Source organism: Oxyura jamaicensis, chromosome 8 (genome assembly GCF_011077185.1).
Source record: "Oxyura jamaicensis isolate SHBP4307 breed ruddy duck chromosome 8, BPBGC_Ojam_1.0, whole genome shotgun sequence".
Classification (NCBI taxonomy): Eukaryota; Metazoa; Chordata; class Aves; order Anseriformes; family Anatidae; genus Oxyura; species Oxyura jamaicensis.
In genome coordinates, this window is record NC_048900.1 from 908,599 (window position 1) to 980,687 (window position 72,089).

General features: G+C 43.1%; 2 protein-coding genes across 11 annotated transcripts in view; both read right to left on the reverse strand.

Moving 5' to 3' along the window:
- Positions 1–19,652: 19,652 nt before the first annotated feature.
- On the reverse strand, positions 19,653–32,941 carry GFI1 (growth factor independent 1 transcriptional repressor). Its single transcript, XM_035332832.1, has 7 exons — positions 32,031–32,941; positions 30,590–30,809; positions 30,179–30,385; positions 25,077–25,492; positions 24,854–24,991; positions 23,103–23,268; positions 19,653–21,012 (listed from the first exon to the last, which is right to left on the reverse strand). Exons 2-7 carry the CDS (start codon positions 30,702–30,704, stop codon positions 20,834–20,836), a joined length of 1,221 nt encoding a protein of 406 aa, XP_035188723.1. The 5' UTR covers positions 30,705–30,809; positions 32,031–32,941; the 3' UTR covers positions 19,653–20,833.
- Positions 32,942–48,172: 15,231 nt separating this feature from the next.
- Positions 48,173–72,089, reverse strand: part of EVI5 (ecotropic viral integration site 5) — a 65,483-nt gene continuing 41,566 nt past the window's right edge. For 6 of the 10 annotated variants that reach the window (XM_035332806.1, XM_035332804.1, XM_035332802.1 and 3 more), the window contains 2 exons: positions 69,513–69,608; positions 48,173–49,442 (listed from right to left, as the gene is read on the reverse strand). In XM_035332806.1, coding sequence (XP_035188697.1) covers positions 49,137–49,442; positions 69,513–69,608 — 402 coding nt within the window. In that variant the 3' untranslated portion in view covers positions 48,173–49,136. Of the gene's footprint in view, positions 49,443–51,729; positions 51,818–54,940; positions 54,951–69,512; positions 69,609–72,089 lie in introns of all 10 variants that reach the window. The other 4 variants (XM_035332808.1, XM_035332807.1, XM_035332809.1 and 1 more) reach the window with 4 other exon arrangements.

The window sequence follows — 72,089 nt, forward strand, 5'->3', positions numbered from 1 at the left end:
AGAAAGTGGTATTCACACCTTCTAAATTTAGTTATCCACCCATAGCTACCTGCCAGTCTACTTCAGAGAGAACTGATGTTCTTTGGTTCTCTAAGTCATACTTTACTGCGCCGTATGAAACAGGTGCCTCTCCCTCTGTTTCCTGGTAGCAGAAAGAAAGCAGATAGAAGTCAGCAGAGAGCTCTGACCATAGCTGACTCTCACTGGACCCATTTATTTAGTAATTAAAGGCCTGCCACTGCCAAGCAGGGTTTCTGAGCAGCCTGATCCTGTCCGGTTATTGTTATGGCTACCATTTCACACAATTGTTTTTCTTGTCCTGTAAGAGTTAAAACAAAAAGAATTGAAGTGAATGGCAGTCTTTTGGGGAAAAATAATAATAATAATAATGTTACTGTGTTGAAAGTACATCCAGGAGGTAACGGTCTCGTTCTACAGCTTGCCTCTACACTTTCCACACTTTCTGTTTATTTCTGCAATTGTGTACGAACATCCACTACTGTGGGTGGCGTTTAGCTTGATCTCACTGGGGTAATTGGTAACGCTGCTGTCATTTCCAATGAGCATTAAATATTGAAAACCCAGAACCAGCCTCTCTTTGGCAAGTCTTAAGTTTCCGTAAGTGGCAGATGGTATATATAAGACAGGGCTAGGCACTTGTAAAGCTCTCTGTTTCTCAACTGCATCTCTACCACCTGACAGCCAGTCCTCCTCTGATTAGAGTCGGAGGAAGTAGGTGTGCCTGCCATTAGCAAAGACAAAGTAATAGTACTAGAGACATTGCCACCTGTGATCTTTCTTTTTGTGACTCTTCGTCTTAGAACCACTTCTCCACACAGACTGCAGGCAGCTTCAGGAGGTGGGCTGCCTGGAAGGTGCTCTAGGATGAACTGGGGCATATGTGGTGCTAAACAGGATTTGGTTAGGTGCAGGGAGAGATCTGGAAACCTCAGCCTTTAAGCATTCGCCATTTAAGCACTCTGGCTTGAAAAAGCAAGTAGAAGCCTACATTGCCACAGTGACCGATCTGGATGTATGTGATTCATGTTAGTCATTCCCCCTTGGTTGCTAGAAACTACAGAGCAAGGCACAACAAAACAGAGCAGACTAGCAAAAATGAGCAGCAGTTAGCAAGAAGAAAGGTGTATAAGAAGCACAAGCCTTATCAATCAGAGGAATGCGATAACCATGGTCTTTGCAACAGATGTTGCAAGAGATGTCCACTGTTTTCTTACCATGCTATCCTGCAGCTCACCCAAGAGAAGGGCTCCCCAGCCAGTCATCTTTCCAAGCATGGGCTTGAGCTAACACCTAGGTCCTTATAAGGAAGCCACATCCCACCACTCCAAAACCTCCTCCCTCCAAAGTCGGTCCCTGGGATGCTTTGGTCGCCTTTGCTTTATAGCCAAAGTCTTCAGGACATTTTGCAAGCTGAGATTACCTGCAGGAGCTGCATGCAAAGATCAGAGAACAATGCCAGTGCATTGGTACATCCTGCATCACTGCAAACCACATCAAATCAGTGCCATTTCTGGTGCCTCTTAGCCTCTTAAGATTCCTGGTATGTGTAACTGAATTGAACACGGAGTGGGACAGCAGCAGCTTCCTGAGAAGTCCGATGATTTGCTTAGAATTAGTCATCGCCACAGCGAGGCTGATTGACTTTGGATACAGCTTTAATCAGCTACAAACACAACAGGATTTACATCATAAATCTTGCCTTTCTGTTTTACTCGAATGGGAGTGTCTACAAATCAGGTTAGTATTATTTAACAGTAAAGTAGTTAAGTAACAAACAAACAAAAAAAGATGGTAACTGGTAGTATTATCTAAGAAGCCAGAACAACCTTGCTTGCAGCTGCCAGCTAAGATCTGACTCATCTAAGCTATTTTATAGCAACCATATGTTAGGCAAAAAAAAAAAAAAAAAAAAAAGATAACGTTTCCTAATCAGGCTTTGCCACTGAGCAGGATTTTCCGTGAACTTCTCAGTATTGCAAGCACTATCCAACAGCCTGTTGCAGACACTCCTGATTTGTTAATTTAACAAATCGAATAAATGGCTATAAATCTGTGGCTTGTACTGACTCAGCAGGCTCATTTTAAAACATCATTCCATGTTAAAAGGTAACTTCAGAATACATGCGCTTCTTGTACAGAAATCCTGGGTGTTTAAAGTTGGTCTGGAGGCAGGAGCTACCACCGCATGATACATTTAAACACAACTATCTGAGGCAATGCAAGCAATCATACAGTACAGTCACTTGCATAACCAGAAACGAGAGGGTGAAGAATAATCATGGCATTTTAACAAAGGCAGACAACCTTATAAATGCCCTTGTCTGTTATTTTTTAGCCAGATTTATATACAGGTCACTTCTACACAGAAAGCTGCCTCAGCCTACACAGCTCTGCAACTCGAACTAACTCCATCTAGGCTGAACGTCTACAGACACTGGTCAGACTTCTGTCTGTCCTAACTCTTCCTAGGATCTTGCTGCAGTACCAGGTACTCTAAAGGACAGGGGAATGAAGCCGTGGTCCCAATGCTCCCTCCTGTTCTCTGAAGGGCAGTAATTTTACTGCTCAATGCCCTGACAACAAAGCTCCCCTTGACACAACTGAGAGCAAGCTGCTGTCCTGGCAATTGTATCTCTTGTTTAGAAATCATGACTTATTTATCTATTTTATTAAGAGAAGCCTTTCACTTAAAAGCTTTTTGAATGCATTATTATTTTTTTTTTCAAAACTGTAGGCAGTGACTAAATAAAAAATAAAAAACAAAGCGGATATTATTGATGCTTAAGATCCTTGGCTTATTATCAAATGTCACAACTATAACTTTAGTTAAACTGTTTCTTTCTTATTGTGATAATTTTCCAGAGGGCATTTGAAAGCTTGAAAAATAAGTAATTTTACAGATACCATGTTAGCCCTCAACAGCTCTGGGTCAAATGAATATCACCTCTGCTGTTTGTTTCTAAGATCCTCCCAAGTTCTGCTTCTTTGTGCACTGAACATTTGATGCTTCTTGTTTTTCTTCTATAACCACAGACGTGCCCTCTTCAAAAAAACTCACAATCTCAAAAAGCTAAACTGACAAGCTGAGTGTCAAACCACACACCCCAAACAGCAAGCAGTGCTGAAGAAAAACAGAATCACGCTTGAAGAAAAACAGAAGAAATCACACAAATTGTTTCCAAAGAATGAATCTGAAACATTTTTGACTTGGCACAAGCCCTGTTTTTTATGTACAGGAGGATTTTGAGCTTTTACACCCATTTACTGTATAAGCAGAGGCTGCTCTCTGAAAGAGGTGAAGCTGAACAACACTTAGCACTTTCCTGTTAGGCTTAATTCTCTCTGAGCCAAACCGGGACCGAGAGGGGGCTCTTGGTTTGCCAGCGAGCAGCCCGGGTGCCTGCAAGAGGCACGGGGCAAGCGAGGCCACGAGTGCAAGGTCCCTGCGCTGCAGAGCCTCTCTGCTTTGCTAGCACTAAGGTGACAAATATTTACAAGCTAGCTTGGCAGCAATGCCTTCGGTCACCAACCAGGAGTCACAGTGCTGCCACACAAAGGAGGACATGGAGGAGCAGTAGGGAGGTCATTTTCACGCTGAAAAAAATGCGTAAGATCAGCTAGCTGATTCCTTAATTATTCTGTCAAACACCTTGCAGCATGCTGGCACCTCGTCTCAGAACTTGTTCAGAACTTGTCACAGCATTAAACGCAATTTAAAAGCACAGCTACACGTGTGTACTTGTCTGCCTTGAAGGCTGTTAGTGTGCAATGGTAAGATGGCACTGCTGTGCGGGTTTCACTGAAAGAAGCACCTTTTTTTTTTTTTTTAATCTGGTGATTCAAAGGTAAGACATCATATTTTGATATTTGACTGCTGAGCTTCTGTAAGATCTGTAAAGTAAGAGCAATGCTGGATCCTGGGTTCCATCAGTTATATTTTAAGGGTCCGAGTCAAAAGCGCAAAATTTTTTCCTAGTTCATCTCTATCTGATAACCTTGACTACAGAAGAGGAGATGCCTGAAGCAAAGCTGATAAAGCCACCAGTACTAAGAAGTATGAGTGTCGGAGGGTCCGGGAGGGGGGCCACAACAGCACAGATACATATCTTCACATTCCTGTTTCCTTTGCAAACAGGAGGAAGGAAGTTCCCTGCAGGTTAGCCCAAGAGTATCCTGTCTTACAGCCTGAGAGCTAGCAAAATGCAGTTTCCAAGAGCCACGGGCTGTCAAAAGTACCAATTTCAGTATTTCACGGGTGATGCACTCACTTTGTCAGGCTTTTTGATACCCAGCGCTACCGAAAGCCTTTTGCTAAAAGTTCACAACGATGTACTGCAGCGTTCAGAGCTGCACTCACCCCACCCCATTTCCTCTCTCGGCTTTGCTCGTCTCGCCCCTCCTCTTCCAAGCCTTCAGGGGTCTTCTCACCCCCGTACCTTGCCAGCCCTCTCCCCGGCCCGTTGGCTGTATCGGCCTCCTGGACTTCTCGCGCCCAGTACCTCACCTCCCAGCTCCCCGTCCTCGGGGCACAGCCATGTGGGCTCAGCCCCTCTGCCCCTGAGCACCTGCAGGGAACCCACCATGGTGCTCACCATCCCCAGAAAAGGGACAACTGCCCCCTCTCTGCCTTTGGCCCTTACAGAAGACTTGCAAGGGCCACGTGCTGCATGCCCATCAGACCCATGGCCTCCAGCACCAGGAGGGCACTGACACGCTGCGGGTCACCTCCCCTTGGGCGTACGAGGGCCACTGGACATGCAAAGAGGACTTCTGTAATGATTCTTACAGCAGCATCTATAGATTATTATGAAACTTGTTTATAAAACAGATATGAATCACCCAACAGCTAAAGCAGTGCTCTTGTGCGGGGCTGATTAAGACTTTTTTATGCAACTTCTTTAATCAGAAGAGGCCTACTTGGTTGAAAATGAAACTTCAGCAGGAAAAGGTTGGTTTTGATTAATTTCTCGACTTGAAAAAGTGTCCAAGTTGACAGTACGTTTCAGTTCAACATTTCTAAACACACAAAAAAGGGAAAAAAAGAAAATCAAGTTTAAAGTGACTTTTCATTTTAAGATGACATTAATTTCACTATGATCAACTGGTTTCCAGCCATTTTAACACATTTCACAGTATTTTTCCCCAAAATTTATATTTTCATTTCTCTAACCAAATTGTACAGGAAAAAAAAAAATGTAAATACTTGTTGTAGGTTAGCTTCATAAAGAAAATTACATTTGACTGCTTGTATAAGCACAGTTTTGTGTTTTTTTTTTTTTTTTTTTTTGAAACGAATGTGATGAGAAGCAGCAATACCTTTGTTCAGAATTTCATTCCTATACCAGACTCCCCAGATAACACAGCCTTTATCCCTACAGGCTGCTGCCTACCAAAAGCCATTCTCTTTCATAATGCAACCTCAGGGAAGATGTTATTGCTCAAAGAAGAGATGCATTCCTACTTCTAATTGCTGTAAGAAGTTGTCAAGAAGGATCAAATTGCAGGATTATGCTTATTTTTCATCGCTAATTTTTTGGACAAAGTCAGTTGTTTTCTTACGGCACATTTTTGTGTATTGGGGTGAGCTCTGTACCATCTGAGGCCTCACTTATAGGGATTATCAATTAGCAGTTTCATCATCAACGTCAAGGCGCCTTCCAAAGATCGGTAACCCCTTTTCACAGAAAAGGAAAGTGAAAGGGGAGAGGAGTGACTCACCCAGGCACGTGGACTGCCAGACACAGGGCCAGAAATAGACTCGGGGCTCCTGGTACCTGCACTCATGGCCTGGGGACTACGACAGGCTTTCACCGAAATCAATAGCGGGCATCCCACCATTTTGCAAAGGAAAATCCCCTTCACACATATGAACACCCATCTGAACTTCAAAATATATTTGCTTTTTTCTTGGTGATGTGTGCTCTAGTATTTCCCTTATGCTTCTGCCTAACCCTACCCAGAGCTGAAAGAAAAATAAAGCTTCATTGAACACTTCTCTGTTACCTTGTCTTGATGTTGCTGATGCTCTAAACTTGGCTCCACATTGAATAAATTTTTTACAGCTGAGTTGGGTCAAATTTTCATCAGTATTCACCACAAGATGCGGGTCACATTTGTAGATATATCCACTGCAGCCTTTAGACTCGATTTTCAACATGGTTAAATATGTTGAGGCCAGACATGTCAAAATAAAAAGAGACTAAAAACAGGCCATTTGCTCTGGCCTCAATTGTGAATGCTGAGGTCTTTGACAAATCTGGGCCACCTTGTCTGCCTTTTTGTCTATTTATAACCTTCCTGTCCATTGAAGAAGAAAGATGAGGCTACAGACGCAGGGGGAACAGAGGGCTGGGACAGACCCACACGGGAGGCGCTTAGGCTCCGCAGAGTGCAGGACAGGAGCGTGCTGGGGACGGAGAGCTTGAGATCCTCTGCTCAGTAACGCTCAGTACACTCAATGGCCTAGCCCAAGGGCTTTAAACCGACTTCAGGGAGAAGGTAGCACGGCCACTGCAGTACATTGGGCTATTCTGGTCTATACGAGAAAGAAACCAGGATGACGGCGTCCTTTCCTGTCACCCGGTGTATGCACTAGACTAACTAATGTTAGGTTTTAAGAGTCTTGCAAAACTGGAGCAAGTTTGAAAGCAACTCTGAATTTCAGTCTGTTTCCAGCAGTAAAAGATGAAAGGGGATATGAGAGAGGCAGGCCAAGGAAGCCTCAGCCAGGTGGTGCAACCCCAGTTCTGGAACTCCAGCAAAAGAACAGATGCATGGGGACTGGGCAAGGGAGGAGCTGCTCACGAGAGCATGTAGTTATTACAATATAACCCTGAGTTTTTCCCCTCTCTGTAATACTGCAAATCTTGAGTTATTTCTACCAGACAATAAACCCTTCCATTAGGGAGAAAAAATAAGAATGGCACACATTAAGTGCACTGATAAGGAAGGGCCAGCACCAGGTGCTGTGTGGGAGGCTCAGCAGCACAAGGGTAAGAAGACAGATAGCATCAGCAGAGGTTTGGAAAGAGAAAAAGGGCAACAGGGGCTTGGTAGATAAGGGAGCAGCAGATCAGCTCCAGGTGAAGAAGAGAAAGGGCTGGAAGAAGCAGCAATTATGCCAGAATGTCCAAAAAGGGAGCTGGCAGAGGACATCAGAGCATGCAGAGCAGTAAGGCTATGAGGGAGTAGGTCAGTGCCCTTGAGCGACCTGAATTGCATGGTCACAAAGGGTTTTTAATACAACCAGATGCAAGGGGACCCACACGGGAGAAAAGAAAGCAAGTGCATGTGGTAGGATGAGAATCTGCCTCTGAAAGCAATGGTGGAAACTGGGGTACAGAGTCACTCTGAATAAACAGTTCTACTCAGCACCCAGCATGAGGGCGTAAATATGCTTTTAGCATCTGCATCTATGTACCAGTGCTACATACCTCCTTTCTCCGTACAGATGTTTCTTTCAGTACAGCTGTAATAATAATAGGAGAATCACCAGGAAATCAGCGCAAGCATTGCAGTTCTGTGAAACCGTTGCGGATCCAAGCCACACTGCAGATGATGAAATACAGCGTTGCGTGGGAGTTACCTATTTCCACATTAACGTTATTCAATCACGGTGGCCCATTTTCACACAGCTCGCTGAACTTCAGAAAGTTTGCTCAAAGGTTAAGGTTTGACATTTTGAGACATAATAGCTTAGACCTCTATCCTCTAGCGAGAGCTACAATAAATAATCAATAATACATGAGAAACATGGAACCTTACTAAATCCCTTTCCAGAGTGGAAGCACTGAAAACATGCTTTTTTTTTTTTTTTTTTTGACACAAATGCTTATTCTGAGGTCTTCATTACCAGGATTTCCAGTAAAATAGCCATAGGCAAAAAAGCACTTAATCCACCTGTTACATTAGGCTTCCTGAAATGCCACGTAGGTGCAATTGTGAGTGCAGGCATAAGAACACATCCTCACACTTTGTATGGCCTAACAGAACAATATTTCTATTGTTGTGTAAGGTTGTGATGAGGTCCTGCATGAACGGTGGTCATTTCGTGTGTTAGGATTTATTTTAACTGCTATGGCTTCCCATGTTAGCTTATGCAAAGCATGCCTCTAAGAATGAAACAGGTTGAGACAGGGCCTTGTTCACAGCAGCGTAATTCATGACTGCGCTCAGAAATCACTTCTCTATCTAGAATTAGGTGTTACTTCAGGGATGTTTACTTCTAGAAACATTTGTTTCTACGGATCTCTAGTTATATGTTTTGCTGATTTACTACTGCAGTACACCTTATTTCTGCAGTGCAGGATACATCTTCACAAGTGTGCAGTACACGTCTCAACACCTGCAGCATTATCACCATCTTGGAAACACCACTGGTGCCGCTTGTTTGCAGCATGGCTGCTCTTTAAGCTTTTCCACATCGGTGCAGTGGTACCCCGCAGAGTTTCCTGCCTTTCCTAATTGAACACCTCTCAACCTTTGTAGCCAACAGGTCAGGGTTCACACAGAAAGCCGCCTTGGTTGATTACCCAGTCACGAGTCCTCCCTAAGCAGGTCAGCCCAGCCTATCCTCTGGATAAAGAGCAGCCTGTGGTCCTGGAGCCAGAGCTCACACAGCGACAGATGTGCAGAGCAGCAGCGAAAACACTGGCATTTCCACAAGACACCGGCCTTTACAACCAAGCATATCCATTTACCAAATTTTGCCCGAGTTTTGGTTGGGGAGAACCCCCAAAACCCATTAGTAGAAAAGCTGTTGTGTTGCAGCAAAGCTCCTTTTACAGCCTGAATTCCAAGCTCCATCCCTCAGCCATGCACATGTGGTGTCCCTGCGCATCTCCATTTCCAGGGGCGTTGTCCAAATTCCAAAGTCTCCTCAATTTAACCTGCCCTTGCTCCCTCTGCTCCAGGACCCCTCCACCTGTGTTGGGTGGTTTGTCTCCCCCTGAAGCAGTGCATCCTCATGCCCTGGGAGGAGATGGGGGACCCCGGAGACAGCCTGCCTGCTCTCCCCTCTACCTCCTGGCTGCAGGGAGCACTCCTCAGGGAATTCAGCTGCAAAGAACTTGAGAGTTTCCACCAAGCCTGTATGAATTGTGGGGTCACAGCCTGTAGAAAGCCTTGCAAGTCAGACAGAGGCAGAATCCTGGTACTAAACCCAGCTACGGCCTTGATCTCCACGTCCTGGAGCAACGCAAGAGCAGCAGAGGTACCACACCAGGACTCGCCATCAGCACAGCCAGGGTCAGAGCCCTCTGGGCTGTGTGTCAGCCCTACATCCAGATACCGCTCCTAGGCCCGCAGTCATGGGCAGGGGCACTGAGGAAAAATGGAAACAGGACCATGCAGACAAGGGATGGGCAGGCATCCCACCCAGTGTGCCACGAGAGGGAACTGCAGCTTCATACAGAGACGGGTACAGAGCCAGAGTGACATTTCCCCAAGACCTCGTTCTCAGAGCGCTGAACCACAGTGACTGCCTGTAACCCAGGCAGAGAGCAATGTGAAAGTTCAGGCAGCGACCTAACAGAGTTCAGCCTACTTTGTTAGTCTGACAGTTACAGGTGAATGAGAACAAGGACCATAACACTAACTGCTGGGCATCTTTTAAACACACAGTGTTTCCTCTATAGTCACAACATACAGCAACCACAAGGAATAACTTCTCTCGGCATGCAGTGACTGCTAAGTCACCCACAAGAAGAAAAAAATCTGCACTGAGCAATTCTGCTTTTTAAATGCAACAAAGAGACCCAAGCAAGGTGTTTGAAGTAACACCTGCTACAAAGCAGGAGAGGATCATCAAATGCTGCCATGTGCGATGTGCTCATTGGACCAACCTGCTCCACAGAGCACCGAGGCACGGCGTGACCCCATGGCAAGCAGGCTCCCCTCACAGTCCCACGGCCCCCCCCCCCCCCCGCTCTGCTGAGGTCGGCCCTGGTTTCTGAGGACCAAGTGTTTTATAATAGCATTGGGTACAGAATCATAGAATCAGTAGGGTTGGAAAAGACCTCCAGGATCATCTCGTCCAACCACCCCCCACCACCGATACCACCCACTAAAGCTGTAATGTTACGTTAGGTTAGGCTAGTTCCTGGCCTGGAGGCAGAGCAGGGTGAAAACCAAACGCTGCCACAGGTGCAAACCCCAGATGTGCTGAGCCATGCCGAACTGCAGTGGAAGTACTGTAGGTAAGAGCAACGCTTACTGACCTGGCATTTCCAATAGTCAGCAGTGACCAGGACACAACCGTTTTTCCCCTGGTGGACTGATCTTTGCTGAGTTTTGCTCTCCCAGCATGAGGGAGATGCTCGCTATGGCAGTTAGATGTAGTCCACGTACTATTGACCGGGCTACAGAGCTACAAGTAGGTTCAGTTCAGTTTAGAGCACAGACCATTTAGGTTTACCCTAAATGTGACAGGTTAGATGTAGGTCATCCTACAGTCAAGCTCTTGCCGTTTGATTTCAGTTAGAGTAAGAAAAATCTGTTATAAGTGAGTCAGCTCCTTAACGCTCCCGAGTCAAAGGGAGTTTGCCTAGATGCAGAGCTATGTAAATACCAAAAAAGAAACTAAAGACTTGACCTTTATTTACCCAAGCGATTCTCTATTGACCAAAAGGCAAGTCAGATTTTAATGTGATTTCTAGGGCTGATTCAACCCCGATTTAGGCCAACTTCCACAACTCAACTGCAAGCACAGCAAGTGTGTCAGCAGGAAGCCTACAGCGAGGCTGCAATAGCACCAGGAACCTGAAAGTCACACGCAGTAAACAGTTTGGTGCAAAAAGCTGGAAGAGGAGCACAACCAGGAGGGTCAAATACAGTGATTTATCCACTGCCTCCATCATGCACAGCTCTGCCACATCCCATCTGCCCAGGGGAATGGCTGGAAAAGGAGCAGGAGTAGTAGCAGTGGCAAAGAGCCAACCTTGCCTTCACCAGCATGTGGCCACGAAACTGTTGACCTGAAATTGTCACCAGCGGCAGATGAGCCTGGTGGCATCAGAGATGCCCCATCAGAAAGCACTGGGTCCCCTCGCCCACATGTTGGTCCAAGATCAGCCTTCAGCCAGGGCATTCTTCCCTTTAGTTAGAATTTGATGACCATCTTTGTAATACCTTGGGCAAATATTGACTCTGGGATTCAACAGACTGAAAGTATTTGGTTGGTACCAGATGCGTTGCGTATATACCTTTGAAACATTAGCTAAAGGAGTGATTTGGGAAAATAAAAGTTCTAGGTGGATGTGTTTACTTTGCAAGGTTGTTTGCTTCGTGCTCTGATCCCGAGAAGCATGCCTGAAGCTCTTAACCACAGGAAGAAAGCCAACTGTAAGTGCGGCAGCGCTCAGTGCAACCGTGTGCACACACGTGCAGCCTGCCCGTGGGAGTGGAAGGACTGGGGATGGCTGGCGAGCAGCAAACCTATCCCACACAGCCCCTCACTCCTGGAGGAGCCTGTCAGGCCAAGAGCTCACCACCCAGCACTGGTCCTGCACAGAGCTCAGCACCCCGTGCCGGGCCTGCTTTCTGCAAGGACTTGAGCGCTGGCTCCCTGGGTCCCAGCTGACAGCAGCCATGTGGGAACAGCTTTTGGAATCGCTGGCACTGCTCCTGCAGGAAGGCGAGGCAGCTGCCCCCTTCTCTCCCATTTATCTTGCCCCAGGTAATTAGAAGAGGTCATACAAAAATCACATATGCAGGCAGAGAAACAGCTTGTGTCAGGAGGCTGAAGGTTAGGGGTGGTTTGAGTGGTTTAAGTTGCTTCACTTTTCAATTTTTAAGTTCACCACCACCACCCCAAGCATCAGTTCCCCAGGTGTCTACTCTCACCTGCTAAAAATCATCGTTCAGGTGTGGTTTTGGCAGTTATAGAGCTGATAGGACTTGGGGGAGGGAGGGAAAACAATGTGGGAACTAAAGCAAACACTGCAGCAGCGTTCAGTCACCTTCGGGTATTCTTTTTGTCTAATGGTTTCACCGGGGAGTGGGGGGCCTTTTAGAGGATCAGGGGCATCAGAAAAAGATCTTTTGCATATTTACCAAATCCACACAGAAGCGGGGAAAGGAAAGAATTGTGTTCAGTATATTTTCTCAATAATTTTTCTTGTGAAAACTCAGAAATTGAGTTATCCGGACAACCAGGGGCCACGCTCAATACCTAGATGTTTGTGCAGAACAGAGATGTTTGGGACTGTAAATGTAAATGCATACCAATGCAAAAGCATTGACCGCTTCTCCTAAAATAATCCTATCTGAGTATGCAGTGCAACTGGGACAGCACTTGAGACATACAAGAGTAAGATTTTGCCGAGCCTTCTTCCCCAAGTGCATCTCTGCATCAGATGTACAACAATGCACTGGCAACTGGGGCCCTCCTGCCCTCTGAACAATCATCTGACATTGCCCAGAGCAGCAAAAATGGGCAAGCCACACACCAACCCCCTCAAACACCTACCTTGGATGGACTTCCAATCCCACTGGAAGTTCAGGGGTCTTGGAGCCTTCCTGGTCACAAAACCCCACTACACAGAGCCACAGCAGCCAACCCATCCCTCCAGATGGGATACCTAAAGGCTTGCTGCGAATCCCTGCAGGAAACCAACCCCAAAAACTTTACTCAGACACTAAGCTTGCACTGAAATCAGTCTGATTACCTTCGGAAGTTGTAGAAATGTCACACCCTTCAAAAGGGCAGTTACAGATAGGTTTCATTAAGGTGATCAGCTAAACCAGCACTGAAAAAAGAGACTCACACTTTGGCTATACGTTGCCTTGAAAATATTCCCTTGTGCTACAGGCTCACTGCTGGAGGCCTGCCTTTGAGTACTGCAGCTCCCAGCCATGTCCGGGTCATATTTCCCTTCCAAAGCACCTGAGACCTTCCCGAGGAGGAATCAAATCCCTCCAGCACCACTTCATGCAGCCTAGCCTGAGCCTTCAGGCTACCACACACAGACACACACACGCATGCGCACGTGCCTCCTCTCAACTACTCTTGTGGAGTTTCCTCCACCTCTTTGTCAATCCCTGTTACAACACAAAACCAAGCGCTACAGTTAGCGAGATGCGCAATTACTCCCCTTGAAATGTCTCTTTCGGGTCTATAGGGCTGCAGACAAACACAGATTCCCGCCCCAGAGTCCTTGCGGGTCTCCTCACGCCAAGGATGTGGGAGCCAAACATGATCTCGTGTGGCCACGGCTTTTTGGCCTTCTCCCCATCCCCAAGCCCTGACTGGCCTTTACATAAAGGGTCATTCTTAGCTTGTTTTTTGCTTTACAGAAGTGAATTTCAGTCCTCAGGGCAACAAATGAAGCTGTTAAGTCAGATTCTCAGTCATAGGAAGGCTGCTCTGTACTGAGCTAACTATACCCAGGGTCTTTGAAAGGCCCTTTATTGCTGCTGGGCCAGGAGGTAGGCCCCTTTCACACTTGTTGGAGCTGACAAAACACTTCCTTACGCTTTTAACAAGAAACCTCCCAGAAGCATGTCTGGGGCAGCTGCGGTGTCAATGCCAGCGGAGATCATGCCACGTCCCCTGGACGCTAGCGTCACACCAAAGGGGTGCCTTAGCTCCCTCTCTCAGCCTTCAGCCCGCTCTTTCGGTTTCAGCCAGCACCCTTCACTTGCAGCCAGCACAGGAACACCCTCTGGGGCAAAGGGACTGAACTGACAGGGACAGGAGCACCCGGGACACAGCCACCCGCCCTCACACCAGCACGGACCCATCGCACAGCACAGGGGGCCTCACCCAGCTCCCACCTCTCAGAGGGGCAGCGAGGCTGCAGGAGTCTGCCACGACAGACGCCCACACTGCGAGTCGTGCTGTGTGTCCAGCCACGCTGAGCAATGGCAGCGCCTGCCCTGCTTCAGAGGGACTGTGCCAGCAGCCAGCCCACCAGCGCTGTCATGCTTTTGTGTCTCTCTTCACTGTACAGCATCCCTAGGACCCAACAAACTTTCTGGGTGGATAACCACATCTCCTTATGTCTGCATTTTGCAGAGAGCTCCTTGAGTCTCCAGCCACTGCTGAGACCTAAAGCACCAGCAAAGAGAACGAGGCCATTCAACTTGCCTGAGCATCAGCACGAAGGCTGCAGCAGCCTTCTCCATCCTGCGCAGAGCCACAAAAAATTGCTCAAATGTGAGATTTCAGCAACTGAACACGCAGAGGAACAAAACGGATATCCAAATGGCAAGTGGAAAGAGCCACAGTTAAAACCAAACCACAGCATTCTCAAAAGAGAGAAGCTAGAATCGAGCATGTCCCCATGCGCAGCTGCTTGATGCCCAGCAGCAAGGCACTTCACACTTCGGCAAGCACGTGCCGCCCCATGCCCCTCTGAGTCCCACTCGGAGCTGCATGGGAGGTTTCAGGCCAAGGTATTCAGAGCTCAGTGACAAATACAGCGGACGGAGCTCACTGCACTTGCATAAACCCCTTCCTCCCATAAATGCAACCGTTCTTTTCCATCCCCTGCAAGGGTCGGTGATGCAACCTTGGCTGGGGAAACCGGGAAGGAAGCACAGGCGGGAACATTGCCTCCCCTGCCTGGGATCAGGGAGAGGTGGCAAACGGCCTCACTGCCTCAACTGGCCACAAAAATCAGTCCAGAGATTGCCAAACCCCCGTAGGAAACAGCATCAGGGAGCGTACCGGAGCTGGGCCCAGCTTGAAGAACAGGCAGCGAGTGGGACTGGGTGGCTCCTGGGGTACATAAATTCTCAAGGAAAGTAACTCAGGGGAAAAAAATAAAAATCACGCAGGAGGAGACGTCTCAATTAATGATAATTTAAACTACTGAAAACACAATTCCAAGATCAATTGAACACAGACATGGCAGAGCACAGAAAAGGTCAGGCCCCTGCAGTGCAAAGCCTTTCATGAGCACACAGAAAACCCAGCTCCTCACACCTGGAGCATGAGGCCAGCAACACGACTCACCCCTGCTGCTATTCCCTGCCCGCAGGAGCATCCTGTTCCAGCAGGTCTGAGCTCCGAACTGCCGAGTGTGCAACATGTGGGATATACGTACCAACTGCTAACATGGCAGCTCAAAGCTGGAACCACTGTGTAAAGCGGATTGTGAGCAATTCTCACCTATTCCCTTTTCCTTTCTGGAAAAGGAGCTGGTGGTGCTCCTGCACATATCTCCATGTTGCCATGTTTCAGAGAGGGGAAGGCAAAAGCACAGGCAGAGCTGACAGTTTGTGAAGCTGAGAATTTAGCCAGTTCAGCAGATAACTTCAGGTCCCTTGGCTTAAATCAGGGTTAACTAGAACCAGCTACTGCAAGCAGTTTAGGCTAAGTGAACATCTAATATGTTCTAGCTAATCACTTGATGAAATACAACTAATTTGTTGTGGCTCTTCACTGCAATACTTAACATTTCCGATATGAAACACTGAAAACATGTATTTTGGCAGCCCTCTTGTCAGATGCGTGTACTCTCCAACAACCCCAGGAGTTCAGCTTCCTGTTTCTTGCACCAATACCTCTTTTTGCTCTTTGAACTCGTCTGCTGAGTCTATCAGCAATGTTTGGGAATACATTATTCATAGGGGAAAAAAAAAAAAAAAAAAAGTGTAAATCATAAGCAGATACATCATACTGAAGCGTCCATCACCTCCGAAGATTTTATTTTCTCTTCACTGCCAGGTGGCTCCATTACAGTAACCAGTGGAACATATCGGCCACCCTAAATGCACATGGTGCTGCCCTCCTGCCAGCGCTCTCTGCTAACCAGCAACCCCCAGACCGCCTGCTGAGGAGGGGGCTGGCAGGAGGAGCCAGGGGCCAGGAGCCCCCCGGCCGTGCCGCAACGACTGCTGCCAGTGCCTCGGCCAGCGGGGCTAAAGAGGGTGTGGGTGCACCCCGGGTGCGGTGGCATCCAGCTACCTGGGAGCTTGCACAGGTCAGGAAGTTGGCGGGATGGTGTTTAAGAGAAGGAAAACAATCCTTTCACTAGCCATCAGATTATTTTCTATTTTTTTCTTATTCAGCATTGTTTTATGTAAAAAAACATTGTATAGAGTAAGTTTCACTACAAAAAATGAAATCCAGGTATGAGAAGAAGCATATTCTTTGGAACAAGCACACAAAAGTGATTTGCTTTCATCTTACATGAGGGATTTATCATGCTCCTGTTTAATCTGTTGGGCAATATTATGCTAACAAGGTGTGGCCAGCATTTTTATAATGTATGAAGCATTTTATTCCAGATTTATATTTTCCCTCTATGTATAGTCCATATATTGTATATATTACAAATTGTGGTGATAAAGACTCGATATATTTTCTGTTACTTTTTTAAAAAAATCTTTCTCCACTCCCCCTCCCCCCCCCAACTAAATGGACGGTCAATGCCATGACTAGATACCCATATCCAATGCATATTCAGATGTGACTGCAGATTTAGATGCATAAATACATTTTCAAATCTGTTTCCATCACTTTAAATGCTTTATAATGCATTATAAACGTGTATATGCCTTAAATCCATTTTGACTGCTTTATTACGCAGAGCGGAAAGCACTGGAAATAGCCATTATCCTACTGACAATTTATAAAAAAAGTTGCCCTTGGTGTTCTCACAAGTCACCTCCACTGCAGATGCAAACAAGCCAGCGAGCCAGTCTAGTGCAAAGCCACATCCTAAGATCTAGGTTTCAGCTGGAAAAATCTCTGGAACTTTTACTCCAAGCAGGCATCTCGTAAGCAAGGTCCCTGCTAGAGAAGCACTTCATCGACTTACAGGCATACATCAGTGCTTTTCTAAACCAGAATTCCCTCAAAGTGCTTCGCTATTAAGTTTAGAGTAAGACACGAATCATAAATAACAGCAAAATCCACTCCTGATGTGAACTGGGATTATGCTGGAGATGAATTTGACATAACTGCTTGTTTTTTCTCTCAAGGAAAAAAAAAATGCAGAGAACTGAGAACCAGCATGCAACAGCAGCACAGCTTGCAAATACAGTTGCACGAGTCTCGCAATCCTTCACCCTGAGCTTATTCTAGAAACCTCTTCTTCCTCTCCCTATCATCAACTGCAACAGAAGTTTTGCTTGAGGAAGGTGCAAGACCCAGAAGAGCTGGTCTCTCCCTTCTGTTGCAATACCCAATCTGAGTGTTACTACCTGCTTTTGGAAACTGTGTATAGAAAGTACAGATGATGCTTGCATATTTTAATTTTGAACATCTCTGCTCACTATAAGGATGGAACCTAATAAGTTGCTTTGTTCCTGCCTCATGAATTAATTCAGCCTGCTAACTGATTTGGATAAAGCACTTTGATTCCAACTGATAAACTTATTTTCTGGGCAGGCAAAACAATTTCTGGAGGATTAGTAACAAGTTCATTAGCTTGCCAGAAGTACTTTTATAATATCTATAAGGTATAGACTATTTTAACTCACTTGTTCCACCCATGTCTTTTAAATCAATCAGATAAATTCACCTTGTTTTTCAATGCCCTGAATCCTGATAGCTCTGCACACTTGATAGGTAATTTAATCATCATTGGCATGGATGAACACAAGCTCAAATTAGCTTCTGAAAGGCTTAGTCGCCCTGTAGATAGCTCTGCCTTTCTACTTTTATGCAGGAACTGAGCTTCACCAACTGGTTAGCTAGAGGTGTTATTAAAAATTTACAGAAAGAAACAAAGGTGTGCTCCAGTGTCTCTCCTTACCCTTTCTACTGTTACTCTGGCAGACAAAAGGTATGGAACCTGCTTCATGAATAATGAGTCATGTAATATGCATAATGTATTTTTAATGGCACGCAGTAATAACACAGAGATATTTCCAATCTTCAGACTTGCACTGCAGCCTCTCAGTAGCCTGTTCTGATTCTCCCCAGATATATGGTTTTTCCACGCCCGTTCGTTTCCCAGAGCCCACCTTCAGCCGCGGCTGCAGCCCAGGCCCGCTGCCTTTCACCCCCCTCAGCAGCCGCCTCAGCCCTGTGCCGCACCACAGGCACACCAATGCGTCTCAGGTTTGGGCCTGAGGCACACGGCTCAGTGCTGGGGCCTGAGGTTCACCACTAAGTTGCAAGACTGTCCAAAGGAAGATATGCTTAAACCATTAAAAATACCCTCTGAGATTTCTCTCCTTGAAAGACAACCCGGGCATGCTGGCCATGTCAGCAACACCATGCCCTGCTTCCCTGATAGACCAACCTACACATTTGCACTAGGCTCAAACACCACAAGCTGCCCCATTTGAAAATGAGACACCTCTGGGGACCAAGGACACCTTAGTATCATATTTTTAAGGGTAAATGCTGGCAACTGAGACTCCTCAGGCCTGCTGGATTTACACCTGCCTGCAGGTAGGGCCCAGGCTGGAAAACATGGTCCTGAGGGCAGAGGCTGGGGCATTGCCCTGTGCCTGGCACCACAGGACCAGCACTCCCTCCTTCCACAGTAGCAGCTTTCCCATAAAATTAAATATAAAACATTCCTCGGGGCAGCCCCAAGACTACTTGTACCACCAATTGAGCTGCTCCACAGATCCTCCTGCAGCATGCGCTGGGCCTGAGGCACCACCAGGCCTTTCTAGGCAGCCGCTTAGTCTCCTACACCGATCTCCTGTGTTAATTAACCCAACATAATGGGCCTAATGCGGTGCCGAGAGCACCTGGCAGCTCCGGCGGAGCCTGCACCACAGCCCCTCACGGTGTCCGCTACGTTGGCGAGGGGCGGCCCTGTGGGGGAGGCCGGGCCTGAACCTCAGGAAACGCCAAGGCCCCTCACAGGAGCGGTCTCAGGCACCTGGCTGCCACTAAGGCCGTGGCAAGGCGTTCCTGCTCACTGCTGTTCGAGATGCTCCCCATTCTTGTATGACTGAATTAAATATTCTTAGTGTTAAAGAGGGAGAAAGCAAGCAACGCTAACCCTGTAACCCACTGCATCAGGCACTCGTCAGCCTGCAGTCCTACCCATGTGTAACACATTTTTATCCAGAATAAAGGTATAAACAAAGCAAGAAACAGAGCCTGTGTTCATGTGGGTGCCCAAGGTTATGTGCACACTTAAAAGCTCAGGCTGCCACGCTGCGCTCTGCTGGGAGAAGGACACAAGACTCCTCCGTCTTCCTCCTGCTTCTGCTTTGTACAGGCTGCAGCTGACAGCTGGAGCAAGCCCTGCTGATGTGGCAGGCAGGCAAAAGGCCTTTCTGTAAGCCCACACAAGCTTCAGTGTAAATGATGCACCTGATGTTCAGGGGTCCCTGCAAACTCCTGGCACAGCCATTCTAACTTAGAGGAGGACATTCAAGTTCCTCCTGGGCTGAGCAGGGAATTCTGGCAGTCTGCGTTTCAAATGCGGACACTTAAAAGTGCTTGCTGTTCCCCCTCTAAACCTTTTCATGGTGATAGTCTTAAGCATAGCACACTCCAGTCTTCAAGTGTTAAGTATTTAACTGAAATCAGTGGGAGCTGGACACATAAATAGGACGCTGGTGTTCTTCAATCACCAGAGCATTCCCTCCTTGAATCACTGCATTCCCTCCTTGAATACCATCTCTGACCATCACCAGAAGTGGTTTAGCATTATAATGGCCGACATTCCCAAACGTGTTAAAGGCACACATTACATAAAAAAATCACTCTGGATGATCCTCAATACTTTATTAATTTAAAACATTGTTCCAATAAATATGTACTAATAAACAGAAGACACTCCATAAAACCTAAATAAAGACATTTACAAACCTGTCAATAAAGTAAAAACAGCATTTTTAACTGAGGTACATGCAGGGTCATTTAAGGCAAATTCAGTCAATTATACTTTTATAATGATTCCTGCCCACCTCAGGTGAGTTTCCCTTTAAAAACTAAAAACAACAACAACAACACAAATATACAAATGATGCTATTGAGTAGCTATTTTCCAGTTATTTATAACAAGCAAGAAACCAACAATTGCCAACAATTGCTCTGGACAGAAAGTCTGTGCCTCACCTATGCTCCTGCTCTCTTAGGATCAGTTGCTGGCTGGGTTTCTAGTTATAAGGCATAACCCTGTGCTTTGGTTTTTCCAGTTGTCTTTCACAAACTTCTTTTTCCCCAGTGGATGTAGCAAGACGTAACCCCCATACCTCAAACACACGCTCATACAGCCAGGCCTTGCTTAGGCACAGAGACAGCTTTGGGAGGAATAAAAAGGGCCTCCTCCTAACCATCAGTGCAACTCCAGATTTACACCAGAATAACTAAGAGCAGGATCAGGCCCAAGCTAGTGCCTTAGTTTAAAAAACAACCAGATGTCAAACTGCACACTTCAGTTCAGATCCTCCAGGCTTTCCTGACAGGAAACCAAGAGTGAAGCCATTCAGCACTGAAACTCAACCAAGGCAAGCACTCCCTATGCCATTTACTGACTGCTCTGTGATTACCGTGTAACCACTGTTATACCCATGTTTCCCTGCAAGGTAATTCAAGCTGTTGAAAACATCAGGATTTTCATCTTGGCCACGGGAGAAATACTTTCCAGCTTACAGATGTTTGGTAGCTTATCCGTCTTTGGAGTATCAGGCTTCATATCTAAAGGCTTATTTTCCAGTGTTATTTCAGAAAAAGAGAGGGGAAGAGAGAGAAACCTCAGCCTTTGATTTCCACTCTCAGTCATGCAGGTTGAGCTGCCAGTGCCATGTCCCTGTCTTCTTTTGTCTCCAAGCTCCTGGTCAGAAAGGTAATGCCAGGGTTTGTGCTACAGACAAGGCTCAGGTCCAGCGGGGAAGCCGAAGGAGACTGTTCTCATAGTGTTGTAGGTGCTTTCCGTTATTGCAGGACTCATTTCAGACCATGCTGTGTCTCCCGGTGTCTCCGTAAATCCACCTTTCTTTGGAAGCCTTTGCCACACAGATCACAGCCAAAGGGCTTGAAGCCTGTGTGCTTCCGACTGTGGGTGATGAGGTTGGAGCTCTGACTAAAGGCTTTTCCACACACCTGACACTTGTGAGGTTTCTCACCTGCAAGCAGAAGGCAGTAGAGAGAGGGTGTGAAAGAGGCAACATGCTGCTTACACAGGGTCAGAGCAAACAGGAAATGCACTCTGGGCCTTAGAGCTAATCAAAGCAATTCCTGTGTGATTACCAAAAAAAGTCATTCCTTCTAAAATCAATTGTGAGCCCCAAAGCATTAGCTGGGCCTGCACTGCAGCCGAGCAAGCCTGGACCTGGCTGCACCTGCATTGCCCCAGTATAGTCCTAGCAACTGCTAAAAGCACAGAGCGCTTCCAGGACACCACAACTTGTGAACACGTTCATATTTAGCTGCACAGCCTCTACGTTAAACTGGCTTTGCGGCCTAGAAACATCAGGAATCCCTGGAAAGACCCCAGCTCATGATGACTACCTGGTATCAATTATTATAGCATCGACATGGATGCAAGTGGAATAGATGGAAGCTGTTAAGCCAAACCAATGAGATGGGACCTGTCCCCAGGGGAATACAAGGGCTGTTGAGAGAACCCTGAAGGACAAGGTTCACCCAAAAATCTGCTCTTCTCTCTCTCTCTCTGGTTCCCAGCCTGAAATGCTAGCAGTCACCTTCAGCAAGCCCTGAAGTTCTCCTGCAGGCAAACAATGGTAATGAGAATGAATTCATCCTCTGAACTACTCCCACAGAGGGGTCTGTAGAACAACTCCACTGGCCTCCAGGTGAGCAGGATCTCAATGTGTTTTCATAGTGTTTATTATCAAATAACGGATAAAAGGGAACCCCAACCACAAAACCAAGCCTGATTTTCAGAGTGACTTTGCACCTGCAGAGCTCACTAACTGGAGCAACTAGCACTCTTTGTACATTTGAAAATCAGATTCTTAGAAAAATAAAACCATGTAAAACGTGCTGGAGGCTCAGTTCACAAGTGTATGTTGCATATTAAAGCGATTTCTGATTCTATTAAGGAGCTGGTTTTATGTCATCAATTTGAAAGCCCAGGGACAGTTTCTGATCTCAGAATAATAATACAAATAACATTTTTGGCCAATTCAGAATTTGGCTGAAATTCCACTTAATCAAGCATCATTTGAAAAAGTTACTATGGAAATACTTTTTGCTTTTCTTCACAATCAGTTCATTTTCATCCAGCAGACACCTGGGAGAGAATCTTTTTAAGTAGTATTATTTTTCACTACTTGTGATCTAGAAAAAACACAAGCAGGCAGTACTATATATAATGCCATCTTTCTACATATTTGTCATTTTTATACTTCACCCTTGATATCTGCTGATACTCCACTCTCAGGAAACAGGATTTTGGTCATCTAAACTTTGGGTTAGGCCAGTACAGCTACTATTTTATGCCTACAAATGTTTCTGTATCTCACATATCATTCATTTCCCTCGACTTCAAGTGATCAGTGTGGGTCTGAAAGGCAAGATTTACTTTTAAAGAACTCTGATAAACCTGCCTTCTCACTGAACATTATTTTTAAAACAATTTCCTTTGATGATTCACCTGCACTTTATTAGTTTCCATGTTTATTACTAACAGTGAAACTTGAGAACTCTGCACCTCTCCTTGCATTCTGTATCAGACTGCAGCCGTTTCTCAGAAAGTCCGGGTGGAAGTGCAGACAACCAATCTCTGAACAAATATTTAGTCTAAGAGTTGGATCCCGGGACTGCCAGTTTAGTGTTTGACCTAGAGGAGGAGACTCCTCTTGTTCCTATTATAAATTGGTAGATCCTGTAAAAAGGGATGCTGCAAATTCCCTTATCATTTTCCAGGGACCTCAGCTGTAAATCAAGGCCACATGAATATAATACTCTACAAATCATCTTACACAAAAGCGCTTTGAATAAACATTGGTGGATCCTATTAAGGGAACACTGATTGGATTGTGAGGATTTTGGTTATTTTGCAGCTGCTGTTCATGAAACCACATTCAAATCACCCTCATTTGCACAAGTAGAACTCAGATAGTGTGAACCGCAGCAGGGTGGCGAGAAGCATGTGCTGTCCCAGCTAAGGAGGAACAGGCTGCTGCAGAGAGACCTCCTCAGAGACCTGCACCTACAGCTGGGGCTGAACAGCAGCACCTGCAGGGCTTACCTGTGTGAATGAAGGTGTGTTTCTTCATATCAGATTTCTGGTGGAACCTCTTCCCGCAATACTGGCAGGGATAGGGCCGTGTGTCTGAGTGGATAAGCAGGTGGGTGGACAACGTAGAAGATCTCTTAAAACTCTTGCCACAGATCTTACAATCAAAGCTGCGTTCCTGCAGAAAGAGGAACCCAAACATGTCCACGTTACACTATGCCAGAGATCCCAACAAAACAAACTGGCCAGCAGCACATCAGTGTTGCCCCTCCTGCCTTAGCAAGCACTTCCACTTCTCCAGAGAACAGGACTGGCCTGAGGAGATGCTAGACCTGGCATCACAGCACCACACGGTAAAAACTATTAAGTGTATCCTCTCCCAGTGCTCTGCACCACTTTTCACAAAAATTGAATTGAATAGTTCTTCCTGCTGGCAGGAATGGCCAGGTGGGAGCAGCCCCGGCTGGACAGAGTCCGCCAGCACATTTCAACGTGGGCCTGAGACACGATCACGCTGCTGGGAAGACCAACAGCAGCAGATCTGTTCCAAGGCCACCTCTCCACTCTACACGTGAGAGTGGGTGCCAAGGTCTGCGTGGCTCTCCTGGGAAATCTCCATGGCAGGCTGATTTCTGCTACAAGCATAACAACTAACTGCATATTTCTATTTCCATTATAATTCAAGTGAAAGGTACCCAGAGCACCTGGGGAAAAGAGCTTTCTAGCTTACTACTTTAACAAATCAAACTAAATGCATTAAGACTGCTGTCTTTTTCTCTCTCACGCACACATTTCTATCACTTTCTTCCACCATCTTTTCCTCCCACCCTTTATTTCCCTCTTCCTGATATGCTTTCATACAGTCACCTTATTATATTTGGCTTTTTATGCATTCTCCCTAAAATGTTCTCCCCTCCATGGACTTAATATGCAGTACTGCTCTTTTCAACCTTATTTAATGGGTGATGAGATATTTCCCTTCATTGTGTGCTCTGCTGTTGCACACTCATGCAACTGTAAATAAGACAGTTAGCAAACAAACACTGCTGTAACTCTATCCTCCTAAACCCAATCTGAGGAAGGAAGATTTGCCAGGTTAAGTGGGTGGGTGAAGGGGAAATATGGCACAGTATCAGCAGGTGGAAAATGTTACAAATCCTCCTACCAAAATTAACTACCATATTCTTTTGGTGTGTGACTCAGAGGGTGTCGAGACAGGTGAAGTCTGTGCTCTATACCTGACTGGTCGCTCAAATGTTCCCTGCACAGACACAATGACTGCAAACAAAGGAAGATTCACTTATGTGGGGGACGGGGAAGAGAAAGAATGAGGAGAGCTGTGTCAAAAGAAAGCATGGTGATTTGCTTTAACTGTTAAAAAAGTACACACCCTCGTTACAGTTTACAGCTCAGAGAGCAAAAATTTATTATTTATTATCTTTTACTTCTGGAGTGCAAAAAAAAGAGACCTTTGCTTATTACAGACATATGAAGTCAGGGGAATGGAAACAAAGTCTGTGCTCTTTAATTTGTTGATTTGTTCCTACTCTTCTTTTGCTCCCTAGCTGCCCACCCTTTACTCTGCCTGCCACCATACTCTTCACCCACAACTCTCTGCTGCAGCCCTACCATGCTTTCTTCCTCTCCTCAGCTTCAACACCCACCTACTGCCCTGTGATTGCCTTCGTGGCCTGCCCAGTGCTGAAGCAAGCAGCTGGCCTTGGCCCTCCAACTTGCATCCTGGCTGCCCGCCCCGCTCTCACCTGCGAGTGCACGGCCTTGTGCTGCTCCAGGCTGACTGCATGGCCAAAGGTCTTGCCACACATGTTACAGGCAAAGGGCCTTGTGCCACTGTGTGAGCGGCGCACATGTACCTCAAGGCCATGCGGCGTGGAGAAGACCTGAAGGGGAGAGAGTGTACAGGGTCAGGCTAGCCAGGGAGAAGGGGCTGGGAGTCAAACCGGAGTGGGAGAAAAGGGTGCCTACCTTGCTGCACTTGACACACTTGTAAGAGCCAGTGCTGATGAGCAATGGGCGGCACAAGAGGTCTGACTCCACTTTGATGCCACCATGCCCCTTCTCCTGCTGCAGCCCAGGCTGCGTCTCTGCATAGAGTCCGGGTGCTGCTGCTGGAGGCCGCTCAAACAGCCCTGGGCCTGGGGAGCCGAAGTCACCATAAAGTCCGAGGGAAGAGCTACACTCTGCACCATAGAGGGCAGGCTCGGAGCTGCGCTCGCAGAAGAGCCCCAAGGCTGAGGTTCGCTCCAGCGTTGGGCAGGGCCTGTAGCTTTGCACAAGGTGCCTCAGCTCAGAGCCCCCCAGGCTGCTCCACGCATACGGTTTGAAGGGTACTGAGAAGGGGGGTGCTTCATCCAGGGATGGACACACAGATTGCTCCGAGGCTGTGGAAACACAAGGGCATGGGAATTAGTGCGTTTCACAGTCCAGCCTCCATTGTGGAGCAGAACTGGCTCAGCACCCAGGCTTGTGGCAGAGCCAGACCCCTGTACTGCACATTAGAGCTGGCCTTTCACCCCCCCCCCCCCTCCCCGGAGGGCAATTTATATTGCTTCCAGTGCTAACTCCTCACCTGCTGCCCCAGCCAAATTATTTAAAGCAACCACCAGTTTTGTCTGCCTCCATCTTTGGGTGCCCAGGTGCATAGACACTGATCTGACTGTTGAGATACTAAACAACTCGGTCTTCGACTTCCTTTGGTTTTATCTGCAGCTCCTCTGAAAAGTGTATGTATTATATCCCAGGCTGAGCATCACAGCTGACGGTCCAAATATGTAAGTTCTGATGTAGATCGCACCCACCCATATTACAATAATGACATTATAGAGGTGCCAAAAGAAGCAAGCGTGCTAAGATTTACCTGTTCAACAGAACTAAAAATTGTTTCTTGTGCAATTTAATGCCCAAATCTAGTCTCTCAACTTCATGTAACAACTGCCTGCAACTGTACTAACTACAGCATAATTGAAACAAAATACAGCTTCTTTCTGAGGTGCTTGAATTTCATGTCTCTTTTTCAAAAAAAAAAAAAAAAAAAAAAGAAATCTGAAATAAAATCATGGTTGTTTCAGATTCCTCTGAGTAAAGAAACTGAGTCCACACAAAACATTGAGTTCATAAACACATTATGAAAATCACTGGTATAGACTGCATTAAAAATAGAAGAGACAAAGAGATTTTCCTATCAGCCATAATCAAAGCTATCTTCCACCAGGACAAGCTCAGATGGCTTCAGCTGGCTCTAACAGCCTCACCTTTGGCAACAACATCTGACCAAGACGTAGGCACAAGATGAATCACACTTGGTGGGGGCTTTAGCAGAGACTGATGCAATGGCAGGAACACAGCCTCTGAGATCAGTGTCTAACAGCACTAATGCTCAGGGTGCCTTGTGCAGAGGAAAGCACAGTTGGGCAGGGAACACCGGTACCAGACCCCAGCTGTGTCTGCCAGAGACGGTGATTAACGCCTGAGGTGCTCTGTTTTGACTCTTCATCACAAGAGTGAGCAGCGCTGGAAGAGTCAAATGTTTCCACTGGACAAATGTGTTAGCGAAACAAGGAAAAGATGAACAAATTAACTGTTCATGTACTGATGCCTTCACAGAGATATTGGCATCCCGATTGGGCTACCAGAATAATTTCCCCTAAGCAAAAACATGCACACTTACAATTGCTTGACTTTTGTCATTCCTGTCAGCTTGACAGATCCCACTGCATTAACAGCAAATGAAGATAACGCGGGGTGGGATAGGGAAGAGAGGCACAGTGTGTTAGCTTACCCATTTAGGTAGGCTGATGGTCACTGAGGGTTACAGAAGGGAGTGAAAATAAGGCAAAAATTGTGTTTTGATTGACCTGTTTTCCTTCTTTTATATAGTTTCAGATGTTAACGGCCTCAAGTTCTGCCACTGAAATTACTAGTCTTTTGGTTGGAAATATATGCACATATACCAACTGGGACATTTGAACAGAGAGATGAAATCAAATTAGCTGACATGGTGCTGAGCATGATTTTTCCTGTTCTGCACTGACTGCAAAGTTGTGGTCAGCGTCACATCATCTATCTTTGTGTCTTTGCAACCAGTTTCAGTGTTGCCATCTCTCACGATTTTATCACAAGATTCAAAACTATCTTAAAGCCCCAGCTCTTGAAACTGCATGATTTCATCAGGCCCTCAGCTTTCCTTTTGTTTGCTTGTTCTTGTTGTAACTATTTTTTTCCCCTTAAGATCAACTACTAGTCCAGACTGTAAAGAAAAGCACGAAAACGTAGACCCTCAATATTTCAACACCAGAATTGAATATCCATAAGGTATTACTTACAATCTTGATCTCTATGCCAGTCTGTTGAGAGAGAGGGGAGGGAAGGCTGACCTGATTTTTGATGCCCTCGTATTTGGCAGCACTGGACATGTAAACGTTGCACCGCAGATCAGTTTGCGTGCAATGTTCCTTCCATCACCTCACACACTTTGGAGACCTGGCAAGCACAAGTGCAGGGGAGCCTCTCATGCTACACTTCCCAAGGGCAAGCTCAAGTCACTCAAGCCCCACATCCAGCATCAAACCCTGCTCTGCTACACTGCAAGGCAAAAGACATTGCTGTGTCTGCCTCTCCTCTGCTTCACAGCATCTAGCCCTCCACAGGGTGATCAGGGAGGGACTGACAGACTCTCCCTCCTCTTCCTAGCAATTCTGTGCAGCCACTGGGAGAAGAAACATCAATGTTCTTTTTTTGAAGGCAAGGCAAACTCAACCTGAAACGGCTGGGAACTGATTGATACACATACAAAGAAGGATTCAAAGGTCCACCTCCATAGACCAAAAAATACCACAATGACAGTGGAATGACAATGCTATTATACCCAGTAAAAGGTTCCCTCCAAGACTCTAACATCAATTAGCTCATCAGACAATACCAATATACTGCTACACAGAGTTATCAGGCACTTTCTGGATATGCAAACGTGATTACAGACACACATAGAAAGCAAGGTTAAATAACAAAGTGATTTGCACTGATGGAGACAATGTATGTAGAATGCCAACAACGCTCTAAAGGTACTGTATTGTGCCTCTGCCCACTTGGATCAGCAGCACTGCATACAAAGAGAGACCTGAAATCTGGCTTTCACTGCACATCGAAGTGCAGCCTGCATCCATGTTCACTGTTGGGATGAGGGGGTGACAGTACTGCTCACTGCACCTGCCCTAAGCATGATTTAGAAACATCATTTCACATCTGACCTGCCTGTGGAAGCACAGAAACTGTGCCCCACCCAGGCAAACACAATCATAAAAATCCAGAATCTCACCAGCACATCCTGCAGAAGTGACCTAGGCACAAATTCTAACTTCAGACTGAATGTCACCAGGGCAGGGATTCGGAGGGAGCAGAGGGAGGAAGCCCGCCTATCTAATCCTGCTGCCGCTGCCTCAATCCTTAACATAACAGCACCTCTCTCAATCCTTAACATAACAGCACCTCTCTCAATCCTTAACATAACAGCACCTCTCTCAATCCTTAACATAACAGCACCTCTCTCAACATACCGAGGTTCCATTAATGAAGGCTTTTTGTGCCAGGACTGGGAGTCCTGTAACTTCCCTTGTCCCCTGTGAATGAGATCAGACAGTCCCAGGACTAAGCCTCTCCTCTGAAAAATCTTAATCTGGGGATGCATTTTGCAGAGGTACCTTTCCCAGGTAACTGGATGGGGAGCAGGGAGCTAATAAATCCCACAGCACGGGAAGAAATCAGTGAGGAGGAGGCAAAGGCAGAACAGCCCTGGAAAATAGCTGCTCCATTTTATGTCTGTCTTTTAGACATCTTGTGAGAACGATCTGTTTCCTATCAAGGAATCGTAATTATTTGGGGAATGAGGAGTGGGACCAATTTGTTAGAATAAAAGTTACACACTGTTATGCTTTGTGAAGAAATATTAAAAAAAAAAAAAAAAAGAGACTGTTGCATTCCTGCGTTTGGCCCAGTTTTTCATTTGCACAAACTGAAACTGTCCCGCGGCTGGCTATAACAATACTGTACTCGTGAACATTTTGAATGTCCTCTCAAAGAGCTTTAAAACTTTTAAAAGGGGCCGGGGCTTTAAAAATGCAACTCCCCATCATTACAATCAGCCGTCGATATGCAAGGACGCTATAAAGATGAAACAGGAAAATCAGTGGAGAAACAGGACAAAGTATTCGTTTGCTGGCATCTGCTGTCATTTTGTAAAGCTGAGACATTTTTTCCTTTGCTAAGATATTGTTCTTTTTTTTCAGACACCAATTTTTAACCAAAGCAATAAAAATGTGGAGTTTATATATACATATTTTTGTTAGAAAATGTCAACGTTTTATTTTTAAACGAGATAAGTATTCACGCCAGGTTGGGGACAGCATCTCCCACTACTCCAACCACATCAAAGGCAGGATGAGGGAGCTAGAGACAGGCGCTGCAGCCATAAGTGTGAGTTTCCTGGATTTGGGGTGTTTAAATCTGACTGCTATTATTTTCATCTGTTTTTTACAAATGTGTTTTTAGAGAAGAAAAAAAAGGAGAGAAGAGAAAGAGAGAGAGGGAGAGATCCTTTTTATAGACAAGAAAAACCTCAAAGAGAGTATGGGAAAACGTCTAGCAGGAACACAAAGCCAACGCTGTTTACTACAGGTATACAAATAGCCATGTACAAACATTTACTGTCTTAAAAACTATTTATCCGCTAAACACCAGGATAGCAGGGCCCTGTAGAAAAATGCCGGGACCTTTCAAATGTAACCGGCTTGCCTTTACCAATTAATCAGAAACAAACAACAACAAAAAAACCAACGCCCTTTGGTATCAGGACTTTCGTACAGCCTGACCGTAACCCGCGACTCCCTTAGCAGTGGGAGACGGGCTGGAAAAGCACCCCGAAAGAGAGAGGACAAGAAAAGCAGCGGGAAAGGCAAATCTGTCCCTTCCACTCTTTTTCGACGGCGGCGCCCAGCCACCCGCGGCACAGCCCCACGGCACCGGCACCCGCACGCAGCCAGCCCCACGCCGAGCGCTGCTCGCCCTGCTCCTACCTGGCGAGACGGAGGGCGAGGGCGGCCTCCAGAAGTCCTCGAACTCGGATACCCTGTCGCAGACGCTGCCCTCGCAGCTGGGCGCTGACTCGGAGGTGCCATCGGCAGCCTCGGTAAGGTGGGACTCCGGGGAGAAGCGGCGCTGGGACGGCTCCGGGTCGGGCAGGACGGTGCGGCACAGCCCGGCGCCCTCGGGGATCTTGCTGTCTGCAGGGAACGGGAGGCGAGGGGCTGCTCAGTGCGGGGCGAGCCGGCCGCCACCTCCCTTCCCCGCCCTGAGCCCCTCCGCCTCCCGCGGCGACCCCCCACCCCCGAGGCTCCCCGCCGGGCTCTGCAAGGCGAGACGCCCGCACCGACCCCTGCGGGGGGCTGCGGCGGCCAGCAGCGGGGTGCCGCCGAGGGAGCCTCTACCTGCGCAGATCTGGGCCAGCACCGTCTCCAGCCGCAGGCTGTAGTCCTCGTCGGCGGAGCGGGGCTGGTGGTAGCTGTGCGCCTTCTTGCTCTTCACCAGGAAGGACCTCGGCATGGTGGGGTGCTGGCGCGGCAGCGCTCCGTCTCCGAGCGGCCGGGCACGGTGGCGGCGTCGAGCGTCACCCCCGAGCGTCCCGCGGGGCGGCGGCGGGGAGGCGACCTGCGGGGAGGCGCCGAGCCCGCCGCTCAGGGCCGGGGGCGCCGCTCGCTGGGGGGCGGCGCGCAGGTGGCGGCGCGCAGGTGGCTGCGGCCGCCGCCTCCGGCCCTCCCGCCAAGGGGCCGCTCCCGAGCTTCAGCGGGAGCACCGGCGGCCGTCCCAGCGGCTAAAGCGGGAGCGGCGCCGGCTGCACGCCCTCCCCGGGCCGCCCCGTCCGTCCCCAGCAGCCCCCGGGGGGCCGGGCAGCGCGACCGGCAGGACCCGGGCCGGGAGGGTTGGTACAAAACCGCCGCCAACCCCGACGGTTGCGGCGCTCCTCGCCGTCGGAGGGACTGATTCAGCCACCGGCGCCGCGCGCAATAACGTGAAAACGAACAAAGCCGAATGGGGCCCGAGGCCCGCGGTTGCCGGCGGCGCGACGCCTCGCAGCTGCGGGCACTCAGAGAAGGGGCCGGGGGGGGCGTGGTGGGAAACGACGGGGGGGGCTCGCCGAGAGCCGGCGGGACGGGAGCGGGGCCGCCTCAGCCGGCTTCTGCGGGCCACGGCGGGGCGAACCGAACCGGCCAGCGCTTCGGCCTCGGCAAAGAGCCGCGTTAGGTCGCGTCCGTCAGGCTCCTGCCGAGGATCCGCAGGGTTTTACTCAGCTCCTCGAGCTGCGAGAGCGAAGGGAAGGGGCCGCTCCCACCCGCCCCGGAGCTGCCCCGCACCTGCCCCGCACGATGCGACCCGACAGGGGCAGGGCTGGGAGGCGCCGCCCCCGGGCACGGCGCCGGGCGAGCGGGTGGGAGCGGCGCTGCCCGGACCCACCTGCGCCGCCGTTCATCCTTGAGCGGGGCGGGGGGCGAGAGATCAAAGCAGCCCCGGCACGCCGCGCACCCCCCCCCTCCGGCACTAACGGCAGCCATCGGGGGACCGGGGAGGGGGGGGCTCGGTGCGGCGGGGCCGCTCCGCCGCGTGCTGCCGCCCCGTCGCGGCGCTCCTCCCTCCGAGAGCCCAAGGCCGGGGCCCGTGGGAAGGTGAGGCCAGGGCCCACCTGCCCGACGGAGCCCGCCGCCGCCCTCCCGGCGGCCTGAGGGCAGCGCGCGGGACCCGCGCCCGCCAACGGCCGCCCCTGTGGGGGCGCGAGGCATGAGCCTCCTCGAGCCGCTGAGGCGAGGCCGGGGGCCGGGGGCGAGCTGGGCAGAGGGGGCGCTGCCACCCGGCGAGGGAATCAGGAGCGCTTACCCATCTGGAGGGGCGACGGGAGCCGGGCTGCACAGGTGGGGGTTTGCGCCGCAGCCTGCTCGTTTGGGTGACTTTAAATTTAGCCTCCCTTTAAGGAGTGATGGTGCTTGAGTTGGGTTGGTTTTTGGTGTTTTTTTTTTTTTTTTTTTTTTTTTTTTTCAGTCTCTCTCAACTCCTTCAGAGCTCGGCCCCCTAAACCACAAATTCCACTTCCTGAGCGTTAGGAGCTGCTGAAAAAAAAAAAAAAAAAAAACAAAAACTTTTTTTAAAAAAAGCCAAAGCCTCACAAATCAGCACCGTTCCCCCTCCTCTCCTCTCTCTCTCATTTTTCCTTAAATTAAAATGTCTTACCGTATTCCACCTCACAGGGCCCACTGAAGTGACATCAAAGTGTCACTGGAATGGGGCGTTTCATTTCTCTCGGGGTTCTGCTCTAGAAATTACACACATCTATCTGAACTATTCTTGGATCCCCTTCGACTTCCGCAACGAGAACAAGTCACAGATTCAAAACACAGATTGACTCGAGGCAGGCACAGGCGGAGGGCAGGGGACGGAGGAGCCGGCCCCGGCCCCGATCCCGGCCCCGCCGAGCCGAGCCGGCTGCGGGCAGCATCGCCCCGCTCGGCCCCGCGGCTGGCGGCAGACGCCCCCCGCGCATAATCGGGGCTAAGGCAGGGCCTGGACACCGGAGACCTCCTCTAGCCTAGAAATAACTTGTTGTGGAAAACTCTTTCGGGATAAATACGCCCAACAGCGCTGAAAATACCTAAAGCCCCAAGCCTGGAGGTTTGCTCATTTCCCCTCGGATTTAGGTAATGGTTAAATATGGAAGGGGTAGGCGAGGTCCCCTCGGCCCCCCTCCTGCGGAGGCCGCTGTCGCCTGCCAGCCATCGAGGGCCGGCGGGGAGCGGCGCCAGGCGGGACGGCAGCGGGGGCGGCCGGGGGCTGCCGCGGGACCCCCAGGCTGGGCAGGGCGAGGGGAGCTAGCCCCGCTCCACGCCCAGCCGCCCCCTGCACGCCGTGTTCCAGGCCGGCGGGTTCCCGACGTCGGCATCTTTGTGCGGCAGCGGCTGCGGCGGGGCTGCGGCGGGGCCGTACTCGGCAGGGTGCTGCAGCACGGCTCTGCAGCCAGCCAGCCGGTCGGGGGGACGGCCCCGCTTCCCCTTCCGAAACGACTGAGCGACCCCAGAGGGACAGGGCAAGAGCAGCCGCCGCCCCCCTGAGCTCGCTGCCTTGGCGGAGCAGGTGCTTTCCTCCAGCAGACACCGAGAAATTAGTCACTTTGTGCCCGTGAGGGACACGGCACTAACCTGGTTTCCCAAAACCTAGCTGAGTAAGCAAACACCACCACGAAAAATATATATATATATAAATATATATATATAAAAAACCTCTCCAACCTTTCGAAGGTTGTGTGTGGTAGTGACACAGAGGAAGTCGAAGCACACGCCTGACACGTCGCCCTTAACACCTTTATTAGTGCCGGAAAGTTCCTGGTGCTGGGCACAGCACTTTTGCTTACAGCAGCTGTGTACTGCGGTCTCCTAGCTGCACTTTGGGCTGCTTACGCTAATGCTGAAAATCATTCACGCCGTCGGTTTTAAAAACAAATGATGGGATCGGTAGAAATAACTGGAAATACTCGGCGTAGTTTCATGTACGTGTCGCTGTGACTTTCTGTAAAGCCATCTCGTTAACCTCCACAGTGGGACCGTGAGCGGATGGCCCTTTGCCTACCTTTTCGAGCAGCCCTTTGCGCCTCACGAAAGCATCAGAAAGCATTCCTGTGCAGTACTGCTCGCGCTCACAAACTGTTCTGGTCCCGGGACAAGAAAACGCTCACCCCTCCAGGGAGCCGTGACCAAGCTGACTCGTGGAAAACTGACTGAAGTTCCAATTCCAAACAAGCATTAAAAAAGACAATATCAAACTTACACCAACTAATATCAATAAAACAATAATTGGGTGACATAATGTGTTCAAAATCCCAGTTGCAGTTGGCGACCATCCAAAGAGGGCATCCCAGTAGGTATAGGTACTTGTAATACATTGTGTTGTTAGACTTGATCAACTGGTGGGATACCACTGGTGCCAGTTACAGAAAATCACACCTGATGGTTATAGCAAAGTTACAAATACAAAGGTTAGAATTTTTGCTAGAGAGAGTTATATTGTCCTTATCTACTTCTACAAAAGCACAAGCAGTTCTTAAACACACACAGCCTTGACCAATATATACAAGCACAGTCTTTGACTAGTATTTGGATGAATTTCAAAGTGGCAAACACCTTGCTCAGTGTCAAGACATACATCCTGAGCGTCAATTGTGTCGCTTTCACAAATAAATCCTTGTTGTTCCTGGGTAACACATGATTTCAGATTTACAGACTGCCATTTCCCATTCCCCATCCGTGCCCATGTTCTATGCTCTGAAGGATAGAGCACTGTCTCTATCCACTTAATCCTAGTGGATATGGGGTGGATAACATAAACAGTGGCATTACGTATAGTAAGCACAAAGGCAGTAGCCATATTAACAATGGGATCATAGATAAAATTTACTGGAGTCCACCAAGATTGGAACTTCCTCTCAAAATGATTGGCATTGTCCCAAACAGTCTTTCGGACTTCGATCAGGAAAATGCCTTCACTTCCTTCCCTAATGATAAAGGCAGCTGTTGCCTGCATCCATAACTGTGCTTGTATACAACTAAGGGCTAAAGATACATTATCTTGAACCATACTAAGTGCATCTATTATTAGTTTGTGGTCTTGGTCTTCAGCCTATTCCCATCTCAGCAACACCTTTGAAACTTGCCATTGGCTAGTTCCCAATGCCAATAAGGCTGATTGTAGGGGCTGTTTTAGTTTTGTCAAATCACTTGTTGCTGTAGCCAGCTTATTCATTAATATTTCTGAATCAATTCTCATTTAAAACTCCTAATCCTGTTCCTAGCATTCCAGTTAAGTCTCTTCGTGTCCTGCCCCGAGGTGTGCTTGCTTTTGTGACCATATTGTCCAGCCATTATTAGTCCAAAACCAGCTAATTACTATAGTCTGCGTTGATAAAAAATGATACCAACAATCTAATTTACCTGGGGTGATAAAACCTTCTTGTTGGCCACTTTTGGAAATCGGTTTTACTAAAATCCCTGTTACTTTCTCGCAGGTAGTTTCATTAATCATTCAGCACCCTATTTTAATTTCGTCCCCTATGGTTCTTTGGTGTGTCCACTCTTACCCTAATTTTTGCCATTCTGATAATGTATGTAAATGGTCACCATTTGTTCACCAAAAAAACATTACTGCTAACTTTCCATTAGTGCTCTGTTGTTACGGCTTCGGACCAAGGCCACTCACTATTCTCTGTTATCATAGAGGCACCGTCCAATTCTTGAATCACAATTACAACTATAAGCCACAAAAATAAAACAATTCTGTTAACTAAATTTCTGCAAATATATTACTAAATATTCCCATCCTCATTTTGCTTGACTGAGCTTTAGTTTCAATTCACCGTCACCCGGTGTTACTTTCCGGGGGGCTTCTGGAGCTTTCTTCACTTGAGAATGGTGAATCCAGGCACTCTGTTCATTGATCTTAATTGCCGTGAAGGTAGTAAGGAGCACCTGGTATAGTCCTTCCCACTGTGGTTTCAAAGTTTTCTCTACAAGAGACTTAGTTACCTCTCGGGCTTTGGCAGTCCTACTGGGGAAAGCCTCTGGCCATCCTGAAAAGGTATCTGTTAACACCAGTAAATATCGACACCCCCCTTTTCTTGGAAGTTCAGAAAAGTCAATTTGCCACTGTTGCCCAGGCCCATGGCCTTTTCCAATTTGACCCAATTTTGGTTTGGGGGCATTTTTGGGGTTAGTCTGGAGACAAAGATCACATTAAAGTTATTTGAGTGATGGTAGCATATAAGTTCCTGGCAATAATTTTTCCAATTAGATAGTTATACAAAGTAGCTATTCCCCAATGTGTTTTCTGGTATTTTTTCTTTACCAGTGACTACAATAAATTGGAGGGGATGACTAGCTTCCCCTTCCCTTCTTTGGTAATAGCCCATCCCTCTTGGTTATATTTTCCCTTTTGACTTTCGATTAATTTTCTATCCTTTTTGTTACATAGAGGCTTACCTTCAAGGGGAATCTGCCCATCTGGAATCAGGGCTCCTTCAGTTGCTACCCCACCTTCTGCTGCTTCTTTTGCCTCTCTGTCTGCCAGATCATTTCCTTCCTCCAATTCTGAGCTCACTTTCTGTTGTGCCTTAATAATTGCTACCTTTTCAGGCGTCTGAATTGCTTTTGCATGTTGGATTTATTTATTTATTTATTTATTTATTTATTTATTTATTTATTTTCTGGCGAGTTCAACAGTCCTGTTTCTTTCCAGATGGCTCCATGTACATGTACAACCCCAAATGCATATCTTGCCTTTTGCTTTTTCTAAGGCACGGGTCAGAGCAATTACCTCAGCCTTTTGTGCAGAGGTATCTGTTGGCAAAGGTCCAGATTCTATTACATCTTTGCAAGTGGTAACTGCATACCCAGCATGTTGTTTTCTGCTGATGACATAGCTGCTCCCATATTTCCACATCATCACAAGGAGTGTCCTTCGGATCTGGATGGCTGGAGTAGGTAGCTTTGATGGTGTCCAGGCAGTCATGGTGTACTGGCTCCCCTTGGTTTCTGCTGATTTCAGGAACCTTTGTGGGGAAAGCCAGTGACCGCCTTTCACTTCCAGCACTGCGGACACTGTGTGAGACACTAGCACAGTTATTTTCTGTCCCAAGGTGATCTTGCATGCTTCCTGGATATTTAGCACCATTGCTGCAATGGAATCCTGGCAATCCTGGCCATCCCTTGGCGGCAGCATCCAGCTGCTTAAAAAAATAAGACACTGCCCTTCGATATGGGCCCAGGTCCTGTGCTAGTATTCCCAGGGCAATCCCCGTCCAGGCCACATATGCTTCTTCTGTCTGGGTGGCTATGAGGAGGTCATCTACATACTGCAACAGCCTTCCTTCTCCTGATGGGGCTTCCCAGGTCTCCAAGTCCTTTGCAAGTGGTTCTCTGAACAAGGTGGGGGAGTTCTTAAATCCTTGCGGCAACCTTGTCCATGTGAGCTGTGTTTTGTGCCCACTCTTAGGGCTTTTCCAATCAAATGCAAAGATTTTCTGGCTGGCTTCATGGAGAGGGAGGCAAAAGAAGGCATCCTTCAGGTCTAAAACGGTAAACCAAGTTAGCTCTGGTGTTAAGCATGTTAATCAATTATCAGGCTAATTCCTTCTCTGTCTTCCTTTCTCAAGGGGTACTGTTTAATTCTGACTGGCTGTTTTCCTCCCTTAAGTTTAATTTGTATTGGAAGTGCATTTTTCGCCTTCCCTGGTACATTGGAAGATCATACTCCGGAAAACACTTGACATAGGATTTCCTCACTAATTTCCTCTTTGGTCTCAATAGCTGTCAAGATCCTCCAGAATAATCTCCCCATTTTTAAATGAAATGGTTGCTTCTAATCTTTCCAGTAAATCTCTCCCTAGGCGTGACTCTGGAGAGTTGGGCATGTATAGGAACTTGTGAATGCCGCACTGTTCCCATATATATATTTCAATGGTTTGCAGAAATACGCTATTTCAGATTGGCCAGTTGCCCCCTTCACTACAATGTAATCATTCCCCTACTGATACTAATGCTTTATATAAAACTAAATATGTTGCCCCCGCATTCACCAGAAGTTCCACCTCTTTTCCCTCCTTCCCCAGCTTCATTTTTATAACCAGCGGATCTGCTGCGGTAGATTCTTTCGATCCTTTTCAGTCGTCTTTTGCACGCATGACCACCACCTCCCTTCCCCAGTTCCCTTTTCCATTTCTTTTCTGTTCCAGGCATTCCTTTTTGCAATGCCCAAATTTCTTACATAGGGCACATCGATCCTTGCCTAGCCGGGGCTGTTCCTGTCTGGGCCTCCTTTTTCCTTCTTCCCTAATAACTGCTATCAGTCTCTTCTGCATGTTTAATTGAGGAAGATAAAAGTCCTCTCCTTCCAAATTGCCTCATGTGCATGCACCACACCAAAAGTATATTTCAAATCTGTCCAAATGTTTGCCAGCTCAAGAGCTCTTATCAAGGCGATGATTTCCTGATTTCCACCTTTTGGGCTGATGTTTGTTATCACATATCCTGTGATGCGAAATCCCTGGCGGACGTAGCTGCTGCCATCTATGTACCAATCCTCCACATCTTCTAAATCCTTCACATTTCCTAGAAGTCTGGTCAGCTGGAGTATACCGTGTCCATGGTCTTGATGCAAGATCTGGTGATCTGGAAACTCTGTTACTGAGGAAAGAGGCTGGGTTCATAGTATTAGTGCCAAAAAAAAAGAATAGTAAACTAGTCCATGATACTCATTCCTTTTCTTCTTCAGTAGCTATCATTTGTGTATTGCAACAGTGTCCCCTTTTCCCGAAGGGGTCTGTCAAACTTCAAGATCATAGGCTAGTTGTTTCCCAAATATGGTGGGGCTATTCTTGAACCCCTGTGGTAACACTGTCCAAGTAATCTGAGTTTTCTATCCTCTATTAGGATTTTCTCATTCAAAGGCAATGAGTTTCTGTTTTTCATTTGCCACGGGCAGGCAGAAAAAGGCATCCTTTAAATCTAGTACCATGAACCAAACTTGACTATTTTTCTCATTTTGTAATTCCAATCATTTTTGCCAGTTTAAATTTCAAGCATTGCAAAAATAAAAAAATAAAAAATGCCTTTTCCTGTTGGCCAGTTGCTCCTATTACATTTACAGAGTAATTAACACAGAGAAAGAAGCTCCCTTAACCAACAAAAAATTCAAGGCTCTCTCTTTATTCCCTAGCTTTATTTCAACCAGTGGACCTGCTAGAGTAGATGCCTCAGGTCCCCGTTATTCCTGACTGTTGTAAGTTTATCCTGCAGCCTAAGATAATTTCTTTCTGATATCAGGGGGTCAATTGCCCCAGAAAGAGGCTAGCCAATTGCCTCTGTTTTCTGAAGCCAGGTCCAATTTTTTTTTTCTTCATTGCATTTCAAAAGTTGGTCCAAAAATTCCATAGGGGTTTCTTTTGGACCTTGTTGGAACACATTCTCAATTCCCAATTTAACCAGATTTCAGTATAGCCGTTCATAATTTCCAGGGTGATTAGGGTCTCAGCTGGGGCGGTCAATCAGGGGAATGCAATAGTTGAAAATTCCCCTGAGCAGTCCCATTAGCAATCTGAACTCACACATGAACTCAGATTGTTTTAAGAGTTAGCTGCTTTTCTGTTTCCATGACAACTCTTTTGGACCCATCATGGTCCCTCTGCCCCAGAGGGCTCACACCCTCTGTGATTTTGAGATCTCAGCCTCGGGTTGAGGCAGAACTATTAACATTCCTACATCCTCTTTCCCTGCTCATTCAACTTCAAACAGCTTTATCAAATACTACATGCCACACCTTTAACACCTTCAACAACTCTTTTAACACTTCTTTTAACACTTCTTTTATCTTTCTCCATCCTGTACTTTTCTAATGCCAGCACCAAAGGCTCAGTCAGGGGCCAACTTAATTCCATACTTTTTCCCTCCAAGATGCTGAAACAACATATCAGTATATACAACATTTCATCCCATTTCCCTTCTCTCCTCAAAAACAACATTGATTGCAAGATAGTGTTATAGTCGATTGATCCATAAAGTGGCAATTTAGGTTATACAGTGGCCACTATTGACTGCAATACTTAGTGAAAGTCCTCTTGCTTTCTGTGCCCCCCAGTTCTAACAATATCCTTCCAATGTGCCAATATGCACCCAAGGAAGCTTTATTTAAAACGTCTTTGTTTTGGATATTACTCATCTCCTTAATTTCCCATTCCCATTTATTTATTTATTATTATTCCTTATTAGGTACTGGCCATTGTTTCAATCTCCACACAAACCTTTTTATTGCAGGTTTTTACTATCTTTTCCTAATCTTCTTCCCAAATGTCCCAGTTCTCTGGGATTAAACCCTTCTTCCCACATACAAACTTTACTGTTTCGGATTATTAATGAGCCCCGTTCCAATCATAAATCCACAGGACTTCAGGAAAACACCTGAAGCACTCAGCCTTCCATCTTCTAGACAAACAATACCACCTTTTCCACAAAATTTACATTTCAACAGGACCGAATTTCAAGCCAAATGCCAATTTTTTCTCGTGCAATTTGTTAGTAAGCCCATACAAAACAAGGAATCAGTCCTGTGTATCCATCAATATGGGGGTTTAAAAAGGTATTGAGGCCTAAATAAATTCACTCTCCCCCTTCTTACCAAATTCCCAGGGCTCAAGCCCAAACCACCAAAGACGTGACTCTCTCCTTTCTGCCACTATGATAATCAGTCAGCCCCCTCCCCCCCAGTACTTGGCAAACTGACCAAACACCACAGCAAATACACCAAAACTTCTAAACTGTTACTTAGATAATGCTCCCACCTTTCTTCTTGTCACACTCAAAACATTTAAGAGCAACAATAGGATCACAAGATACACCACCGGGCACATATATTGGGCACCACCATGAACACTTGGATAAAACAGCACTTCTTTTCGGTCTGTCATGTGCTTCGTCCGTCTCTGGCCACTCCCCTCACGGAGAATACGGAACCATGGACTGGAACTCCGCACTTGCTTCACAGCAATGCTGTGTCTCACTCACAGCACAATCACGCAATCAGAGAGGCCCCTAGCAGATCTCATCCATACCACAGGAATATATAATTTAGAACAATAACCTACCAAACAAGTATTGTCTCTGACTGTGTTCTTCATGGAGTGACTCATTCCACTTTGTTTCAAACACATACACTTAAACAAATATTTTCAACAAAAAATACCAGGACATTTACGAATAAGACATACAATTATTACCACTCCAGTTAGTATCCCTCCAGCAGCTGCAGGTGACCTTGTCACAATTGAGAGGCCCGCTTACCCTTCTCCTGCTTCTTATACAGTCATTAGCAGGTTCGTCCTGGCTCCCAAAACTGGGATGCAGCGGTAACCTTGGATTTGCTCGATCTACTCCCAAGATTGCCAGCAGCTGCTCTATTGGTCAGCAAATCCCCCTTGACCGCTCTATCGGTCAGCCTGTAGGGTACCCTCCTCCCTTAGGGGGACTATGCTGCACGCCAGACATCTCTGTGCGATTTACCAGCTGCCCCGGCCACGTGTATGACTTACAGGCCCTTCCTGTACTGTAAAACATACCATTTGTCCGTAGCTTCAGGAGGTCCTTGTCTGCTCCCGTGGTGAGCGTCTGGGAGTGGAGTCTCCTCCAAGGAAAATACTCAGGGTGCACCTAGGGGCATCCGCTCCGCAGTCAATCCCACAGCCAAGCAGATTGTCTCCTGGCTGGCTCGCCAAATGACTTGTGGAAAATTGACTCCACAATCAGTAAGATTGTAAAGTAGGTATGTTTATTCAGCGCTGGGCAGCACGGGGGGGTAGTCCCACCAAAGTCGTGCACCTCTAACGCGGCAACTTGCTTTGCTTATATAAAGAGTTACATATGCATGAAGTGTCCCAGAACACCTATACATATGCATAACCTGTCCCTGCTTAGTATTAAGATTAGCTCCAAGAAGTCATTTCCATAAACTCCTCCCATCTGCGCTTGCGTGATGCCTTCTGCTGGTGGGCACTGAGGGTCCTGTTGTCTCGAGGCCCTGCATGTTTGACATTCTTTATCTTGTCCTTTTAAAAACAATCCTCCTTATCTCTGAGCCCTTGGTCAGAGTCCGAACCATCAGGTCGGTTTGATCTGGTTCTTAGGGCCCCAGGGGCTCATCTGGAGATAGGCCCAGTACATCGCAAATGTAGCACATATTAAGCAATGAGTGTTGTCTATATATTTATTCTTAATCAGTCATTCTCTAATTTCTAATCCCATGTTTCAAAGCTGTACACGCAGCTTACCCAAACGCGTGAAAACGGCTTCATCCCGTGGTGTGCGGGGCCAACCGGCACCCGAACGCTCCCCGCCTGCCCGTTGAGGACGGGGAAAGCGGAGCGCAGTCACCACCCGCCAGGCCGAGCCGAGCCCCGCGGCAGCCCTGTGCCGGCCTGGCTGGCTCCCGGCCGGCTCGGGGCACCCACAAGGGTCGGGGCACCCACAAGGGCCGGCGCCGCCGGAGCGGTCTGCCACAGGCGCTGCGTGCACGTGCCCGCGGGCAGTGGCGCGAGGCGGGAAATGGCCGCGGCCTCCTCAGCCCTGAGGGGAGCCGTTGCGGGCGGGCAGGTGGCAGCTCCGCCCCGCTCCCAGGCTCCGTTTTCGCCTTCTCCGGGACGCTGGCGAAGGCTGCCGCTGGCGGCCAGGGACCCTCGGGTCTCTGCCGGCCGCCGCGCACCTCGCCAGATGGGGCAGCGCCGTCTCCTCGCCTGCCCCCAGGGCTTTGCGGGCCCGGGCTCGCGGTGCAGTGCGTGAGCTGTCCTCACCCCGCCGTCTCCATTTTCTTTGGAGATCGCCCCTCGCGCGATCGTGAGGCTGCTGAGCAAGGGACAGAAAGGGAAGTGGTGCTGCGACCCGGGCGGAGGGCCTGAGGGCGATCCCCACTCCTGTGCCAGGAGTTCGCACTGCCGCCCCGAGGAGCTCGCTGACTGAAGTAGGCGCAGCGCAGAATGCACAAACTGAGCAGGGGGAAAGGGACCGAGCTTTTAATCTGGGTTACGGGGCGACCTATTTGCCACAGGTCAGTAATCTTTAAGAGGGTGTATGCAGTGTATGCAGTGGTCATCGCGTGACATTGGTAGAGGTATGTGAAAATACCAAATAGTCCATATCCCAGTGTGAAAATGCCAAAAGCCAATGATCCGGAGTTGGCAGAGATGGAATTCATATGAAATACAAGTCATGGGAGTGGGGCTGGACTTAATAGAACTTCCATAATGCTCCCCCCAAAAGGATAAAGGATGTGTAATATTCAAAGTTAACCATCAAAACTTGGCAAGATACAGTTAGTGCAATGTAAGTATACGGTTCTTATCCCATTGTGACAAAAGAGGAAATCAATAAAAGGATAGGTTTAAATAATCACATTAATATTAAATGAAAGGACAGGTTTAATGTGGGATTATATTACAGCTGTGTTTAAGAGTGAAGAGAACTACTTGATGTAATTTACTGCACTGCTCACAGCAGCTGCCTGACACCACCACTTGAGCTAAGAAGACATCGGATAAGGAAGCAAAGGTGATGGGATGGAGATGAGATCTTCATGGTCAGAAGTGATGAGACTGTAGAGAGAGGAAGGAGTTGAAGAGCTGGATTTGACAGGTTAGCTGCTTGGTACGTTGGGCAGAAGAAGCATTTTTTAATCTGTAGAAGTTAGTGTTGGGAACAAGCAGCAGTGGAGAGAGTGATTCTATGGGGAGCTCATGAATAACATCCACACTTTAGCATGATAAAACCCGAGATCACAGACCACCTTCACTAGGAGAGTCTGCTAGAACTTGTAGTACTGCACGTTTTCTTGGGAAGTGTCTTAATTTTTATAATAACTTTTGGTAATATTTAATTATTTTTAATATATTTCCTGCTTATTGTCTTGTGTTTTATTGTTGTTGTTATTTGTTTTGTTTGTGGCAGTTCATAACTTTATGTTTCTCTTTGTGGCATAATGATGTGCTGTAAATATGTGAGACTTTAATCAGTGATTTTGATAGCAGTTTTACAGATCGCTGAGGAAACCAAAGTAACTTCATCTGTTGCGCTCAGAGCAGATTAGAAAAATAATGAACACTGTGAGCACAAGCTGGAGACAGAAAGTGATAGTAAGCTGGGGTGTTGTTGAAGACTGGGATGAAAAGAAGCATTCCAGCTTTGGGAAGGAGTAGACCCAGAATTTACCTCTGTTATTGCACACAAAGGAGAAATATTTTGTGATGAGTGTGGGGAGACACTGATAGGATGCTCAGAGCTGTGGATGCTCCATCACTGGAAGTGTTCAAGGCCAGGTTGGTTGCAGCGTTCAGCAATGTGATCTAGTGAAAGATGGCAGGGGATTGGACTAGCTGATCTTTAGAAGCCCCTTCCAATCTACCCCATTCTATGATTATGACCAGAAGTAGGTTGAATCAGTGGGTTATAGAATGTAGACTATGTAAAATGGTCTCAGGAATTTTATTTCTACTAGAGGGACACCAGAAATTTCAGTCACTTATGCAGCAGTATACATACAATTCTAAGTGTATGCCACATTGCATTCGTATTTCATAATTTTGAAATGAGGTATTCATTCTTGGAAAGAGAAGGTGTTACACTATTGTATTTTGGATCTAGCATGTGTATGGTTGTATCTGAGTCAATCAGTGACCATGTATGTTTAGTCATATGTATGTTACCATGTTTGCTCCACTTTTAAGAAGCTGAAACTTCTCGCTATTTAGAATTTATATTGAAAGGCAGTTTGTGGTGTGCTTTTTGTTCCACCATTCAGAGTCTCTCATTCTAAAGACTACTGTATGAATTTAATTGATTTTTCTTGTCTTGATCTAGTTTGTAAAAATAAACCCAAACCTCAGAGCCTTATATTTTTGTAAGCAATATATATATTATTGATTATATCGTTTTATATTGATGTAATTATACTGATAAGAGTATTTCAGAGAACAAAATAAAACATAATTAAATCTAGAAATCCAATAGTTAACACACAGCTTTTTTCCTTCCCTCTCAACACTCACAGATTCAGTAGCTGATGCGTAATTAAACTTATCACTGTAATTTCTACTTAGATTGTACTAACCACTATTTTATAGCTTGAATTCTTTGTCTTTCTTTCTTAGTCTTTGGGACTAACCTAATGATTCTTCTAGGAAATTTGCATTATCTTGCATCAAAATGTGTAACACTTTGCTCCTCTGCAATTAAGGGAATTAGCAGTACATCCATTCTAAAATGTGAATATTTTCATGCTAACATACCTTTAGGTCACTCTAGCTTAAAATACAATTTTTGTATGAGCATTGTTTCACTCAAAGTCAATAGCATGGTGTCTGATATAGAACAATGATTACATAAAAACAAGAACTGAACAACCCCAAAGCAGAGAAACATGCAATTCCTTCTGTGCTGCTATTCCAGAAAAGGGCTGAGTAGTGATTAAGTACAGTATTAAATGATTTACAAAATGATTTTGTTATATTTATGCTAATGTCTCTTTTTTTTAATAGCTGATAGGAATTTATTTCAGTGAAAATTATATAGGAATCCACATTCATGGTTGAAAATTGAATTTAGTGGGAAATAATACTTTGTTAATTTGTACAGAGATGAGGCCTATATTTTGTCAAAAACATAGAATCACAGAATATCCTGAGTTGGAAGGGACCCACAGGGATCATCAAGTCCAACTCCTGGCTCCCCATGGGACCACCCAAAAATCAGACCTTGTACCTAAGAGCGTTATCCAATGCTTCTTCAACTCTATCAGCCTTGGTGTCATGACCACTGCCCTTGGGAGCCTGTCCCAGTGCCCAACCACCATCTGGGTGAAGAACCTTTCCCTAACCCCCAGCCTGACCCTTCCCTGTCCCAGCTCCATGCCATTCCCTCAGGTCCTGTCGCTGTCCCCAGAGAGCAGAGCTCGGTGCCTCCCCCTCCGCACCCCTCATGAGGAAGCTGCAGGCCGCCATGAGGCCTCCCCTCAGCCTGCTCTGCGCTGGGCTGAACAAACCGAGAGACCTCAGCCGCTCCTCTTAAGTCTCCCTCTAGACCCTTCTCTGTCTTTCTAGGCGTTCTTTGGAGGTTCCCTAATAGTTTATGTCCTTGTATTGTGGCACTCAAAAGTGCACACAGTGCTCGAGGTGAGGCCATACCAATGCAGAGTTGAGGATGGTCACTTCCAGCTAGCAATGCTGTGGCCAACATGAACAAATTAGCTGAGCCTTTAATGTATGTAATACGTGCTTCTTGCCCTCACAAGATATACTTACTCCCAACTAGTCATGTTTTTACTTTCTAACAAATGTTATGAAGTCCTAATTTTTTTATTATTACAGTAAGCAAAATAAAAGGGATCCATGACTATCACATAATTCATCAAATGAACATGCCTAAAGTAAGAAGAGGTCTAATAATAAATGCTATCAAGTCCTGAAATATGAATTCCCTTAACCTGGAGGAATAAAAAAACCTATACATAGTGAAGCTTTTGTAGCCAATGAAGAAATTTGATTAGGACACTGAGGAAGCAGAACCATTTTTGCTGCCAAACAGAGAATAGAATTTACATGGAAACTGTTCATGGCACAGAATCCTCTTTTCTTGCCTTACCTAAATGCCTTCTTAACTGCAACACTTACATATTCCATAATTCTAAGTTTTTGTGTTTACATGGTGTTTATTTGTCTTTTTAGTTTTCATATTCAGATTGAGCTCTTGCAGCCTGCATGTAGCAAACCAGCAAATCTAAGAGAAGCGCAAAGCTTCTTTAGAAGATCATGCAAGCAAGGTCATGGTAACGTAGCATAACTCGTATGCCTTCATTATCAATCTACTAATAAATACATTATCTGTGCTGCTAATTATTTGCTGTTATTCAGGTACATATTCAAATTGTAATACACACAAGCAAAGACATTAGTGTTATTTTTGGCAGAGTATCAGAGAAGTATGATGAGCCTGAACAGCCTCTGTGGGGTTGCTGTCTGAGGATATTGTGTCTGAGTCTTCTGAAGCTGTAGCACATCAACCATTTGCTCTCATTTCTAGAACAGAAGCAACTAGCTGGATAAAGCCTTTTGCTTTTCCCTTGGTATTTGTATTTATGCTATTATTCAGTATCTAATATTATTAGCATACACAAATACAGAAGTTCAGGAAATAACCCTTGCCAACTAATCTCATTTACTTGAACAGTAAGGCAGTTACTGCAAAATCAAAACACTCCATTGTTCAAACAGACAGGATTTTTATGGCACTCCAACTGAATTTTATTCCTGTCACTTAATATATACAACATTACCTCTAATTACCTCTAAGAGGCTTGCAGCTGGTATTCATGACAAGCAACAAGACATTTGTCACCTATTCTCTTGGGCAACAATTGCCCAGGTGCAAAATAAATTACCAGATGCTCATTGGAAGGGGGAAAAAAAACCACTGTTACTTGCTAGCTAACAAAACAAAACAGCATGGCTTGTCTCTGCACACCTGAAATTTCTAACAGCGATCAGAGCCAAAGTCAAACTAACCCTCCTTCAAAGATGCCAATTTCCATAGGTTATACTGGGAACAATGTAGTCAGTGGTAAGATGGAGTACCATCTGCAGAAATATCAGAGCAAGTCAGGAGCTGCAAAAGTAGGTAAACCTGGAATGCCTTCCACCTGCTTTTAGATTTATATTGCATCATACCTAAACAGATTTTGCAGTTGAGAGGCCCAGAAGGTGCTTTTTCCATTCAGCCTTCCCTATCATTCTTTGAATTTTTTTCTCATCACTTTTGCTGAGTTTCTAAGGACTCAGTCAGATGTTCAAGCATGTTCAGCAGTATGCTTCTATAGTTCCATGATTTTAAACAGCTACACTGCTTCTCACAAGTAACAAAACACATGCTATCAGTACCAACCTGTGGCTTTTTTTTTTTTTTTTTAATAAAATAGTTGCAAACATTGCTAGAAAACAAGTCTTAAGGATTGTTAGTTATGTATGATGGCAATAACCACTCTTAAGGATATTCTTGACCAGAAGGTGCCATAGAGGGTAAATGTTCATATGACCATATTAGAAGATGAAGTTGTACTGTTCAAAAACTGAGGGCCATGTTACTTGATCTACTAAGGGCTACTTAGTTTGAAGGAGATGGTGAAAGCAGAACACACAGCACTTACTGCTTTGATGAATTACAGCTGTTTTGGTGACAGGATCTATGTTAGTACCTAGATAGCTCTGCCCTATAAAACTGCAGTAAACAATTTATGTATTTTTACTGCATTGATCAAAACTTGATTAGAACTGTTAAGTGTGAGACAAATAATTTTTCACCTTATATGAACTACCACTCTAATCCAGACCCTGAGAGAAACTACGTGGTAACTCAGGACTGGAGCTTAGAAGTGACTAAACAGTAAATGCTACAACCTTGTTAAATCATGAAAAATTTATTTTCATTACATATATATGAAGGTAAAAGATTTCAGTCAATAGTGTTTTGAACAAGCATTTCAGTTAGACATGAACCTGTTAGTGGAGCTAGGCTGAAACTAAATGTAAAGTTAGTGTTTTGCGTTTATTTAGTAATTCATTTCTAGTGTGTATATACAGAATTCATTTTCCAGGTAGAATACCAGAGACAGTTGTATTGCAACATTTACATTCCTCGTATAAAATGGTATAATATACATTTTCAGCTTGGTGCAGATATATAAATATGTACAAAATAAACATTATTGTAGTTAATATATTCAGACAAGGTACTATTTAGCAACATCAAAAGCAGATGCATGTAAATTTAAGTGAAAATGGTGAAAAACACCTTTATGACATTAGTGACCAGTATTCGCACATATGAAGTAGTACAGATAAAGGCTCCTCTTTCAAGCCTTCTGTGGGCATTCAGTAACTTTAGTAAAACAAAAGTAATTGAGAAGCATAATTATATGTATGCCATGATCAGATGGTTTATTAGGGTCCATCTTGATCACAAATGGATAACAATGTAAAACATACACATTTGTTCAGAGCATAAAATATTGCACAAGAGCAAATTCTTCTGAGGAAAATAATCCCCGTCCTTGTGAACAGCGAGAAGGGTTCTTATGCATTAAAGAAATTATGTATTTGTAGTTTCTAAAACAAGGAGCATTCAGTAATACTGTCAGAACTGTCATCCATTAATTTCCTTCCAGCTTCTAATGGCAATGGTATATCATTAGCAAGATTTGGCAAACAGAAGGCAGATAGAGAGTACGTGTGTCTATTTATCACAGTCCAGACCAGATTCAATAGTTACCTAAACCAACTGCTGGATACTTTCAGTTATCTGACAATCTAATCCTTAAAGAAATAGAAATAGGGAAGTCTTCAAATGCTAGTCACAGTGATAATCACACAGTAGTAGAGTAAGATTCCATTCTCCTCTGCTTGGAAATCATCTTGTCTGAATTCCCAGTCTGGAGGGCACTTTCCTCAGCATCACTGTCACTGCTGTCTACAACTGTGTGATCCAAAGCCATCTGACCAGTCCTCCTGTGTAGATGAAAGTTCACCGCACTCTCCTGTATGGAGTTAGTTATAAAATCTTCATCAGAAGAATGAAATGATTCATCATCTCCTGTGAAATGGTTCACAATGTGAATCCCATCAAAAGTGGGTTGGTCTGAGAAGTCTCTCTGGCCTTTCAGGCATTTGATCTGTTTGAAAAAAAAAAAAAAAAAAAAAAAGTGGAATTCAGCAGTTAAACAGAGCTAAAGAGTCTGGCAGTAAACATCAAAACAGAACCATCCAACATTTTCAAGAAGCATCTCCTCATGGAAACCTTACTTAAACTAAAGGCTAGAAGTAGCATATTTGGTTGTAACTTCTAAAAGAGAACAAAGCAACTTCTCTTTTCTAGCTGTCTAATCAGAGACCTTAACAGAATGTATTTGAGTGTACTTGGAGTTTTCAGAAGTTCTCCTCTTGCCCCCAGACTCTTTCAGTTTTAAGGCTTAATAATAAAGGTACGTAGAATCACAGATGACAGATTCCTCCAGGCTATTTACTGCATCTTTAATATCCCCACGATGATGACTTATGGTTACTTTCCTGGAGTGCATAATTTGTTTTCACAGCACTTTTGGCCTTCACATCTCACACCTTTAAAGCTTCATTCTTTCCCTTATCACCTGACTTCTCACTTGAGAAAAGCCCTCGCACAACCCTAAGCAGAAGAATCCCAAGGAAATATTGCTAGTTTCATACAATCATAGAAAAAAACAATATACTTAATTTTAACTACACTGCAACATCATGTCTTTTCATTATCTAGTTCAGAACTGGGGAGATTTCAGATTAAGACCACAGGAGAAATTTCTCTTCATACAGCATAAATAGACCCTAATTTCAATTTTTTCAATTTTAGGAGAACAAACAAGAAAAAATATTCTCAGTCTGCAGACAGAGATGATAATATTAATTCAAAATGCACTTTGAAGTTATAAGTTATTTCACCATGTATTCAAGATATTTAAAAATAAAATCTAAAGCTCTAAAGTCTGGCAACTCCCCCTCATAATTTAAATCAAAATAAACACTGCTCACTGAAGACACTCCTGAGATTTTTTTTTAGAATTTCACTTCTGCTAGCTTTTAGTAACAATCATCTCAGGGTCAGTCTGACAATTCAAGACTATTATGATAAAAAAATAAGGTTGCAGAATAACATTAAAAAGCATTACAGAAACTTTCCAACATCACAAAGTTTAAGAAGGAAGATAAATCAAGTGCTATTTTGTAAGCAACTTCTCATAGTAACAGAGACTTGGAAAATATAGAAAGTCTGAAGAGCTATTTATAACACAAATCTGATGTTTTAGAAATTTGAAGTGATGTTCACTTTGACAAGTAAGAAGTGCCTGTAAGCCCTTGCTGTTTACATCAGTAGAAAACTTTACCTGTCCATTTGGAGAAGAAGGAATCCCTATACTTACCATGGGCTTGTACAAAAAAATGAGAATAAAAAAGGATTTGGAAAAAAGATGACAAGAGTCACAACAAGCTAAAAAGCCATCAAGTCAGATGTTACCAGCATGTAAAAGCTTCATGTATCTAATCACTTTTAATGCATGTAAAAATATCACAGAATCACAGATTCCTATTGGGAACATAGGTACATGTGGTAGACCTAAACCTTGATTACAACTACACATACCAGTGTTAGGATTTGCATTTTCTTTTCAGATGCATAGGCTGCAGTTGTTTAATGAGGAACTTGCTTGTGTAAAGACAAGCAAAACAAGTTCCACACTTGCACGGCATAATTCATGATTAAGTGAAATCTGGTCATGTCATGTATTAGATATTGGACAGAAATATTTAACTGGAGCAAAATTTGTACTAATTTATATACCTGGATACAGAAAACTTGATACAGAGATTCTTGCATGATTTAGAAATATTGTCCCTAAAAATATCCTGCAATATGATCAGATTAGTTGCCACATAACATTTCCAGAACAGTTATCAGTTTTAGTCACCAAGAAAATAAACCCCAGAAAGACAAAACAAAACCCAGCAAATCCTCTCCATTCTTACCACAAAAAAAAAAAAAAAAAAAAAAAAAACACTACAAATTTCACATTAGAGTAAGAGAAACACTTTTGTGTTTCAGCCATGGGCTCATTTGAACTATAAAGCTGATATTCAATATTAGTTGTTTTAAACATTCATAAAGCCAAGCCAATGGCCTCAACTATTTTCCTAAGGACTTCACCATGTGATACCTTTCGATGAACACACTTAGGTAACATGACAAAATCATGGCTTTGTGGCTTTAAGCAGTAGCCTTTCCAAACACAAAATATGTGCCTGTGGAAAAGGCTGGGGGGGATCATAATAGACACTGCCTTTGTGAAATCCTAAAGTAAGTCTGAGAAAACGGTGTGATGTTATCTTTATTATTATTATTTTACCTTAATGAAAGGATACACAGTCTGTTACCTTCCAGAAACACTTCTTTTGGCCTGCAGCTTTATGCTTGCCTGCCTTCTTTTCCAACTACTCCTCACATCTAAGAGGAACCAGACTGCTAGGAAGAAACATGAATGTACTGTAGAGAACGTGTGATAAGTGTGTGCCTGGTGATATAGTCCCATAACTTCTGTCTGCTTGAAAAATGACTTGCACAGGGAAATACAGAAACACTCTAGCACAGAATTTGTTTGTATTATGGGGATTGACTGGCTGGCTACCAACTCTGAAGATGACATGAGAGTCCTAACACACAGTAAGCTAAACATGAACCAGCAGCATCCCCGAGCAGCAGGGAAGGCTAATCGCATACTAAGCTGTACTGCAAGGGCATAGCCAGTACCTCACGGGAAATTACTCTTCTTTACCTGTCACTCAGACTACATCTGGCCTATTTTGCTCGTTACCTCATTCCTTCCTCAGTACAAGATACTGAGGAGTACATTCAGTGGAAGGGCATCAGGACAGTTAAAAGAGGAGCTCAGAGGTGTGCTCCTTACTGAAATGCACGATGTGAGAAGAGACATTTATCATAACACAGCACCGAAGCTTGTTTGAATATGAAGGAAAAATAATTGTTACAAGGCAATTAAGAATTAAAACAGGTTGCCCAGAGAGACTGGTTTTCCCGTTAAAAAAAAAAAAAAAAAAAAAAAAAAAATTTTTAATTTTTCCAATTAAAAAAAAAAAGCCTTGAGCAGCTTGCTTTGAAATTGTCAACCCTGTTTTAAGCAGGTAGTTGAAGTAGAGACCCTGCAGGGTCCCTTCCAACCTGGAAAGATTCCAGTTCAGTGATGTGTGAAAAGCATGGACAGCGGGATGCACGTTACTGTTAGAATGGCTGCCATTCTGAGTTTGAGAAATTAAAAAAGGTGATACCTGAAAAAAAAAAATTGTACTTGTTAAAATGTAAGCACAGTCATTCATGTCCAGATTATCTTTGAACACTGAAGTGACAGATTGCAAAATAAAATTAACATTCTGCTGAATCTACGTTTTGCGATCATTAATGTACTGACATTTCATCTTGAAAATACTTCCCCCCAATTGAAGATAGTGATTTACAGCTTTACATCTTAAATTCTTTTAAATATGAATGTTGATAGAAAAAATGAGATTCTGGAAACAACCTTCAAGAAATTAAAAGCACCAAACAGATGAGGATGGGAAGAACTTGGCACTATTTACAGCTTTGAGAAATTTGAGTTGAAAATACTTCAGGGGCACCTCTAATATTTGTTTAGGCACATTTCTGAAGGAGACCCATTATTGGTAGTATGTGTTGCAGCAGAAAAGCTTGGGAAGGTTTCTGAAAGCATTTGGAATAACTTGCAAACAGCATGCACTCTTTTGTAATTAGATACCAGTGGCTGACACCAGTAAAATGCTCTAACAAATGTTCAGTAAAATGAAGAGTTTCATACTAATGCCACTTTGTAGTGTAGAAGTGAGGTTCTGCACTTCTAATAAGAAAGTAGTATTCTCTCCCCCCCCCAAGACAGGACCTTCAGTATCCCAGGGCAGCAATCCAATCAGCCCAGTATTATGTCTCCCATAGCAAGAATAGGACTTCATGTTGTTTTGCTTTTAAGGACAAACATGAGCATGACCAATTTTTGCATCCATTCCCTTCATATTCTCAATCTCCCACTTCAGAACTGTCAAAGCAGGTACAAGAATACATCTGCCTAGCTGTTTTGGCATTTACTTATAGACCAGTTATCCTTGACTGATGAGTTGACTTTTATTTTGGTGGCTTTTTTTTTTTTTGCTAGTGTCTACCTCAACAGTTTCCTGTGGCAATAAGTTCCCGGCATTCCTTTGTTTTAAGCTGATCTACTTTTTTTTCAAGGATTGTTCCCAAGTTCTAGTAATGCAGGAGCTAGTGGTAAAAAGCAATTCTTCAGTCACAATTCTGAAACCTTGATGATAATGCTTCCCTCAACCTTCTCTCTAAAACTGATGAGTTCCAGTCTTTTTAGCCTCTCCACACAAAGCAGCAGCACTCAAGACCATTGATCATTTTAGTTGCCCTTTAACTTCCCTCCAGACCTTCTTTAGTTTCTCTACATCCATCTTAAGGTGGAAACTAGACCTACAAAGTTTTTTGATGGCAATAAGGTGACCTTTTTTTATTAAAAAAAAAAACAAAAACTCCTCTTGTCATCCAACAACATCATGTCTGTTTTGGCTGACACTGCACACTGATGTCAGAGGACTCAGTGATAACCCCAAAATATCTTTCCTGAATTACAGCTACTGTTTATTGTTCAGTAGACATGGCTTAGATTTTGCAATAGATGAATTACCTTATTTTTTTGTTCACCTACTTTTGAGAGACTCCTTGAGATCCTTACCATCAGCATGTTGCTTGAACATAATGTAGGAAATAAAGCATCATGCCAAGATGTGGTCATTCAAGTAGCAAAGCATCATACGTAATAGGACATCTGAGTAAGGATTTGGGGGGAAGGGGAAACAAACAAAAACACAAACCAACCTAGTTTTACTCTCTATCATTCCACCTGAAGAAAAAGAACAGCCTTTTTCTTGCAGCCATGATGAATAGAATATGGACTTACACCCCAGGTACACACCAGAATCTGTCACTTCTGTAAAAAGAGCCAATACTGGTTAATCCTTTCAGTCTTAGGTCCGGCTCTGCTTCTTATGAAGGGAACTAGACCTCTCTGACCCTGAGAAGTAACGCTCAAATGAACTTTGTTTTTTTTCTATTACTTCAGTTTTGCAAGAATCTCAAATCTCATCAGGTCTGTAAAACTAGGTCTTGTAAACCCACATGTTTTGCTTTAATTCGCACATCCAGGTCATATTGTCTGGGTGGCTGTGGCTTTAACCCAGTTTTCACTATCACTGTAACATTCATATGGTCTTTAGGATGTTTCGAAGGGTTAATGACATTGTGACCAAAACATTTTATCATCATCCTTTCAAAAGCCATCTGAACCAAGAACAAAATCATAATGACTAAACGACCAACTTCTTGCATTTATGTACCTTCTTGTGCTTAACGGAAGCAGCATGTCCTGCTGGTCAACATATGAAGAGACTTACACATACTCATGAGTAATGGTGTACTTTCAGAAATTCAGAGGAGCAGGAAAAAAAGGCTGGAAGAGTATTAACAATCATCCTTCAACCTCCATATAAACTTTCTTACCTGTTGCTGACTGCCTCATCAAGCCAGGCGTAAGGGAGAGACAGCAAAGAAACATTTAGAATTTTTAGTACATTTCATAAGTTCTTACAAGTTAAATGGAGGGTGCTAGTCAGTTGCAAGCAAGTTATGTTTCTAAGCCCCTTTGTTTTTTAAATATAAAATGTAACTCAAGCTTTTAAGAGCATCTTTTTTTTAATGAAGAGTTCAACTTAAGCTCTGTGAAACATTTTTGTTTAACCTCAGATTTTTTATTTTTAGCGATAAAAATAAATGGCTAAAGGATTTAGTGATTCAGTGGAATTCAGTGGTCAAAATAAGTCAAACTGAACTATTGCTTTGATTCCTTTAAAAGGCTTCAGCAACCAATTCTTGAGATTCACCCAATTCTGAACTAGTAAGAAGTAAGTACTAAGTAAGTACTAAGTAAGTACTAAGTAAGTAGGTTCCAAGAATATTTGCCAAAAAATATTCAATCTATTCACAGTAGGATAAAGCAAGCAATGCACAACTGTTATCAAAATATGATAAAAATATGATTGCTGGCTTGGGTGAATAAAGTTGATTTTGGCAGAAGGCAGTATGTTAAACTTGCATTTAAAGAATAACAATACTGAAATTTCAAGGCTACTGTTTGCAGCAAGAGAAATCTAAAAATCAGAGTTCCCTCTTTCTTTGTCTCTACCTTAGTAACAGTAGGAAGTCTTAGTAACTCTTAGTAACATTTCCTGGTTATAAACCAAATGTGATTCAAAAGAAAACTAGAATGTTGCTGAAAGTGTGATCTAACCATATTTAGCTAAAGGAAACAAGTTATAAGCATTTTCAAATGCCTGTCCTATAATTCAGTAAAAACACTGTCAACATGAAAAGAGAATTGAAAATTAAGTCTAATTATAAGCCAGTTTAAAATATCAAATAAATTATAACCACCTTTAACATGAATAAAAGCAGTTTAATTGAATTTCCGATAAGTTCCTGAGACTAATGGTCCACAGCATTTAATAGGATCCCGGGTAGCCAGCAGTTGACTACTACTTACTGCTCAAACTCATCCACTGTGAGGGTGCCACTTCAGTTAACGCACATACTAGCACACTATCATTTCTCCCAGCACCTTCTTTGGGAAGACTGCTCATCTCAGAAAATGAAGCAGTCAGAGCATCTCGGATTGAACAAATGGGAAGTGTGTTGTAACTCCAGACAAATAGCAGTATTAGGTCCAGTTGGCACTGCAATGCAGAAACATTTCTGCATATGCACACAAAAAGCACGTACAAAGTTAAGGTTACAAGCCTTTTCATGCTGCATTTTCACTTCCACGCACAGAAGCATCTCCTTAGACGTCTTATGCTTTCAGAAACCCGTTTTTAAATACAAGGTTGTACTTCCACAGCCAGACACATTCATAATGAAACCACTGCAACATGAACTCTGCACAAATGGAGAATTCATGAGCTAAATCAAATAGTTGCAGAAACTAATATTAGCAATCCTTCACCTAAAACCTCTTAGCAAGTTTAATGGCTGTGCAGCTACGATGCAAATGGCGGTTCTAAGTTCCCCAACAAAATCAGCTTCCTTATACAAAAGGTACTGCTAGGCTTGCATTGTGACAATACTGTATCAGAGCATTTTAACACAAAGTCTGAGATTTAAGAAAAGCAGAAGTATGACATAATATATCACACAATAAAGAAAAAGTTTAATGCAAAAGTGACTTAAAGGCATCCTTCATTTTTCCTCAATTATACAGCAGCTTTACCCAAACACATGGGTCACATGCAAAAAGCAAAGGATGGTCTCTTGAGAACTTCCTGATAACTTGCTTAGTACTCAATATTGTGTAAAATAAGTTATCACGTATTACAGAATACATTCTTAGTGTAGAAACATGATGACATTCTCTGACAATTTAGAAAAGATTTGCTAAATTAGAAGCGTACTATCATTGTAATTGTATTAAGACAAAGCTCAAGGCTGTGGCTCTTATTTCAGTGTCAGTGAATTTCCTGTCTCACTTTATTTAATGTTGTTGTTCTTGTTGTTTTTTACCCTAAAGCCATAGCTATAAATGCAGGACTAATTAGGATTATTAATTTATAAATAACAGCCATTACGAATGCCAAATGAGAGTCATTCCTGGAAATTACTGACAATTCACAGAGACCAAACCAAACTGGGACAGGTGCTGAATACAAGAACTTCTGTTTACTCTGCTTATTCAAGTTATCCAATCACTGCTGTTCCTCCTGAGGAAGGGGCCTTAAAAACTGCTGTTTGAAAGATAGCAGCTGAGAGGGACTGTATGAGATCCATATGAAAAATTGGAGATAGCCATCCCTATCTCTCTTAGAAAAGCCATTTTTGTTTCTCTGCTGCCATATCTACCTCTAGATTAAAAACTGAAACAGAATACATTCTGCAGACCTCAAAATATTTGCAAGCAATGGGTAAAAACAAGAAAAAATGAAAAGAAAAACAAAAACAAAAAAAAGTAATTTTTTCTTCCTTTTCACTTTGAGGCAGACATGAAGGAGATACACAGCTATCCTTAGCAGAGGAATTCAGGAAATAAGTCACATCTTCATTGCATGTTTTCAGACAGTTTTCATTTAAAATATTAAGATCTAAGCTATTCAGACTGAGTCCTCTCAGATTTCCTTCTTTAGGAAAAAAGCTTCAGCTTGAGATCTGACTTGAAATTGAAAGAACAGACAAGTATATTCTTTAATAGATAGTGTTACTATGCTGTTGTATTTACTGTTGCTTTCCCTCAGGTTTAATTTCATGTCAAAATTCTTAAATACACACCTAGGAAACTGTCTAGATTTTGTTGAAATGCAAATTATTCAACACGTTCTAATGGCTCATTGAAGAGACATGAACATAACTAGGAGACTGAAAATCCATTAGAAGACTGGAAAGCTATGTCAGGGAAATTTTAACATAACAGTAGCCTGGACAAAAACACTTATTTCCCTTTGTAGCTCACCTAAACTACAAAAAGTTTGCCTGAATTGTTAGGGGTGGGGGCTTGACATAAGTTTGCATTCTAGCAGACTGGAATCACCATCACATCAGATTGGAATCACCATTACTTAGCTTTACAACTTGTCTCTGATTTCCCCTCCTGCCCACCCCCAAAAAGTGAGGTTTGTAAGGCAGTACAAATCAGCATTTAATGCATTAATTAATTGAACAAAAAAATCTTTGAACAAAAATCAAACAAATTGAAATTGCTGTTTAAGAACAGTGTATTACGTACTGTGACTTAGAGCAGGAAGTATCTCGATCATGCCATACAAATAACATCAGTAAGAGTTTCAAAATTTGTTTGCAAAATTGCTTCCTTTGCTACTAGGCTAATAAAACCCTATTAAACATTTCATTTATCATGGAGGCTTTTTGCTTATTTTTAAAGTTGTTTTTTTTTTTTTTTTTTTTTTTTAAATACAGCTTTGATTTGGATTTCTTTAAATGTAAAAATTAATTTCCTCATCTAAAAAATTCACACTACAGAAGTTTTAATCAGATCAGCAAAATGTTGATTTTTAGGGAGTCTAGCAATGCTCTCTGAAATTAGGTTGTTGGCCAGTCAGCGTAGGAAAATCCACCTGTACCCCAGCATACTGAAGATTGTTTGGAACTCAGCACATTTGGCCATTTAATTGGGATGGAGTTCAGCATAACTGAAGTGGGAACCTTGCACAATCCACAATGGACCCTAATAAAAATTAGTGATTCTAGACAGAAAAAGTTTGGTGATCTCTCTTAATTAGTATTCCTTTTAATAGGTGTTTGCTGAAGAAAATTGACTCCACTTTGTATTGATGAGTTCAAACTGTGTTTGCCTATTGGCATTACATCATTTGCCCATCCAAAGAAATTGATAATGCTTATAATGTACATACCAAGATAAAAGTCAGTTGACAAAAGTTCTTTGGCTCTTCCTTTTGAAATGTAATAAAAAGAATCTTAGAGAAAATTCCATTTGATTTGTTTTGGTTTTAGGGCATGCAGAAAGAAGCAGATAGAGGAAATTAATTTCATGTTGCTTTTAGTAAGGCATAAGGGTTTAAAGAAGGCCAACTTGCAGCATAACTTCATGGTAGGAAGATGCTGCATCTCTCTATATCCAGTTGCCTCCATGGTCTCATGTGTCTGAGCTTCTTGATCCATACTATCTCAAAACAGTACAACTGTTTCTGAAGTTTATAAATTGAATTCAGTCTAACAGTTTCAGTATGACCTACCAACTTGTTATAGCAATTGCAGCAAAACACCTTGAAACTGCCAACAATAGAAACTGATCAGAGACGAGCAAACACTAAACGCCAGGCCTTGTAACTTCATTGTGGGCCCAAACCAAACCACCAATGAATGGCAATGTTATTTACTCAAAAGGACCTAGAGTGCCTTTTCCATTGTACCAGTATGGCTGCTGTTCTTAAAAGCTAAAAGCCCAAAGTCTCCAGAGAGATTTTTTTGTCATCACTGATGGGATTAAAAACAGTCACAAGGTACCACGATATTAGATGAATTTTCCCTGCTCATCATTAATTCTTTGTATTCCAAGCTCATATGATTATCTATGTTCTGCAGTTTAAATAACTACCTGTGGATGATCCTTTAAAAAGTATGAATTTTAAAAGCAGAGTAACACTGGCATACAAACTATTTACCAAAAGTGAACTTTGCTGACCATATCACTAAACAGAGTTCAAGCCATTGCAGTGTGTCAAAAGTGAAAAAGCAAAACAGCAGCAAGAAATTTCCAAGACTGAGTCATTTCAGGCTTATTTAAGTGGTATAAGAAAAAATGTGGCCTCTGTTTTAAATTGTCTCTTTAAAAGTCATATTCAGTCTTACTGTAGTACAAAAAGCTTTATAAAATCCCTATAGATGCCAGCAAGTTGAAATAAAAACTATGAAGTAGTTTTAATGCATTAAAGCAAGCTCATTTCTAGTTGTCCAACTATGTACTTCACATTGCTCTGAATGTGCTGAACAGTTGCTGCCTTTTTTTTTTAATAAAAAGTGTTTTTTCAATATTATCAGTCAAAGAGCTCTTGAGCCAAAAGGAAATATGTTAAATGTATGTTGTATATCAGTTTTACTAAAGACAAGACTGCTGTATTGTAAACGTGACAAAGATTAAAACTAGCAACAAGTGTTCAGACCAGAAGGTTTCCAGTGAATCAGAACAGGAAACCAATAAAGTGATCAATGGGAGGTCATGACTTTTTGATCACTGCACTATATGGTTAAAGAGTGTTTTTGATCTACTGCCATATAATCAAATTAAACTTTGAAGTTCTGTATCAAATACGCAATTGAAATAGTAACAGTGCTAAGGAAGTAACCAACTTTTAAACTACAAATATTTTCAAAAGTAGTCAGTCTTCAGTAACTCTAAGTCAGATTTTGTCTATTAAGGGTGTTTTTCTAAGATCTTGCCAATTTTATTTTAATGAGATCATATATAATTCCAGAAATGTTAGGCTGACTTAACCCTGAGAAGTTTCTGTAAGTAGCTAGCTGGTAGGTGGAAAGTTCCAAGAAACTCTTCCCACATGAAGTTCTAATGAAGGTGTTTATTTGGAGTGCAGACATAGCAACAAAAATAATTTAAAAACAGCATGATCACGCTGAATGTACCGCAACTATCACAGACTTATATCCAAGGAACTACCTAAATCTCGCTGCTCCTTCTCCCTATAGGGCACGCACATCTATAAATAGAAAAATTACTGAAACTTCAAGTGTTAACTAGAATGTACTGGCTGATACAGAGACTGAAAATGTACCCATAATGGGTACAGTTACAGGAAATGATCATTTCGCACTTTTACTCTGTCCTTTTAAAACATGAGTTAACCTCTGCATTTTTATCAGACTATGCAACATTAATTTCATAGATCAGAAGCAAAAATAACTTCTATCCATGCTGCCTGCTATTCTGAGAGCAGTCAGAGAATTTTAGGATGGGTTTCTACCACATGTCCACTGTTTGCTCCACATACAAACATGCTAATACACAGCATTGTTCTCCTGAGCTTGTTTCTCAAGTGGAAAATAGATGGCACCTGTGTTACCACTGTACATACATCTTTCCAAGGAGCAACTACTCAGTTAAGTTCGAACCAGTACCACAATCCCCCCCTCTGTTCAATCCCCAATAGAACTTGATTTGTAAGCAGCAGCACAGGACAGATCCTGACGAAGCTCTGTGTGGTACAGCAGAGAGGTCACACACCCTAAGCAACATGCAAGGAGAGCAGCATTATTGCCATGATAATGAAGTACTGTTACCTATAATCAGTTCACTTCCTTTGGCAATCCAAGCAGGGAGTATAGTTAGGTACAGTTTGCTACATTCATTTCTAATACTGCAATCAAGAACTAGTATTTCTCCACAAGACAGATCTAAAGCTCAGATACTGCAGGATACAAACATGGGAAAAAAAAGGAAGTGTTTCTACAGAGAACAGTCACCGGCCTTCATTTTATCACTGAATCTGTCAGTAGTGGCAGTGAACCAGTTAAGATTCATATCTAAAACTGTTGCCCTCATCTTCTAGTCCCACTGGAGTGAACAAATTCATACCTGCTCTAAGGTGACACTACATCACTGTTCTTACACTGTCCACTCATCATTTTGGTGAAGATGTTATTGAGGGGCATGTAGCTGATGCAAAGATGAAGGTGGAGTTTATGGCCAAAGGTTTGTGGAACAGAGTAGCATCGTTATGAAATCAATCGTGCCTTTTTGGACAAGTGTAGGATGTCTGTGTAACTACACTATAAACACCCATTCAAAATGAATCAAAATAAACAACTGATTTTCACAAAACACACACACTGATTTCACTGTGCAATAGAACTTCTGCCTGTTCATCGCTTAGTTAAGTCAGATAGTCTTTATAGCCAGCTGTTTTGTGAAGAACAGGGTAACTAAATTGGAGAAAGTAATGGAAAGTATTAAGTCTCCCAATCTGTTCAGTCTCACTTCTGTAACAGTCTTGGGATTATCAAGCCAGCATAACATCTTTGATACTTAAGTACAATCTGAAATAAAGAAATAAAGCAATTCACTTTTCTAAAGCATACAGTATATATTTAACTATCGTGGGTAGACAAAGCTGCTACATTAGACTGGGTGTTTGCAAACCACATGACCTCACAAACGCTATCTTATCACATCACAGGTTCCTCAGACTGACCACAACCACTTAAATCAGACTCCGCCAGCACAGAGACTCTATCTTTGACACGTACTAGTAGAACAACTACATTTTTAGCTGTCCAGCAGCCTTGCAAGAACTTTGCTTGTGGGGAGGGAAAATCTGATGGTCTGTTGTCCAACTGTGCTTGCAAGATATGGTAGAAGAAAAGCACATGATTTATTGTGCTATAAACTTCTACCACAAGTTGAAGCACTTGCTTTGTAAATCTGAGGGCTAACATACTTCCTTTCAGGGACAGCATTTCTTATCAAGTAAGAAAACATTTAGAAAGACATATTTTGAAAGCATTTGTCCAGTAAAACAAACTATTAGAAGGTGATAATGTGATTCCGGTCAGTATTGAGAAACAAGCAGTACTTTTAACAAGCATTAATTTTAGTGAAAATTGAAATAAGAACAATGTAGAAATTGACTGAAACAATTGACTGAAATCTTAGAGATCAGCTGTTTTTATGAAAACAAGCATGAAAAGTGACAATCACAAAAAGCCAAATACATATCTGCCTGTACACTACAGAGCATACTACATGGACAGTAAGCAGCACACTTCCAACCTCTCATGAATCTCATTATCTCCAGGAGACAAGGAGGGGAAATAAGTTGAAGAGACTGAGTAGAAGAGCATTATGTCCAACTATAGATGTTACAAGAAAAGCAGTAAGCGTTTTTGGACTTGCTGTTCTCACCCCAGTTCTAATGAAATAAGTTACATATTTCTTTCCAAGATCTAAATGCTGATAAGTCTGATCTTGTCTCATTAACTCATATGATTTGATGCATGCAAGTCACTGCTTTATAAATATGTCTTCAGTGAAGAACTTTGTTTCTGATAGTTTGAACTAGAATTCATTTCTCACAGTTAATCCTTCTATGTCCATCACCCAAAGCTACATATAACCTTTAAAGCTCTGAATGGGTGGAAGACATGTCCACATTGCAGTCACTTATGACAGCAAAGCAGTACAGGCACATCCAAATTGAGGAGCTGGATGACAGTAGCCTAAGTACAGCAGAATAAAGCTCAGTTATTTACCCTGCTTCTGAATGCAGTCTAGTGGTGTTTCAGATTACAGAGCATTTGATTTGCTAAGCATTGAATTTGACTCAGAGATGACCTAATAACAAAATGAAGAGGAAAGGAATAATGCTCCCTGCTGGCATGCCACCACCAAAGCCAGATGCTATTGTTGAGAGAATCAGGAGCTAGGAATGCTGTTATGAGTGATCTCATGCAACTCAAGTGGCCACAAACAGCAGTGTCATTTTGTGCTCACCCATGGTTGACACAGTCATCATTTAGTTACTTGTACAGCTTGTACAAAGACTAAACTGTGCTTGGGATCAGAACCACTCAGCATACCATGCTGATTTAAGATTAACCTCTAAAATAAAAATAAGGAAGAAATAAATGAGCACTTTTTAAGCAGAGCTTACCTACAAATTCACGGTATTTAAGACCAAAGGAACTGTTAAAATGTGGTTTAAACTTTCCTCCTGCAAATGACAGCACACTGAATTCTGCTTGGTTGTTGTATTATGTGGCCTGTACATGTTTTCTTCATCCTTCACACTGATGGCTAGAGTTTACTTTCCCTTCTCCATTTTAGTTTCAGCAGTGGTAAGTCTAGAAAACTACCTTAAGTTGCAAAATGTAGCTTTAACTCAGCTTTAGCCATATTACCAATTACTCCTGTGGTCATATCTTATGCATTATTTATCCTCAAAGTCATTACCTAAAGTGTCTTGAATTTTATTACATAAGCAAAATCTTTTAAAAGCATAGTATTTAACCCCCAACTTTTATATCTCTTTTCATTAAGCCAATCTTAAAATGTAAGTTCACCAGGAACAAGATCAGACCATGAGATAACACCTGTATCAGAATCTTACTGACTGCATTAGGTTCTTACAACATAGTATCAGATCCATTCCTAGATAAAACTCTGTATGTGGGAATGGAAAGTGGGAATGGAAAGGTAGTAAACTAGTGGTCACTACTTCTTTGAGAAGCCATCAAGTTTGAGATACTAAAAGTAAGAAATATAAAAAACACAAACATAACCCTTTTTCTGCATTGTCAATACGCAAGAATTTAATCACCAGAATTTCCCTTGAAGTTACATTATAGCCTTCTAAAAACCTCAAAAAATCATTCTGGAAAATAATGCTCTAGCTACATCTGTCATCTTCTTTTCCATCAGCCACGCTGTTAACGAGGGCAGTTTGCAGAGGGTTTTCTAACCTCTTGAATACTTGACCTTTGTGGCACACTAATATCAGGATTTTGTTTTTCATTCAAACACCAAAAACATATGCATAAGATCTTTATATTTGAGAGCTATCTCATCCTTCGTTCCTCTCAAAATATTTCAAGCATTTATTTGTTAAAAGCATATATGATTACAGAATAACAGCTAGGGCAAAACTAGCTCCATATCCTGTCTCTGATATTGGTCAATAGCAAATGCCCGAGAAAGAATATAAGAGGCAAACAGCAGTATTTTCCCAGAACGTTCTCCCTGGCCTTTAGCAAGTCGCTCATTTTTCAGTGATACAAGTGGCATCTATGCAACTTCAGGAATGTATGCCTGCCCCCATTTCACTTGAGGATCTTGATTTTTGCACTGGAGAGAAGTGAGTAAATGTTCCTTATTCATCAACTATCAGATCCCTGAAGTATTGATAAGTGTGAAAAATGGTTTTAAATATCAGATATAATCCTGCCTTCTGTGGACAGCAAATTAAAGCAGCTAGGCAGCTTAAGTGAAATCAGGAAAACGTTTAAATTGAGTCTATTTCAGCCCTAAACTTATACTGCAATGTACAATAAATACAAAGCGTGTTGGAACTGCAGTAAGAAAAATGAAGTAAGCAAAATTGGCACCTTAGAAGTGAAATTTCAAACACTCTAGTAGCTGGAGGATCCACTGAATGCCTACTTTTTTGAAAACTGAAATTGGAGCTTGCCTGGACAATGACAATTTCCATTGGCAACTAAGAAGATCTCATGATTATTCATCCCTTAGACATACAGTGCCATTCCATTGTTCTTGCATGCTTTGAGTTTAATACTCTTTTCAATGATTCTCAAATATCAAGGAAGAACACATTCTGAGTGAAAGCAGCAGTAAGTTTCTGTGTGCTGCTGTTCCTCCTTCATAAAGCTATCCCCCAGTGCATATGTACAACATGCAGTAGTGACAGCATGGAATAATGTTCTACAATCCCAAATCATAGAGGCTACGTGCTTTATTGTATTTGAATACATACTAGGAAGAATTTAGCTTATTATGAAAATTGTGCTAAGATTAAAGACTTAAAAAGGAAACTGAAATTTAACAGCAAAACAAACTCATTAGAACATACCAAGAGACACAAAAGTCAGCTAGCAGTATGACAAGGACAAGTTTTTACGCAGTTTTGCTTTGAATACAATTTAACCTTAAGCACTTCAGTCCTAAATCACAAAGTCTGTAAGACTGGAAACCACTTGCTTCTCTCTCCAAAGGTGTCTTGTGGTCTGCCAGTGTAGCCTGTGGGTAAGCATGTCAATTCTAATCTTTTGTACCACTCCTGTAATCTAGGTAACACATATGAGCCTTGCAACATCCAACAGGAAGCAAAGACAGCTGCTGTGTAATATATATGAAGTACTGCATGTACAAAGGGGTAGCATATGAAATACAGAACTTAAGTAATTTATAAATCATTTAATTTCATTCAGTTTGAATTAAAAGTAAAAAAAAGTGGCAAACTATAAAGTACCTCCTCCCTTTTCTTCCTCCCAGTATGTGATTTATGTTGAAATGAACAAGAACTAGTTTATGATTTATTTCAGTTTTCCTTAAGCTCTTTACTTAATGGAAATTCAAAGCAGCTCAACATTTCCATGTATTTTTCCCCCCACAAACATTAACTGTTCATTTCCGTGCTACCTGCTGAAGTGAGACAGTTTCTTGAATAGTGAAAACATTTCACAGAAGATGCTTTTACATACCTTAGAGTCTAATCAAAGGAAACTTCACTGAAATACAAGCACTCAGTACACAATCTGACAATACGTAACCCGTTACAAATCTTGCAGTGCCTGTAAACTTATGTCATTAACATTACATCATTTAGAGCAGGTTAAATTGTAAGGTCAAATGACACTCATCTGATCTGACTTCTGTGCCAAAGACAGGGGAACCAAGCTTACTGGTTACTTTATGACAAGTAATAAAGCTGCTTCACAGGAACTACAGCCTGTCAGAGCTCAGAAAAGGCAGGCCAAAATGAATTATGTAGATGGCAACAAAAGGCAGAGGATTGGAAATAAAAATAAAATTTATAATCTTACATTATGTGCACAGAGTTCTGATAACGTAGCTGATTTGGGTTACTTCTCTCACCTATTCCAGTATGGTAACTGAAATTTGGGTGTCAACTTTTTTCCATTACAAAGTCAAGATGTGCCACATCCGCAGCAGCCTGTTGCTCCTGCTCTGTAGTAGCACACCCACAACCCAACTTTTCACTGGGAGGATTCAGCTTGAGGCCCCAGGCAGCATTAATAACCAACTCCTGCTGCCCCACTTGCTGGTGTTTCTTACTGGAGACCTTCCACTGGCATGATCGCATCACAGGATGGAATTAGAGTATCTCACTACTCCAGGTTCCACTGATAATAGGGACACATGCACTCGTTTCTGGCCAAAGACACAAAAGTGTTTGTCAGAAGGCTAATATGGACTTCATTCCAATTACTTGTATTCATTCAATACATGATTTTTCATTTTGTTCCAGCCTTCAGATTGAGAATCTGCAATTTTTCTGATGTAAGCTTCTGTAAGAATTCAGTGCTGCTAGAAGCGTTTGGCAAGGAAGAGTGTTCAATAAGCAGAATCATCAGTAAGTATCCTGGCATCGCCAAGAACCTTGTGTCACTTCACCCAGCTATAACTTTTGCATTAATTGGTGTCCAGTTTAAAGCTCTGCAGGTAAAATATATGAAGTGTTAAGTTCATACAGTCACTAAGAACTATATTGCTTTACCAGTGCCTTTTACCTTTAGCCAGCTAGGAGCTATCACCATGTCTTCAGGAAGATGAATTTGCAGAGTTGTTTTTTTTTTTTTTCCCCCAGCTTTTGCAAAAGTAGAAAAAAAAAGCAGCCAAGTATGGTCATTAATAGAGCTACACATGAAGACATTTCAGTGCAGATTTAATTTAGTTTATTTTAATTGGTATTGACTGAAGTATACTAGTCCTAGCATTTAGCAGTTGAGAGCAAACATTTTTGCCTCTTCTTATTGCCAGTTAAATTTTGCTTTTCCAGAAAACACTGCAAATGAAGTTCTTCACTTAGCAGCTATGTTGAAGATTTCATTAGAATCAACCTACCCATAAATACTACCTACATTTCAGACTTAATCTTACATTATCATAAAAATCAGCCCAGTGGGTTATGCTCAAAATAAAGCCTTAAGTATTACTTTCCCTCCATAAAGCCTGATTGTGTCTGAAGTGTTACTTTCCCTCTAAATTTTCTATTTAAATACTAGACAACTAGAGATATTAAAGTACAGGGAAAAAAAGTGATTAGTAAACAAGGACTTCCAGGATTTAAAAAAAAACACTGTAAGGATGCATTCAGAGATGCTATCAGCTTATAACTTGTTTAGTATATAAGGGTTTCTTGCTGCTGTTTCTATATATTCTAGAATGAGATATTTTGTTCCTATAATTTAATTTCCAAACTAGGTAAGCAGTAAGCCATAATAAAGTGCACCTCTGGGAGAGAAGTGCTCTTCTACATGGAATTATGTGAACTTTGTAGAGATTTGTATACTCCCTAGCTGGCCTTTTCCTTTAAGCAAACAGAAATGCTATTAAAGATTTGTCCAGACTTAACTGTTTAGGAATCACTAGAATGACTCAATCATCATAGTTCTCTCAGCTAACAAATATAACCTTCCTTTCAACCTGTTCACAATAAAAACAAACAACTGTTTGCCTTCCTGAAAACACTGTTGCTCAGACAGGCATATGACAATTGCTCGTATACAGAAAATTATGCAACATCTTTCCAACAGTAACCCTACTTTTTCTCCAAAACTTTTTTTTAATCTTTTAAACTTACACTGAGCAGAACCAGTACAGTTTTTTTTTTTTTTTTTTTTTTCCCCACAATGCATCTGGCTTTCTGGGAATTCTACAAGCAACTTTCTCATACAAAGCAAGCTAGTTATAGTCCTTTAATGGAAAATGCCAGGTTATTGATTTTTAAATTTATTTTTTAAGTAAGCTTAGTGATAAGTAGAGGTGCTGGACTGATGGCCCTAGAGACCTAGAGATCTTTTATCTATGGAAGAGACAGCATTCCAAGAGCCATTGCTATATTATAACTCTCAAGGGATGGGTCCTAAGAGTCTGAATCTACTAGGGTTGTTACAAAAACACTAACTACACTTAAAGAAGGGACGTGCTTATTTCACAAAACCAAAAAGGCAAACAAAACTAATAGGTTATATTTATCTACAATACTACAACTTTAAGCTACACTATCAGAGCTGTCTATTAGAATGCATACAGAAGTATACTAAAATGCAAAGATGACTGGGCATTTTGCACATAACAGTGTTAAGTAAAGACATTTCTTCACGACATAGGACAAACTGAAATGAGCCAGTGAGCACAGCAGTTACACAAGCCATTTCGGTTTCAAGACCTTCTGATCTTTTTAACTAAGAGACAGTTACTACAACTATTAAAGCAAGGAAGTCTGAAGACAAATTTCATAGGCTAAAGGTTTTGGCAGTTTAAAACTTAATCTGTTAACTGATATTAAGCAAGCATCCTTCTTCTTTTTAAGCAATCTCGGTACGCTACCACATAAAATTCATCCTCACAATAGCAAGTACCAAAAGAGATCTCCACAGACTCTTCAGCTTCATTGTACAAATGAAGTTTAGTTTCTAACTGAATTATCCTCAAAAGATGTAACAAATAAAGACAAAGGGGCTTATTTTCATGCACATAGCTCTGAATGCAACAAATAAACACAGCACAATGTATGATCAACTCATGAAATTAAGGAGAGAACAGGATGGAACATGCTGGTCTCACTTAATGTGAAATCGTATAATTAAGGAGATTTTTCTTCTCTTACATCCCAGAATACAAGGGCAAGACTGACATACAAAAGTTAATTTCATTCATTTAAAATAATTTACATTGGCAAAATCAGGTTCTGAAGCTATAATAGCTACTAGAAAAGCAAGACTTACTACATTTAAAATATGACAAAATGTGCAAGTGATCAGACATTAGAATTTTATCACTTACCTCATGATGCAGCTCAGCTATCTGATCTTTCAGTTCTCTGATATATTGGTTAGAATCTGAATTATTAAGCTGTCCTTGAATTTTTCCTTCTTCTTTCTGTTTTGATTTAAAAAAAAATCTTACTCACAGATATGGTATATTAAAATTCTATTTTAACTGCTTGCTTACTTTTGTCATGTACAGACAACATTCACACACACACACAAACCATCCAGCATTTTGCATCTGGTTGAAGTTATCAGCAGGGGTAAGTAGTTCAGACCAAGCTGATCCCCTGGGAAACACTGTATGAAAAGGGCTTCCCCCCAAGTAAAACAGTATTTATTGTGTAGGAACCCCAGAGAGAAAAAGCAAAGAAAGAAAGGTCCTTTAATACCAATGCTGTAAGAGGTACAATGACAAACTGGCAAGTAAAAAAAGTCAGATGAAAGTTTGTCAACCTAATATAGCTCTTAAGTGCCAACGACATCTTTTTGAGCATCTTGAAACGTGAAAGCCTGCAACACTTTCAGCTTGTCTCTAAAGGGAATCCTAATGTGACTAAGCCAAATTCTTGGCAGATCTCAGAAAAATAACCACCTGCTGCAGAGAACTCTTTTCTGAAAGCAGCTTATGTCTTCACTTTGCTAGGTACAAGTCAACAGCTGTAGATATGTTGTAGTGTCTCCCTCTACCCTCCAATGAGGAATTTCCAAAGCAGCTATCAACTTTGGAAGGTAGAAGCACCTTGATTTTATGCAAGTTTTTAACTTGACTGTAAATCACATAGAACCAGAAATCTGTAACAAGAAAATGTGGCTTATCTACCTGTAGCTAGTTTTGCTAAACCTCTACATATGCTTGAAGAAAGAAAAAAATCAACTTCAACAGGCAAGCTTGAAGTTACTTGCAAACAGAACTTAAATACCTTGTAGAATGAGAGGTGTCAACTATTCTTCTAAATACAAAGCAAAAAGCTTTAACAGATAGCTTTCCCTCAAACAGCACCAGGACACATATGTACCAGGACAGTATTTTGCATTCCAAACTCTTTTTGCTGAGTGAAGAGAACAACCCTGCATAGTCTCAGTGTTGGCAAACTCAAAGCAATTTCTCTTTCAGAGATGTTTTTTTCTTGCAGACTACACATTACTAGAATGACTTTCTGATACTCACTGTTAATTCACATACGCACTATTACTCCATATTGTAAATTAACTGCACATCAAACTTAGTTTCCTAGCCAATCCATGGCTCAAATTTACAAAAAAAGTAGCAAGTATTATCATTTTTTTCCATGCCAAATAAACAACAACAAAAAAGCAAACAAAACTTATCTCCCTTTACCATTGGTACTGAGAAATCCAAACAGAAGCAGAAGCAACAAAACTTGCAGACCAAAAATAATGCAGTTTACATTCATACACAGAAAAAGTTTCATTGGTGTTAAGATTCCAGACAAGGATCGTATCTCTTGCGACAGCAGAAACGTACGTGGGAGAAACATTAATCTAAAGCCTTTATCTCCATTTCAAATGGACTTTACCATTTTAGCCTCTGGTACCTTGGATTCCAAATCATGATGTAACCATAAAATACTGTATCATAAAGCAAAGGTAAAGCTGGATTTTTACCATAAATTTAAGACAGGTGACATAACCCTTTTTTAAAAAGTAAATACCTGTGTTTACATTGGAATCGAGTGCACAGGAAGACACAAAACAGGCATTTTCCGATTAAATCGGAATAAACAGAGACAATGAAAGTTATTAGCTTAAATTCAACACTGCACAAATAGCTGAAAACTGCTACTGTATACTATGTAGAGTATATATGCTATTGGGAATTATATATTATCATTACATTTAAATGCTTTTTATCCCAAATATTACCGTAAAGTTAACACAGATATCACAGAATAACTTGGCATTAAGTTTGCTCATGGAAGAACAGACTCCACCTCCAGTCAGTTTAAACTGACTTAAGCTGAATGTCAGCATCAGCCTGGCTTGCAAGGTCCTCATTACTAGTGGAGGACAAGGAAGGTTTCAGTTTTCCTTTCAGAACAGAAATTTCCTTACAGATTTTGTAGAGCTGACAACTCATCAAGAAGTATTTAGCACAAAAAAGGAACCCTACAATGTGATTTTCTACAAATACATTTTTCAAAGAAAACTCATGCTGTAACTTCCTCTTGCAGTATTCAAAATACTAGAGGTCAGAAGCTGATCCTTTTCACTAGGTGTAGGAAAAAAAAAAAAAAAAAAAGAAATATGTTTCTAGTTCTAATTATTTAAGACCATGTTCTATACACTACAAAATGTATTTACAGTGGGTAAATTGAATGGGTGCTACATAAATTTTAGGACAAGGTATTAATCTTCTCAGCTGTTGTCCATCTCTCTAAGCAAAGATGTATATATGCACACACACACTTTTTAAAAACCTATTTTAAAATTGCTGCTGTTAAACTAGGTTTGTTGTTTGTGTCATTGGTTATTTCAAACACACTCATGCAGCTGCGTTAGCAAACCCCTGGAAGACATGCAGGCAGCAGACATAGCATTAAAATCAGATATGTAGACAGATGAAATTTTA

Bases quoted from the DNA above. Each gene is read 5' to 3' on its own strand.
- GFI1 (XM_035332832.1), bottom strand. From the start codon at position 30,704: ATGCCGAGGTCCTTCCTGGTGAAGAGCAAGAAGGCGCACAGCTACCAC. The intron at 30,386-30,589 runs GTAGAGGCTCCC...CGTTCCCTGCAG, and splicing joins GCTGGCCCAGATCTGCGCAG to ACAGCAAGATCCCCGAGGGC. The intron at 21,013-23,102 runs GTAAGCCCTGCA...TTCTGCTTGCAG, and splicing joins ACACACCTTCATTCACACAG to GTGAGAAACCTCACAAGTGT.